This window comes from Podarcis gaigeae, assembly GCF_964106915.1.
Source record: "Podarcis gaigeae genome assembly, chromosome: 10".
Classification (NCBI taxonomy): domain Eukaryota; kingdom Metazoa; phylum Chordata; class Lepidosauria; order Squamata; family Lacertidae; genus Podarcis; species Podarcis gaigeae.
The window spans coordinates 38691776-38763557 of NC_139686.1; the positions used below are offsets into that span (position 1 = coordinate 38691776).

Genomic DNA, 71782 nt, shown 5'->3' on the forward strand with positions numbered 1-71782 from the left:
AAGGCTTTGAAGGTAACTACCAGTTCACAGAGAGGAGACCCATGACTCATTCCCTGCCCAATCATAGTTGGAGCTAGAACCAATGATAGGCAGAACCAGCCAATTATAGTTCCAACCTCCTTCCTACAAGACGATTCGAGGACTAAGGTGGAGGAAGGTGACAGGCAGTGCCTCTCTTTGGAATGGTTGTACGTAAGAAAGTGGGCAAATGGGGGCTGTCTCAGGGCAGAGTGATGTTCATGCCCTATTTGCCCGCCACTGCCTGTGGATTCTCTAGTACTGAGAAATGTCCAAAGTAAGAGGAAGAACAAGCAAGTGGTAAGTCCTCTGCATGGGGAACACAGAGAAATGTTATTGGGTGACAGAGAAAAGGTGGAACTACTCAACACCTACTTTGCCTCTGTCTTCACCCAAAAGGAAAGTGATGCCCAATCTGGTGATAACAGAATAAATGATGTAAGGAGGGAGCTGCAGCCTAAGATATAAGGGAACACCTAGCTACTTTAAATGAATTCAAATCTCCAGGGCCTTATGAGTTGCATCCAAGGGTACTAAAGGAGCTTGCAGATGTAATTTCAGAGGCTTTGTCTACTATCTTTGAGAATTCTTGGAGAACAGGTGAGGTCCCTACAGACTGGAGACGAGCAAATGTTGTCCCCATCTTCAAAAGCTGGCGGGGGGAGACCCAAGTAACTACCAACCTTGATTGGTTGACCTCGATACAAGGAAGGTCCTAGAACAGATAATTCAACAGTCGGTCTGTGAGCATTTAGAAAAGGATGCTGTGATTACTAAGACCCAGCATGGGTTTTTCAAAATAAGTCATGCCAAACCAATCTGATTTCTTTCTCTCTCTTTTTGATGGTATTACAAACTTGGTGGATCAGGGAGATGCTGTGGACATAGTATATCTTGATTTCAATAAGGCTGTTGACAAAGTCCCCCATGATATTCTTGTGAGGAAGCTGGTAAAATGTGGGTTGAACAAGGTAACTGTTAGGTGGATTTGTAGCTGGTTGACTGACTGAACCCAAAGATTACTCATTAATGGTTCCTCCTTATCCTGAAAAAAAGTGACAAGTGGGGTGCCTCAGGGTTCTGTCCTGGGCATAGCTGTCAGTGTTTCCCTTTTTTAAAGGGAAATTCCCTTATTCCGAATAGGATTCCTCGCAAGGAAAGGGAAAAGTTAACAGCTATGGTCCTGGGTCCATTGTTGTTCAGGGTCTGTATAAATGACTTGGATGAAGGAATTGATAGGATGCTCATCAAATTAGCACATTACACAAATTGGGAGGGGTAGCTAATGCTGCAAAAGACAGAATCAGAATTTAAAATGACCTTAACAGATTGGAGAACTGGGTGCAAGCTAACAAAATGAACTTCAATAGGGACAAATGTAAGGTTCTGCATTTAGGCAGGAAGAACCAGATGCATAAATCTAGGATGGGGGCACCTGACTTGCTAGCAGTACGTGTGAAAAGGATCATGGGGTCTTGGTGGACCGCAAGCTTAATATGAGTCAACAGTGTGATGCAGCAGCGAAAAAAGCTAATGCCATTCTAGACTGCATCAGAAGTATAGTTGTCCAGATCAAGGGAAGTAATAGTACCACTCTATTCTGCCTTGGTCAGACCACACTTGGAATACTGTGTCCAATTCTAGGCACCACAGTTTAAGAAGGATGTTGACAAGCTGGAATGTGTGCAGAGGAGGGCAACCAAGATGATCAAGAGTCTAGAAACTAAGCCTTAAGAGGAGCACTTGAAGGAGACAGGTGTGTTTAGCCTGGAAAAGAGGAGACTGACAGGAGATATGATAGCCATCTTCAGATATCTTAAGGGCTATCACATGGAGGAGGAAGCATACTTGTCTTCTCCTAGTCTGGTGGGTAGGACTCGAATCCATGGCTTTAAGTTGCAAGAAAGCAGATTCCAACTAAACATTCGAAAAAACTTTCTGACAGTAAGAGCTGTTCAGCAGTGGAACAGGCTTCCACAAGAAGTGGTGGACTCTCCTTCCTTGGGGGTTTTTAAGCAGAATTTGAGTGGCCTTCTGTCATGGATGCTTTAGCTGAGATTCCTGAATTGCAGGGGTCTGGATGACCCTTGGGGTCCCTTCCAACTCTGATATTCTATGATTCTATGAAATGAAACGCCTACTTTCAAAGCTCCTTGTGGATTTTCATCCAGAAAGTCTCTTTTGGGCACCACTGAGCAGCAGCAGCAGCAGCACATATTTTCACAGGCAACTTATTTTGCTCTTACAGTTATTGTTCAGCTAGCCACGGGCCCAGCTCAAACCCTGCTAGCTCAGGATGTGGCTGAAAGTAGCCTCCTCCAGAGGCGTTGTTTATAAATTACTTTGGTCCACTTGACAAGGTCAAATCCATTCTCTTAATGATGAATCTCATCTGCTCTGGCGCAGAAAGAAATGTTTTCTTTCACTTCGACGTGTTGTAAGAGCTCATTCATCTCTGTATGTCCTATAAGAGAATCCCGCTACATCAGAGGGAAAAGGAGCAAGCAGAGTGCAACCGATGGCCAGGAAGATATATGGGATTCACTTTCCTGGGACAGACAGTCGAGTGGTAACAAGTGATAGAAAACAGCTCTATATTTCAGCGGGATGTGTGTTCACTCCCTAGGGATTTAAACCCCGCTGTGCGCCATCTGCATTGAACGGATCCAAACTACTTTGTAGCTGTAGGTTTTTATTTCACTTTTATTTTTTTGTTTCACTATTTATTTGAGTGGAGGCCAATTGCCACCCCTGTAGAAACTGTTGCCAAAAGGAATTGAAAAGGAGGAAAGCTAACGCAGAAGCCGAGCCAGTGTTGTTTTAAACATTTAGCAGTATAAATAGGCAGTGTCGATAAACGTGGGGATTTTAAGTAGCTCTCTGTCTATCTCTGCTCCATCGTTTGCCTAAAGTCCAGGGGAGAATTAAGTCAATTAATGGATTTAATGGTTCAGGTCAGCTTCTAGTCCAAGAACAGAGGGAATATGCTGGAAACGGTAAAGGAAACAGGAGTCAATATTATTTCCTAGAGCTGGCCTTCCTTAAAAGCTTAGGCAAATCCCTTGTCCAAGCCACACTGTAAATCCACGTTGGTGGATCTTACCAGCTACAACTGGGAACAAGACTGGGAACTGCTGCAAGTAATTAGCTGGGAGGAGGGGGACAGCTAATTGAATAAGCCATTGAATTTTATTGTCGAAACTGTATGAGGAGAAAGAAGGGGTATAAATAGCCTTAAATATATAAATAGTGTGCTTCAGAAACAATGGAGAGAACTATTTTAGCACAACACCTCTTGTATGTGTGTATGTGTTTGCCAAGCTAAAACAGTCTCATTTGGCAAAAGCAAAACACATTATTTATGTAAAGCAACACAACATTCTGAAACAGTTGATAGTTATGGAAAGGCTGAGTATCATAGAATCATAGAATTGTAGAGGTGAAAGGTACTGCAAGGGTCATCTAGTTCAATCTCCTGCAAAGTAGGATCACAGTTAAAGAATCCCTGATTCTGACACACCTTTACATTTGCTTCCTAACTGGGATATGACAACAGGATCTCCCTCTTTTTTCTGGATCTCCCCCCTCCCCCATTCTTTTGCCTCCTCTACTTTTTTTGCACAGTCTGAGCTTTGCTTGCTGCAGTCGAAGTCAATCGATTTTATTGCATTAGCCATGTGGCCATAGCATAATATACATAGAAATAACAACATAAAATGGGGGTGGGGAGATAAAAGTGGATGTCATCCTGGGCGAATACTTTGAAAAAATGGGGATAACAAAAGTAACAAGGGATTTAAAACATCGAGTGACGGAGAATACAAAAACAGGTTCGATTGTGTGGCGTATCGACTACATCTGTGGTATTAAAGAAGAAGTTGGTGCCGCTTTCCTCTTCATCACACTAAGCAGGAAGTTAGCTGTCATCTCGGTAATCCAACAGTCAGAATCCTGCAGAAGAAGGGACACTATCCAAGGCTGGATTGGGAGATGAAGCTTGTTCACGAGAGGAGTTAGAAACCGAGATCTTTCATCTGTCCAGTTGGGACAGAAGAGCATTACATGTTCCATAGTCTCCAGAGCCGTGTCATTGCAGGTGCATGTTCTATTTGCGATGGAAACTCTGGAGTAATGACCCGACAGAACTGCTGTAGGAAAACAGTTGAGACGGGCACAGGTAAAGGCCCTTCGCTTAGCCTCCGAAGGAATTGTGAGGCAGTATAGAGGGATCCCTTCAGGGGGTGGAATAGCTAGGGCTAAGCCTGAACACGGCCCTCTTGCATGGGAAGCTGTGTTAGAGAAGTCAAGTTGCTGTAGCTTCTTTTTGATTGGAGGTAGGGCCGCCGTTAAAAACAGTTTTGCGGTTCAAATTGAGAAGAGAGCGGAATTTGAGATTAATTGCGGTTTTCCAAGGAGAATTATGAATATATCTTAGGATCAGATTGGAGAAACCACCTCTAATTCGAGCATCCGATGCTAGTAGGTGAGAGCTATAGGAAATGGCTCGACTCCATGCTCGTTTTACAATTGAGGGCTGGGCGAACTCAAGTCGTAGGGCTACACCTGAGACACATCTCAGGACGCCGGAAAGAGATCTCAGAAACATGTGAAGTGGGCGATCCAAGTTACCTGATATTGCTGTGGTCCATACTTCGCAGCCATATAATAATTTAGGGACAACTTTGGCATTAAATATTTGAATTGCTGCTGGAAGGTGTTTGCCGCCCTTCTGGTGATAAAATCGGACAATGGCATTAGAGGTCGTGGTTGCAGCAAGGGAGGCAGATTGTAGATGGGTGGTCCAGGAGAGCTTGCTGCAGTCAGTGGGGTAGAAAGAGAAGGCACTGTGTCCTCACCCTCAGGGTTTTCTGCAGGAATTGAAATTAAGGGGCCTTTGAGCTGAGGGGATCATCCCCTTTGCCAAGGACAAAAGTGAGCTCAAGGAGTATAGCACCATGGAGGCAGGAACGAGAAATGCTTCACTTCATGACGTTAGAAGGGTTAACTTACACGTAACTTTAGCATTTTATTTTAACTAAACCAAGTTTTTTGTTTCTAATGTTTGGATTCTTTGCTATTTTTAATAACTAATTTAGATTGTGTGCTTTCGAGGTAGAAAAAACACACAATCTCAATGTGCAGTGAATGTAGTCTGCAGTGTTGTATGTACACAGCCTAGGTTACAGTCTGATAATTCTTGTTAATTCCCATTCCTTTCAGTTGAAGGAAGGACCTTTAACAGCAAAGAAAACATGTTCCTAAGCCTGTATAACCAATAGTTTATATTCCAGTAAGTGTTTTTGTTTTTGTTTGTTTGTGTGTTTGTTTGGTTTGGCCTTTGTAGATTTCTTGCATTGGCCCTGATTGTTAAATCTGTTGCAACGGGCTTCCCTGCAACTCTCCTCTCCATAATGTTTATACCTCATAAAGTGCTACCCAAACCAGCACCTCAAGCATATGCATTTCATTGGTTTATTTAAATTCTTATTAAAACTAGTGGGGAAATATCTCATTTATTCATTGATACCCTGTTTAGATTGTGAATTGCTCCGTAAATGCCTTGAGTTTCGGAGTTGAAGATAACAGCCATTTCCCATTATATCCATAATTTAACAGGCAGTAATTGTAGCTGCTGAACCTCTGAGCAGACAGATACTAAAACATTAACGTAATTGGTTACAGGACAAAACAATTCTTTCAATGAATTTTACAATGGCAACAACAAAAATAACATGGCTCATAGAATTAGCCTATGTGTGCTGCTGCACTAGCTGACTGCCAATCCTCCAACTGAGGAATTCTTGGTAGCGCAGCAAAAATCTGAGCATGTGTCTCACAATTTTTACTATTTGTATACCTTCTGATATGCCTCCTTTAGCACTGTGCAAAAATCTGTCCTCCGATTTCTTTGAGGTTTTCTGACAATGAGAGAGAGATTCTCATTCTGATGGTACTTCAGTTTGATTGTTTTTAATAATTTTAGCAGGTGAAGGGTTTAGGGCAGGGGTCAGCAACCTAAGGCCCATGGGCCAGAAGCAGCCCACGGAGGTCGTTTGACAGGCCCCTGAGCCGCCTCCGAACCAAGCCGCCCGCCCACGCACTGCACTAAAACAGTGCAGTGCAGCACGGGGACTCGCTTCCACAGTGCTGAAAATTGCAACTGCACATGCACAGAGGCCAAAAATCACATGGGTGTGTGCGATCTGGCCCACAGAGGGATCTCCATGGGACCGATCCGGCCCAGGCAAGATATACCTTGTGGACCCCAGTTTAGGGCTTACTTTTTCAGTGTGATGTGGTTGAGGGTGGTGGATGTGCCTTTCTTTCCTGGAAACATTTACCCAGCACTCTGCAGCTTCCCCAGCTGCCTGTGCTTTCTGATCTGGAAAAGGAACCCTGTTTCACTTATTGCTTTCTACTAGCCTTTGACTGAATCCTGGGCAGCTGAGAAGGCTGAAGACTGCAGACCACTATAGAGATGAAAGAAAGGACACACATACTAGCTTCTTTGCTGCATCAAAAAAAAGGCAAGTGCAGCAAAAGCCCTGCACCCCATTCATGAAAAGATCTACATTGGCTCCCAGTACATTTCCAAACACAATTCAAAGTGTTGGTGTTGACCTTTAAAGCCCTACACAACTTCTGCCCTAAAGCATCTCCACCAGATATTAAGATCCAGCTCCGAAGGCCTTCTGGCAGTTTCCTTACTTCAAGAAGTGAACTTACAGGGAACCAGGCAGAGGACCTTCTCAGTAGTTGTGCCCACCCTGTGGAATGTCCAGCAGATATCAAACAGATAAACAATTATGTGGCTTTCCATAGACATCTGAAGGCAGCCCTGTACTGAAAAGCTTTTAATATTTGAAGTTTTGTTGTGTTCTTTTATATTCTGTTGGAACACACCCAGAGTGGCTGGAGCAACCCAGTCAAATGGATGGGGTACAATATTCATTCATTCATTCATTACCCATGCTCATTGATCTGTCATCTATGGACTGGGGCAACTGAGTATTGCCTATTTACCTGTGGAAAACAATACTTCCCCAAACAAAAATGTATTTTACTTTTAGCTTTAAACATTTACACGGATTCATTTTAGAAGAGAGGGCCCAGTCATAAAATAATTCTTGATGAAACTTTCCAGCAATGTTTCACCACAGCCATTTTCAGTAAGATAAGAGAGCACTTGCCTTATTCCCATAAATTTCCATCTCATTTCAAGATTATCTGATAACACAGAAAGTAGTGAAAGGGTTACGGAGAGAATGTACATGTACTTACTCCCTTCTTTGTAGCGTATACTGTTTAACCTGTCTAGATAAGGAAAGGCAATAGTGGTTCTGGGATATGGGTAACAATTCTGTGCTGAAGAATAATCTACAGGTGGATGCATCTGTTGTAAACTAAAAGTAACATCAAATGAAAACCTGAATGTATGTCTGGGTAAAAAGAGAGATGTTTTGGACCTGTGTTGAATGAGAGATTGAAGGCTTACACCAGGGATCTCCAAACTCTGCCCTCCAGATGTTTGGGGACTACAATTCCTGACCACTGGTCCTGTTAGCTAGAGATGATGGGAGTTGTAGTCCCAAAACATCTGGAGGGCCAAGTTTGGGGGTGCCTGGTATTGAATAAGTAACAGAACCTAGGTCAATTGAGAGATTCTGGAAGTAAGAATAACCCTGGGCTTACAGTGCGGTCCAATACAGCAGTAAACCCCACAGAGTTCATGGGACTTGTTCCCAGGGAGGGATAAATAAATCATTGGTTTTTCAGGACAGGACTGGAAGCAACCAGTTGAAGTCACTGAAATGGAAATTAAACATGAGCCATGAGTAAAGCTCTGGTTAGGAATGAACTAAAGCAAATTCAATCGATATTGCAGCAATCTGTTGCCCTGGTATTGTCTTCCATGGAGGTTTTCAAGAAAAAAATTAAACTGTGAGCAAAAGGGGCTCTGGGAGGGAAAGGTGTGGAGTGTATGTATTTAGTCAAAATAACATCATTGCCCAGTGCACTGTAAACCTTAATATTTTCAGAGGAGGGAGAAGGGAAGTTATATCTCTTTCTGTACCTGATGGAAACAGATGTGCACTGTATGAATGGGCTGCACTATATTCACAGTCATCTTCTAGCATATGGTAGACAAATGGTTAGGGCACTCTGCTTGGGGGAAGGCGGAGGTTTACTACAGCTGAGACCCTTTTCACATTTGCAATCTGTGTCCTGATAGGGAAGCAACCCAAAATACAACCACAGGGTGATGGCTTCACCTGGCAAATCAGGCAGGAGGCGTACACCTGATTTCTCTGGAAATGTTCATCTTTGAGAGAAGGGTGGCAGCAGTTTTCATTAAATTGCTGGAAGCAGACAGTGGTGTTTACATGCCACACAAATTATGCCCATGTGCCACAAACCTACATGCAGTTGCATTCCAAGTGGCTACTATGCCACTTTGTGCAAGTCAGAATTGACCTCCTTTAAGACTGAAATAAGCTTCAGCATTAAGGACCCCTACTCACTAAGATCTATTCATTTCACTGCATTGCCACAAGGATGAGTAAATCTATCTGTTTTGCTTTTTCACTTTTCCAATCTTATATTCAGTTCACCTCTTTCCCGCAGGACTCGGAGATTATTTTTTCAACAACAAAAAATCCTCATTAAAAAATGTCAGGATTTTAGAGTATATGCACATCCGAAATATGCACATTTTTTATGCAGCTTTGCCTAATCTGCACATTTTTGCAAGCAGTTTCCCTGAATACAATGCATGCTGTTTTCACTGATAGATAACCTTTTCCACACACATGTATCAATACAGTGGTACCTCGGGTTAAGGACTTAATTCGTTCCGGAGGTCTGTTCTTAACCTGAAACTGTTCTTAACCTGAAGCACCACTTTAGCTAATGGGGCCTCCTGCTGCTGCCGCACCGCTGGAGCCCGATTTCTGTTCTAATCCTGAAGCAAAGTTCTTAACCTGACGCACTATTTCTGGGTTAGCGGAGTGTGTGACCTGAAGCGTATGTAACCTGAAGCGTATGTAACCCGAAGTACCACTGTATATGCATTTTTGTACTCACAGTTTTGGTTGGAGAACTGTATTGCATAATTTGGGAGGTTCAAAATTTGGGAGGTGGGTTGCATTTAGTTTGTGCTAATTTGTGTTAGTTTCACAACATACTGAAATAAAATCAAACTAAATTTGAATTCCCCACCATTCTGTTGCCTATGTTCCCCACCTCCTCCACCCTCTACTGTTGAAGGCAGTTTCTGTTTGGATACCAGTTTCTGGAAACCCCAGGAAGGAAGAGTGCTGTTGTGCTCAGGTTCTCCTTGTGAGCTTTCTCTAGCCATCTGATTCACCACTGTAACAAGATGTGGACTACATGGGCTACTGGCCTGATCCAGCAGGATCTTCTCATGTTCTTGCATGATCCCTAGCTGTGGCTTAGTTTGCCTGTCACTAGTGACCTGAACCAAAGCTGTGGTTCTAGTTTCACAGTGTCTTTAGGCCATTGAAACTAATAGAGCTAAGCAACAGAGGTAGCGCTTTACATGATGAATGGGGAACCAGATAACCCAAGTCAGTTTGGAGCCATTAGCCCAGGGTAGCTCAGTTATCCTTCATCGCGCAGAGCACTGCTTCTAAAGACTCTCATTCATTGCAAGTCCAAAGCTGGGCGCAAAGGCATGACAAGTTTAATACGGCGTCTGTATCTCGTCACACCTCTCCTTCAAGAAGGTCGTGAATACCTGTTTGTCTAAGTGCATCGAGGGTTGCCTGCAGTGTGTAATGGGAATAATTTCCACTGTAAATGCAGGGAGGAAAAGTTTAATTTAAGCACAGTCTTTCCAATTATGTGTAAATGGCAGGAAATCTGCTTCCATGCCCTCTTCGCTCCAGCTGAAATGACTTTATAGTGTGTGTTCTCAACATAAAGGTTTATTGGGCTGCAAACTGTCCACTGCTGCCGTCCGCTGGCGGGGATTGTGCTGTTCAAGTCCAGCGTAAAATGCCTTGGTGCTGATGATGAACAACGCCAAAAACAGCACGATGCGGAATTTCATGGGATGACCAGAGGAATTTCTGCTATTGCAATATATGCGAAAATGGAAGCGGAAGCCACATCAAAAGGACTTGAGATTGCCAAGTGAAGCCCTACTGATGAATCCCTAATAAAAATTATCTGGAAATTGACTAGGCGTGTACCACATGCTACACCTTGAATATGAGTATGGGGAAACTTTCTTCCAAAAGATTAAAAACACATTTTTCAATAAGAGAGTTTCACTGTCTTAAATTTATAACTCTAGTCTTTTCCTTTCCTCTTCCATGTCTTATAAGGAAGTCTGGAAAACTGTTGTATTTACACATACGAACACCAGTACTTTCTGTTATGCTTGCATGTAGGTACAATAGCCCTCTTTAATGTACAAAATGATGGCTTTACAGCCATTCTCTCTTAATCATGGTTTCAAAACAACATCTTCCACATGACTCAGCCCACAAATTTTATATTAAAAAAACACACAACTAAAGCATTTTACAAGCTACTATTCTTCAGGCTCCTTTTCCTTTCTCTCCACCCCCTCCCATGTGCAAACATTCCCAGTTTTCCAAAGTAACTGTGGACACATTTTTGGCAGAAGTGAGGTGCAATTAGTAAATGGTTTGCAAAGGCATATCAGTGTTGAGTTTATGGTTGCAAGTAGTGACAAAGACTCTCGCCTTATAAGCAAATGATGCTTTATAAAAATCCATTTGCAATAGTTTTGTTGTTGTTTTTTAAGCCATTCTGACTTACCGGGTTGCCTTAAAAAATGGCAAGAGCTCCAAGCCTGAGGTTAGGGAGGCTGGTGAAGGATTGCTAAATCCATAGTTCCCTGGGTGCATGGCAGACATTTATGGATTGCCAGTCTTATAAAGCTAGAGTGACCATTTAAAATTCAGCAGGTACTAGTGTGCAGGTGGGGGCCACAACTTGGAAATGATACAAGTTCTTACTGAAAACACACAGAACTCATGTCTCTCTCTTTTTAGCCAATCTGGGGAGTCGGGGGGGGAATACCACCCCCCCCGGCTCTGTCACATCCCTTAAGCTGTTGCCACTCAACCCAAACTCTAAAGTATACAGTGGTACCTCGGGTTTAGTACTTAATTCATTCCGGAGGTCTGTACTTAACCTGAAACTGTTCTTAACCTGAAGCACCACTTTAGCTAATGGGGCCTCCTGCTGCCGCCGTGCGATTTCTGTTCTTATCCTGAAGCAAAGTTCTTAACCTGAGGTAATATTTCTGGGTTAGCGGAGTCTGTAACCTGAAGCATATGTAACCTGAAGCACATGTAATCTGAAGCATATGTAACCCAAGGTACCACTGTACTCTCTAAAAGAGCAGGTGGCAAAAGGAGAAGAAGGGTGTTTTTTCCCACCTCCATTGCCCTGATAAACTGGGCAACCAGGGCTGGTCCAATACATTTTAGCACCTGAGCCAGACTCCAAAATGGTGCCTCCCTCCCAACCATGGAAGAAAGGGTGAGGGAAAATCTACATCAGGAACAAGGGAAAGAAAGATTGACATCAAGATCAGCTACCCCTGTGGATCCAGCCACTTTGCCTCATGGGTGGGACAGCCCTGTGGGTAACAGTGGACTGTGGGAGATGTAGTTCTCCCAAGGTTTCATGGACTGGCTAGACACAGAGGAGTGGTGGGAGCCACTAGCTGGGGAACCCCCAAAGGAAACCCCAGAGGAGGAAGGCACGGAGCCAGTGGATTGCTTGTGGGACTACAATGAGCGGTTAGAGGGAGCAGACTGGGAAGAAGATGTGTTGAAGCTGAAGAGGTAACAGGGTTTAGTGAGCAGGGAGAAGCTGTAGCAGAGAGCAGTCAGAGGCAGGAATGGAGATTGGAGAGGAGGGTGCCAAGAGAAAGAGATCCGGCAGGCTGCTGAGGAAGCCAGAGAGTCTTCCCCTCCTGTATGGCCAGCTCCTCACCCTCCTGGTCTCCCAGAAGATGAAGAGGAATGAATAGGGTGGAAGAAAGGGAGAGAAGATGTAGGAGCCTCAGGTTGCTGGGGAGGAGAAGACTTAGGAAACTGTGGGAAATCAAGGAACTGCCTCAATGGGGCAAGATCTACTGGTAAGAGTGGCCATGCTCACTCAGGCTGAGCTGGTTTTTGTTTCTTTGAATGAAGGGTTAACTTCCCTGACATGTCATGAGTTATTACTCACCTGACCCCAACCCCCGTCCTGACCCAAGGGCTGCTATGATTTTTAACAAATCTGAACAGGAAAATGATTCTGAGATTTCAAAGCTCAGCTGAGGTGAGCTTTTACCATGAGCAGGGGGCAAACCATGTATACCACCTTGACGTTATTGGAGAAAGAGCATGATATAAATGCCATAAAATAAAATAACAAATCTGTGGGCCTTGTTTGTGGTGGTGCTGGTATTGGTAGATTGTGAATGCTTGGTGTTATTGTTTTCATTCAGGGCACTTCCAGGAGGGGGCCTAGTTTGCAAATGGATCCTGGAGATACCACAAACAGGTGACTGACAACAAAGGATGTTTATTTATTTATTTTTAATTTAATGTTGGAATGCCTTTTACACTGAGGGCCCCTCCAGACATCCTTTTTACTATAGTCGTACCTCAGAAGTCGAACAGAATCCGTTCTGGAAGTCCGTTCAATTGCCAAAACGTTCGACTTCCAAAGCATGGCTTCTGATTGGCTGCAGGAAGCTCTTGCAGCCAATTGGAAGCTGCGGAAGCCCCATAGACCATTCGGCTTCTGAAAGAACATTTGAAAACCAGAGCAATCATTTCCAATTTTCATGGGAGCTGGAACGTTCGACCCCCAAGGTGTTTGGGAGCTGAGGTACAACTGTACATTTATGATGATGGGTTCATGGTAGATTTGGAGCAGTTACACCTGGTCCTGCCTTCAATTCTGTTGATGCCTGAAAAAGTTTTGAGGTGGACATAATGTTTCATTTCCAATAAGTGCATGTCTCATAACTTCCTGCTGAAATCCTGCAACTTTTCATACCCCAAATGTTCCATGTTTGGGGAGGAGGGTGCCCCACTTATGATGCACAAGAGTGCCCTTCCAAATGGCAACAATGTGATGGCAATGGGGAAGCATCGCAAAACAACTAATAAAGTGCAAGGATGGAAGGATGGCCCAATATAAATCCACTACCAATTATGCCCCTGACACATTGCAAAATATACCATATGAAACAAGAGAAAACATATCAGTCTAGAGGGTCCTAAACAGTAAGAGAAACACCCATTGGATCCAGGTGGTAGTTTTATTGCACATGAACTCCTCTCACTTCCTGTCTCAAGTTTGGGGTTGTGAGGAAAATGCCAGCAGGAGCAGGCCTGACTGAATCTTGTCCGACTCAGTCTCAGTCTCAAGCCTTCCTTTATTTCAATTAAGTTTGAGTTTGCCTTTATGAACTTGGGAGCGTGAGTGCTTCTTTCAAAGAGGCTAACATTTCGTTCATCCAAAGGAGCTTGGAATGTGGCAGGGGAAAGGGAGGAGAAATAAATCAAAGCAGATAGCAATTTGCCAGATGTAAAGTATTTTTCTTCATTCCTCCTCCCCACCTCCCTTCATCACCAACACACACATACTCTTTTTCTTTTTCTTTTTTTTTACTATCAGAAATTTCAGAATGTTTGCTGACATTTTAATTCTTCCTTCATCTTTCAGAGGCACTGACATGTCATCCAGAAACAGAAGTTTCTCTCTCTCTCTCTCTCTTGCTCTCCATCTCTCTCTCCTGCTGAAAAAAATCAGTGGGAGTTTTCCTTTGAGTCCTTGCAGCCATCACTGAAACTCAAAACACACACACCAATGTGTACTGCTATCAGTTTAAAATTGTAACTCGGCTTTAACTGCAGCAGATAGGCTTCAGACTTCCCCAAACATTTTCCAGCTCAGCTCAGGTTGAAATCGGCTGAATCCTCCACCTTTGCCTTGGGGCACAGATTAAGGTTGCGCAATCCTTTTACCTACTTTTCTGAGACATAAACAGGATTGAATTTAGCAGGACATCTTTCTGGATAGACACATATGGGTTTCACTCAAAGAAAGATGCCCAATAATCAAGGACAACTTCATAGAGGTATCTTTAATACTGGTGAAGGTACAAAAGAAGTAAGAAAGGTATCATTCCTAAATAATGATATTTATCTGAAGAAGTGTGCATGCACACGAAAGCTCATACCAAGAACTGACTTAGTTGGTCTTTAAGGTGCTACTGGAAGGAATTTTTTTTGTTTATTCCTAAATAAATTATGGGTTGAATTCTGAGATCCCATGGGATTCACAGAACACTCCTGCTCATGGATGAAAGGAAAGGTGATTTTTCTGGAGTCTATCTATCCCTGGCACCCCCTATATACCCCAAAAGTGGTCGGACTCCCTACACAGCTTGCTGAAATGTTTCCCTTGCAGCACTGTCATAACAAATGCATTTTATACCAAAGACTTCCTGCTATAGTGTGAATAAGGAATTCTGCATTGACACAGCATTCACACCAAGCAACGTATAGCAGATGTGCTTCTTTAATAGGTTTTATTCTTTTTTGCAGGTTTTACAATCATATTTCATCAACCAGTACAGTACAACATATTTGGCTATTTTTTAAGAGGGCTTCTGGAGACTGGCACATGGTGGTTCTATTTTGAGTCCTCCTACATGTTTATGCTTAAAAATGTGATTGTTAAATAGCATATCAGGCATCTGGCTTAAGCGGGCTCCTTTCTATCTCCTGATCGTTAGCAATTCTTCACACAGCAGCTTATGATTGGGTCCTTTAAATATGGGAAATAAGAAATGATGGTGGGTGGGTGTTTTTCTTCTTCTTCCTTTTGCCTGAACTCTGAAAAAGAAGGACCTTTTCTTACATTACATGGCCCAGGAGATGTTAGCGGTATGTTCTTTGGCTTTCATTCGTAGAACTGCAATACTGGAAGACCTCCGTTCAAATTCTGGCTTGGTTTCAAATGCATGTCCATTGGTGGTTCCAGAAAGTAAAGAGTCAGTGAAGAAATTGTTGAGGGGAACATGGCTGAATTGGCTCTGGTGGTTTGAAAAACCCGAGTACCCAGAATCTGTCCGAGGCGAATGAGAGTAAGGGGTCATACAAGAGGAGGTCTCCCGTGGAAGCATGCAGGAAGTCACCACCGAACCGCTCGCTGCATTTCCTGCCCACAAATTATTCTGAATCTGGAACATATGAAACAAAGAAGATTAAATGTGCACAATCGCCGCCACCCACCTCCTTAACATAGCTTTCTGCTTTGTTTGGTCCATTTTCGGGCAATCGGGTGACACATCTGCCGTTCACGTAACTGTAGAACGTTTATTTCTGTGGAAATGACAAACCTGGTGCCAACAGGGGTCCAAAGGTTTGCTTGTTTAGGAGCACCTTGCATGGCCTGTACAAAAATGTGCAAAATCAAAACGGGATAGGTTTCCAGGGAAAGGGTTTTTGTGGTTGTAATCACAAGACTGTGTGGCAACCAACTTTTCACCTGGCTCCAGTGAGAGCAATGTGTCCATGGAAGCTGATTTATGGGCATCAGATTGTCTTCTAGGAATAAGCCCTGTGTGCTCAAAGGTCAGCTGAATTAGAGGACCCCTGCATCCAACATCCCAAACTGTTCTTACAGTTCCCTTTCAGTTCCAAATGTACAGGGAGTTGAAGTTCATTGTGCATCTTTCAGTGTGAAAGAGATGCATAATTCTGCCCTTTGCACCTAAAAGAGCCATCAAGAGCCATCTAGCTGAGCATCTTGTTTTTCAAATAGTCTCCAACAGATCCTCTGGACTTTTGCATCGGGGCACCTGATATTCAGAGGTTTGTGGAGGTACTATAGACATCAACCAGTAAGAAGTATGCTCCATGAATTTCCTTAATTTTTTAAAGCTGCCTAACCTAGTGGCCATCAACACATCTTGTGGTGGTGAGTTCCACAAGCTACTTATGCACAGTGTGAAGAAATACCTCCTTCTGTCTGTCCTGAACCTGCTGCCAGTCAACTTCTTTGGGTGACTCCGAGTTCTAGAATTATGAGAGAGAAAAAGTTCCGTCTGTGCTCTCCTCCCCATTTGTCATCTTATAAACCTCTATCACGTCAAATTGTGGGACACAGATGTCAATCCTGCACCTTCTGCCAGTCATCTTTATTGACTAAATTGTGCATGAGACTGTAAGCATGCAGAGATGTCACAAGAATTACTCGTGTATCCTCTCTGCTGCTGCTGCTGCTTTTTGACATGCAGAACAAAAATAAAACAATTTTGCAATGTTGCTCTCGAACATGATATTGATGCTCCTGAGTTAAATGGCTTTCCTCATCCAATTGAACTAGTGCTGTGATTCTGTTTAGACTTAATGCTCTGCTTCCTGGAATGCCAGTCACTCCTACGGGCACAGCTCCTGGGGAACCAATTCATCCCCATACCAAAATTCAAGTTTCACATTTCTATCCTGTCTTGCACCTGGCCACATGCCACTCCTGTTACTATTGCTTAATGATGTTTCTATCTGACCTTTCCTCAAATGAACAAAAGATGCATGCATTCTCACTACCCACCCTGCTTTATCTCACAACCTTATAAAGTAGGCTAGACTGAGATATAGTAACTGTGCCCAAGATGACCCCCATGGACTTCAGGGCTGGGTGAGGGTTTGAACCCTTGTTGTTTTCTAAATAAAATTAGGCTGATGAGAATGTGGGTATATGCATATGCACCAACATTCACACATATTCCCCAAACTGAAAACACCATGAGCTGTAATTTTGTGGGAATTATTTGCCAGGCAGGCTGTGAAACCAGTGCGGAGGATTTCTGTTCATCGCATAAAGAAAGCAAGTGTAAAGTGAAATATATTCTGAGAGTCCATGGGAATTTTACTTCATCAATCTGATTTGCTTTTAATAGAAAGGAAAAGAAAAATTTTAAGAGCCCTTCCTCATTTTTTTAAAAGGATATATGAAAGAGAAATAGTGTGTACTTTACTGCTGTGTCAAATTTTCTCCAAGTTAAATTTTTGCTTTATGAGGAGTTAAATGCCTCCTACCATTTTTTCCCTGATGGATGTTTGCAACTGTTCTTACCCGTTATTTTCCTAGTGAGTGTGCCTATGAAAGGGGCCTCATTCCTTAGCTCAAAAAGTTAGGTATGTGTGCAGCTGCAACCTTATATTCTGATCTCTGCATGGAGGTGCAAGCTGTAAAAGTCCAAGCAGAGCTGCGAAAGTACAGCTTATCTCTCTGATCTGGCCTCAGACCCAGGCCTGGACCAAAGAGTGAATGGGGACGGAGGGGTGGGAGGAATGCCAAGTCATTTTGTCTAAAAGCAAAACAACGCAGATTCATTACAGTTGTGGCAGGACAAATATGCCCTCAAGCCTTTGTTTTTGCAGATTGTCTGGGGTGGGGGGGGGACAAAATTCCAAACCAGGGTCACTTTACCGCTATTTCAACCTGTGGGTCTCCAGATGTTGTTGGACTACAACTTCCATCATCCCTGAGCTCTGGCCTTGCTAGCTAGGGGTGATAGAGTTGTAGTTCAACAACATCTGGGGACCCACAGGTTGAGAAAGGCTGCCCTCCTAGTCTCCCACACAAAGGAGGAGTGCCCCCCCCCACAACATATTAGGTAAAGGTGAGATGGCCTCTGCAAACATACCACTGCCCATTCATAGGGGCTTTGGGGGCATTAGGGCAGTGTGACCAGCTCCACCACATGAACTGAGGGGTCTCTGTAGGGCATTGCAACTATGACATAGTGAATTAAGCAGAACGGAAGGCAAGAGCCACAGATCACCACTGGAATTTGAAAAACCAAAATCTGAATCTTCTGGTATGATTGGGATTCCAAAGCACAGGTGCAGAGCCTACTAATCCTGTTTCAGAAAGCTTTTGACGTTGGATATTTGCAGTCTCATATGAACAGCCCACAGGCCCATCTAGCATTATTTAACCTGGTATTTTTTTTCCCATCCTGTCCAGCAGTGGCTCTAAGGATTTCAGACTGGGGTGGGGGTGGGGACAACAACAACATTCCCAGCCCTGCCTGGAGATGTCAGTCAGTGTAGACAACACTGAACTAATTGGACCATTGGACCAATGTGGTGTGAAAGCAGCTTTCCTAGGTTCATATGACGCGATTCCTCCAGCAATGTTGCATCCCAAGTTTTTGTCAAGTGGGATACTTGGAGTGCAAGGAACAATGGGAAGATGTTGGAAGCATGTGAGGGGAGAATTAAAAGGAAAGAAAATGGATCAGTGGACCAAATTATTTTCATGCCAAAGTAAAAGGGGACTAAATCCTTAGCCAAAAGTTCCTGTAGCAACGTGTGCTTTAAGTGCAGCCAGGCGAATGTTTTCCCGTGTTTCATCATCTGCCTATCCATTTAATTTGTCTTGAAATGCTAGAATTTAACCACAAAAGTCATGTCAAGCAAATAATACTGAAAATTTATAAAGTTAGCAAGTAGGTTGTTTAGCTTTTCTTTACTTGAGGGAAACGCAATCATAAATTTGATAACAAAAGGGTATCCAGCAGAACTCTCATTGCTTGGTTTGCAAACGTGATGTAACTTTAAAAGTTGTGATCCTGTCTGTTTCACAGCACTACTTAAAAGCCTAATTCTCTGTTCCTCAAATTAGCAATTCTTTATTTTAAGTGGATAGGTAAAGATTTGTAGCAGGTTGACTGTTTAACAAGATATATGCTGTTAAGTTTCACTAAATAAATTCCTAAGTGTAAAATATATATTGGAATTTTAAAAATAAATACAGCCCTGTTTTACAATACGTAGAAAACATCAGTGCCTCTCCTGGAATGTAGGGCAGAAAGGAGACAGTACTTGAATTTAAAGAAAATATTTTTCCTGTGATCTGTGTAATATATAAAAGGCAATTCAAGGCGATTCTGAATAAGCCTATACATAGATCTCATCTCTGGTTTCTGTTAACATCACAAACATCTTGAGTTTTGCTCTTGTGGTTACTGTGAAATCACTAAAGAGCCCTTCAATATTTTTCCTTACTATAGTACATGTGTGTGAGTGGCAGTGGGGATGGGGGTGGGGTGGAAGTGCTGTAAAATTCAATCAGATTAGCAAACACATTAATCAACTACAATTTTAGTTGATTAATAGAAAGAGGTAACTTTAATCTGTGAGGGCACATATTAATTTGTGAAGCTGTTTCGACTCCTATGTGTTACAATAACAGGAATGAAACAGAAAATATTAAAGATGTTGTTTTTTCTTTTGACAAAGCGGTCATTTTTCTTATTAGCTAGTAAATTATCACCTCCTTCAGTATCTCAGATGGCCACCTACGTTGTGGTAACTTGCACATTTATTTAGATGCATTTGATCAGAGCAATCTTATACATGGCAACCCAGAAGCAAGCCCCACTGAATTCAACTGGGCTTACTCCAGGTAAGTGGATATAAAGATTGCAGCCTTATTTGATTAAATCAACTACAATATAAAGGTAAAGGTACCCCTGCCCATACGGGCCAGTCGTGTCCGACTCTGGGGTTGCGTGCTCATCTCACTTAAGAGGCCGGGAGCCAGCGCTGTCCGAAGACACTTCCGGGTCATGTGGCCAGTGTGACGAAGCTGCTCTGGCGAGCCAGCACCAGCGCAGCGCACGGAAACGCCGTTTACCTTCCCTCTATAAAGCGGTACCTGTTTATCTACTTGCACTTGGGGGTGCTTTCGAACTGCTAGGTGGGCAGGAGCTGGGACCAAACGACAGGAGCTCACCCTGCTGCGGGGATTCGAACCGTCGACCATGTGATCGGCAAGTCCTAGGCACTGAGGTTTTACCCACAGCGCCCCCCGCGCTAATTGATATATTTGCTAGTGGACAATATAAATAGGCAAACACTAGCAAAACTATACCAGTTAGGCTTCTGAATTTGGCCTGTCAGGTGCAGAGATCTGTTATCTCCAGCCCTTGGAAAGAATTAGTTCAGTTGAACAAAGTTTACTTCCAACGGCTTGCAACAAAAAGCACAAGTATAGGAACAAAGCAAATGAACAGGAACAAAGCTTTTAACAGCTGCCTGACAGACAGAAATTAAATAGGATAAGTCTTTTCTAGTATGAAAATACAATTATGGGGAAAGCTTCATCTGTTGCCATTCTGTTGGTCAGACTTCTTTTTACTTGTATTTGGTTTAGATTTACTTTTGAACCCTGAACTTCAGCACATTGCTTTGTAACATTCAGAATGCAGGGGGGGAGGGCGATACTAATTTTTTATGAACTGTAAAATGTTATAAATTTGGATGGACATGAACTATTTGTTTTGTAAAAGGATGGGCCTTTCAAAAACAAACTTTCCAAGGCCTGGTTATCTCTGATCTAAGCACTAAGGATCTCTTAGCTCCAGTCTTAGCACTAAGCACCACAGTACTAAGATCAGAGATCTTATTTTCAGAGTTTATTTTCTCTCTTTGCACTTTGGTACCTAGCAGGAAGCATTTTCCTTTGCAGGTAACATTTTCCATCTCTTACCTTACCACTGTAGGAACACAGGAAAAAAACTTCTGCCTATTCCTCAAAAGCCAGCAGGCACAAAAAGCCTTTCTCTGCTCTTTAAAAAGCTTATCTCCAGTCCAATTTAGCTGCTACTCTTTTAACATCAAAGAGGCTTATCTCTATTCTTAGCGCTGCAGATTTAACAGTATTGTTGAGCTATGGCCCTTTAAAAATGTCGCTGATACAATAACCACTTTTTGTTGTTACCACTGCAGACTCTCACATTTCCTTCCCCAAAGAAACCTTCAAACTGTCGTTTCCAAAGGGTGTGAGAAACATAGCTGTGTGATGGGTAGACTACAGTTCCCAGGATTCGGGAAAGGGGGTTAATGTGCTTTAAACGTATGATGTGTACACAGTCCTGACTTGCCCTTGAACTGTGCAGTGCTTTCAGTTTCTCCTCTTTTAAATAGTTAGCATTCTCTGCCTTTTTATTGAAGTGCCTTAAACATGGATGAACAGCTCTTTCAAGCAGAGTATAACTATGATATGTGCAAAATGCATTGCAAAGCAGACACTTAACCCCCAATGGTATTCTGACTGCCAACTTCTCCTGCTTATGTCACTTTTACTGCAGCCTCCTGAAAATGTTGACAGTGATATGACTATGGCGATTTTGAAGATGTTGAACATCCCTTCTCTCTGCAGAATTTAGCAATGCAGGATAACTGGAGTTGCAAGCAGGGCATCAATCAACCAAGGGGAAACTGAAACAGGGACCCATAACCAACTGAGAGATGATCAGAAAATCTACATAAATGAAGGAATATCCACTCCAGTTCTTAGCATGGTAGGTTGCTTCTTTGTTGTTGTTCTGGGTTTTTCTTCCCAAAGCCTAATTGTTAAATATAAATCAGATCCTAGTTCTCTCCGCTTCTCCCAGGCTGCTTCAAGTGGAGGAGGGAGAGACCCCGTCAAGAAAAGGGTTGGGGGGAGAGAACGCAGGAGGAGCATAGGGTGAGGCTGCAGTTGCTCAGTGGTGAAGGGAAAACATTCTGCATATCTTATTTTAAAGAATTCTCTAATGTGGATTCACTATTGGAACTTAGGATGGTTGCATATTGCTGTACCTCAGTGTTTTCTCATCTGTGAATTAGGAGCAACAAGGTCAAAGTTGTTTAAATACGATGTATTTTTAGTTTGTTTGTTCAAAATTTTAACTACCCTCCAGTTATTCTGCACATGTGTGTGCTATATGTATTTGCTTTGCTAGACTGCTTTTGCCACCTAAACCATCGGCTGCCATGCCTTTCTAATTCCTCCTTTCTGCTTGCTGAACATCAGAATCTGGATTCTGTTGGCTCTGCCACTGTTTACAAAGCTGTGCCCCTGAGCACCTGGGCTCTGCCCCACTCATCCAAAGGAGTCTTTTAAGTTAGAGGTTAGATGTATGACCCCTTCCCATGTATCTATGTTATGCTGTATCTCCTGAAAGGTCCTTTCAGTATGACACAGGCTGAGGATTCTTCTGACCAGGAATCAGGACCAGTCAGGCTTGATGTTAAACACACACATTTAATGTACACATTTCTTTAAAATAAAATAAAAATGCAAATAGCATCTGCTGTTGGAGGCGTAGGACAAATAATGAGCAGGATCACAGCAGGAATGGAGGGAAATTAAACCCTTTCCTCCCCTGAGGCTGTTCTGAAGAAAATCCCTGCTGGGTGCATTAGGGGAGAAATCTCTGATAGGCAGCAATAGGGGGCGGAGGGGTTGGTAGGGTCTTAAGAGCTACAACAGGGGTGGGGAAACTTTTCTGGCTGATGAGCCAGATGTTCATCTCCCTACCACCACCTGTCAAACCCCTGATGTCACTATGACATCAGATCACATTGTGATTTGATGCCCAGATTGTCAGGACTTCAAAACACAGCACAGGGCTGTATGAAAGCCCTGTTGCAAAGAGCCCGATATTGCTCTTTGAACCTCTGAACCCCATCATGTATGATGTCAGATGTATAGCAAGTGGCTGTGACTTGCCCAAAATGGCTTCATGGGCCACTTGGAGATGCCTGGAAGGTCATATTTCTCACACAAACAGGAGGTTCCCCACCCCTAAGCTACAAGATAGACCAATGGTCTGACTGTATACAGTGCTTCCTATGCTCAGTGTATAGACAAGTCTCCTAAGAAAACTAGCAAGGGGGGTTAATGATGCAAAGGCACATTATACAGTACATACTTGGGAGTTAAAATGACAATAGTAGCCTGTGTGTCTTGCAGAGTCAAGTGTTATGCAATATGAGTAGTCTTGGGGGACGGGTGCTGTGCAAAATATTCACTGTATGACCCTACCCAGACTAAAGGGCTGTGGTCAGCACAAATCAGAATGGTTGGTTCCAAGAAGGATGGGGCGCCTCTGTGGTTATTTGTCAGCTTTGTGCAGAACAAAAACATATTTTAGTCAAATGCCATGTGGTGTGTAATATGCACCATATGGAGTATTTAATTTGAGCATGTAACTCTGATTATTGCTAATGGAAGTCCCCCATGTGTGCTCTGGTCATAAAGGGCCCCTATGTGGAATTAAGATGCAAGGTTTAACAAATAGCACATGCAGATTTATATAGTTCCTCACACCCTTGCTTCGTGAATCAGGAGCCCCCAAAGTTGCCCCACTGTTGGGAATTTGCCATTGGCTAAATACATCAAATACAAGTAAATGCCTTCTACCAAGTCAGACCATTTAGCTCAATATTGTTGACACTGATGGGCAGCTACTCTCCAGGGCTTCAATCTGAAGCCTTTTCCTGCCATACCTGGAGACACCAAGAACTGATCCTCAGTCCTTTTACTTCAAAGCATGTGCTCTTTTGCTGAGCTGCAGCCGTTTCTCCAGTGCACATAAACTAGCTGAGCATGTTCCCCAGTCACTGATGACACAAAGCCAGCTGTTCTGTTTTGTTTGCCCTTTTCAGGAGAGATGCCATCTTCTTGCTTTAGCCACTTTGAACAGGAGTGAGGAGTAAGAGCAGCATCTCAACTTCTACCTTCCTCCAGTCACTTGCTAATGCCCATTTCATCACAACACCTTTGCCTCTGGGGTCAGTAGATGGTATCTCTCAGTGAGGGAGATTTGGCCCAGGTTCCTCCAGCTGCTGACACCTACCTTCCTCAGTGCATTTTTCTTTAAGATCTACATATCATTATTTTTTCTGTCCAGCTTTTCCTCCAAATAGCTCAAGGTAGTACAAATGGTTCTCTCCCCACCCCATCACTACTTAGTTCAATACCCTTACCATGACTGGGGAGGGCGGGGTATAAATAAAAAATTATTATTATTATTATTATTATGACGTCACATCATGCAACTAAACACTGGAGAGGTTGCAGCAATTCAACACCATGTTCCTAATGGGGCTCTGCCACCCTTTGGACAAGTCAAAATGGCGTTCTTATCAGCATCCACTACTAAGAAACTCATGCCCTGTGACATCCGTGTGTGTGACACAAGAACTGTTCAGGCTTACTGGAAGGTAGAGCTGACAGCTGGGGCAACAGGGTTGCAGGACCATGGATCTAGCCTCACATGCCAGGTTGCACATTCCTCCCAGTCTCTTTGGCAGTGAGCAGCCTTTAGCAACCATGGAGACTGCATGTATACTTGAGGACCTGGGAAGATCAGGATACCAGGAAATGGGGAAGGGCCATAGCACAGTCGTAAGCATCTTCCTTGCAAGCAGAAGGTCTAGGTTCAATCCCAGGGGTCTCCAAGTAGGGTTGGAAGAGACATTTGCCTGAAATCCTGGAAAGCCACTACCAGGCAGTGTAGGCAATATTAGGTAAAAGGTAAAGGACCCCTAGATGGTTATGTCCAGTCAAATTTGACTATGGGATGCAGCATTCATCTCCGCTTTCAAGGTGAGGGAGCCGCCGTTTGTCTGCAGAAAGCTTTCCAGGTCATGTGGCCAGCATAACCAAACTGCTTCTGGTGCATAGAACATCATGATGAGTGCCAGAGGACACCGAAACGCCATTTACATTCCCATCGCAGCAGTTCCTATTTATCTACTCATATTGGTATGCTTTCAAACTGCTAGGTTGGCAGGAGCTGGGACAAAGCAATGGGAGCTAACCCTATTGCATGGATTCAAACTGCTGACCTTCTGATCGGCAAGCTCAAGAGGTTCAGTGGTTTAGACCACAGTGCCACCTGCGTCCCTTCAGACAATATTGAGCTAGACTAATGGCACCTTGAAGATCCCATTTAGGCCAGGGTACTGCAGGATCTAAATATTTTTTAGAAATAGCTAAATACAAGCTAAATACAAAGGCATGTCATGATGAGGATCAGCAAACCACTGATTTTGCAGGCTTTGGTGATCTAAGTGAAATATGCTGCTGTTGACTGTGCTATTCTGAGAACTCTGCTTAGATGGCTCTAGAGCTCCCACTGCCACAACCCCTTGCTAAACTCAGGGATTTGGGACTCGGCTTCTCCTCCCCCACTTTTAATTCCCTGCAACTACCCATGTTTCCTAGACACAAGCAAAGATTCCCTGAGAACACAGGAAACTGCCTCTGACCATTGGTCCATCCAGCTCCATACTGTCTACATTGCCTGGCAGTGGCTCTCCAGGGTTTCAGATAGGAGTCTCTCCCAGCCCTACCTGGAGATTCTGGGAATTGAATCTGGCACCTTCTACATGCAAAGCAGTTGCTCTACCATAGAGCTGTGGCTCCCTTCTAGTTCCTTCAGCCATTCCTGAGAGGAGCTCTGGATTCCACTCTCTCCTATGCCACAACATTTACAGGGTCGCCATTGGCGTGCCCTTTTCTCCATCTGACTTATTGCTTGGCTACTTGGAGGAAGGATGGACACACAGGCATAAACAGATAAAATAACAAAAATTGTTCCTGAACGTCTTCACTTAAGAGCACATTCTCACAGGGCCCTTAATTATATATTTTTAGTGTACTTAGATCTGGGCACAAATTGCTTTGCATTTGCTATTATATTACCGTTATTCAGTCATGCTGGTTTGGGTGTTCTTTAATGCTGTGTTCTTTGTGCTGAGATCGTTTTTGCACATCTTTTTGGTTTTGTAAGCCACCCACAGAAAATGAAATAATAGTAAGTGAAATTCAACTAAGATTTATTCTGAGTAGACTCACTGAAATGAATTAATATGACGTAAGTTAGGCCCATTAATTTAAATAGATCCACTGTGATCACAAGTGTTTAAATGCTTGACAGCAGTCACAGCAACAACTCTGAATTCTGTGGCCCCATTCAATGTCTATTATTGTGTGTGTGTGTGTGTGTGTGTGTGTGTGTGTGTCTTGAGATGGATGCCAACAACACAGAGAGAAGGAAACACACAGAGACAGAGACTGAGAGATCCAGAACTTTAAGCAGCTCATGTTTTGACATCTATAAGCTGTTTTTATTTTTTTTGCATAGCTCCTAAGAATGTTAAGCATGTTATAATTATTGTTTTTTAAATTAGATTATTATAATTATTATGAAAAACAGTATCATACATACTAGAGATCATGGGAAATGTAGTTTTTGAGTGTCCAAGTGTTTGAGAGACCAAGTGTTCTGGAAATGATTTGTCCCACAACTCCTTACACCCGGGACACCTCTGATCAGGCTGATGGCAATGTCCCAGGTGCCCAGAACCTTGGGACCTAGTTTACAGGGCCCCTGCTCTTCCTACTGAGTACTCAACAGATGGTGAATGAATGAATGAATGAATGAATGAATGAATGAATGAACGAACGAATGAACTGGATCCCAATGGCTGCCTGGACGCCTGGAGAAGAATGGGGAACCTGTGACCCTCCAGATGTTGCGACGTTCCCAAGCCCCAGCTCCTATCAGCCTCAGCCAGCAAGGGCACTGATCAGCGATGATGGGAGCTGTAGTCCAACAACATCTCTCAAGGACCACAGGCTCTTTGTCCCTGTTCTTGGACTTGGAGCCTGTTGAATAGCCCCAGGCCGGTCACTAAAATAACCACTTTGCATTTAAATACATGGGGAGCTATTCCGTGCATTGCCCAGTTGCAGAAATGTAACCTAAAGTTCACTTGGGTTCCTTAAAGGTGGTGCATTTGGAGAGTGGCTCACCCTGACAATCTGCTATGTTGGCTGCTGCTAATTCAGGCTGTGATTTATATAACATATAAAATGGATGCATATGCATGCTCGCTCTGCCACATGTTCACTGATGGCAGAGGGTGTGATATTGCAGATGCAGGTCTTCTATCCCAGTGTTAAGCATTAGTGTGCATACAGCAGGGATCCTGATTATGTACACACAGTTGTAGACATGTAGGTCTCTTTCACACTAACACTGAGCATCCAAATGTTAGGGACAGTGGAGCCCGTAGGAATTTCCCTACTCCCCCCCCCCAGGCATATCTAGTATACACATGTGGCAGGGGGAATATACATACACCTAGAAATTTCACCTGTGCAATTCTATACATGCCTACTCAGAAGTAAGGTGGATATACATATGTAAGGGGCCATAGGATTGCAGGCTAAATTTCAAAGCTCACACTGAGATCACAAAGTCACCTGCTGTTTGGCAACTGCCACCCAGTTGCCACCAATTATGCTGCCATTTTCCCCACCGGTCTTCCCAGACTAAATACTTCTACTTGGAAGTAAATCTCATGTATTTCAGACTTTAAAAAACAATAATAAAGCCGCAACATTAGCTTTACGATTACAGCAAAGTTAAATTCTGTTTTAGTGTGAGGTAGAGGTAGCTAACTTTTGGTTAATTTTATGACATGTGAGAGGGCCTAAATCACCTTGAAGAATTGGCCAAATTGGCCAAAGAGAAAAATGGTTCAAATGCCAGACAAATAGCAAGTGCCTGACATTTTACTAGCTATCCAACTTTGTGACTTTGGAAAGAGTTTAATGAATTTCCTCCAAACTGTCTTTTTTTTAATAGGAATACATTCCCACAATATTCCAACAGCTATTTGTTTATCTTTGTGAACACGTCAGCTGCTCTGATTACTATGCCTTGTGACATTTACGAAGGGGGGGGGGATAAAAAATGTGTGTTAAGGAAAATAAAATTATACAATTAATGGTCGGGCACAGAATGGGATAAAAAGAAAACAGATGGTTGGCTGCAATTACTGTTTTTATAGAATTCTTAGTCAAGCAGAGTATAAGTTGCCAAAAAAAAAAAAACACAACTAGAAATATTGTCTTATCATACTACAGGAGGTTAGATTTCTTCTAATAGTTAACAAATGCACTGAATCTAAAGAGGAAAAATTGTACAATGGTTTGATCATAAGTGTAACACATTTACCATCTGGTTGCCTTTCAAGAATTTGTACTCATCTAGAAATTCTATTAAAACGCTTAATATATATTATAATTAAATCATACCTACAAATTAGGAAGCAATCATCCTAGTCACTGAAGCTCCTTACAGCTGGAGAAACTCCAGTGAACACATGGAGCTCAGCTCCCCTGACATGCGGGGCTGTCCCATTCATTTTAGTGCATGTAGGGCTGTTTCTTGGCCTCAGAGCAGGAAGAAAGATTGGAGTTCCTCTCAAACTAAAAAGTACTATCTTGAGCTTACTCTCTCTCTCCCCAGTGGATGTGACAGATTTCCATGCAAGAACCCCATGGTACATGCCAAAGTGCCCCATGTGGCTCTGGCTTGGGTGCCAACGATGGCCAAAATATGAGTTGATTTCAGAAGTGTCAACACAGAGAGCTTGCAGTTAAAGAACCAGAGCTTTGCTATATTAAATACCTGTGGGTAGCTATCAGTCCTCGGTAGAACAGATATGTCATAGGTGGCAGCAAAATGACTTTTGGCTTGTTGGATTTGCCCATACCGTTCCCTCTTTCTCCACTTTGCCCTTCGGTTTTGGAACCAGACCTACATCAGAGAAGACAACAATGGTTAGACTACTCAGGGGGACGACCTGAGGCAAAGGGCAAGATAACATACCCCTCCGCAACTGGCAGCTGAATCTTACTTCAAGGCTTGCTTTTTAAGTTTAGAGAAAAGGTGAGTAAGAGGCAATGTGATGTAAGTTTCTTAAAATATGCACAGAAAGGAGAACGTGGCTAGAGAAAAGGGTTTTTTCCACTCATAGAATCCTAGAATTGTAGAGTTAGAAGAGAGCCAGAGGGTCTCCTAGTAAGGTAAGAGGTAAAGGACCCCTGGACAGTTAAGTCCAGTTGAAGGCGACTATGGGATTGGGGTACTCATCTCGCTTTCAAGGCAAGGGCACTGGTGTTTGTCCACAGACAGCTTTCCGGGTCATGTGGCCAGCATGACTAAACCGCTCCTGGTGCAACAAAGCATTGTGACGGAAGCCAGAGTACATGGAAACACCATTTATCTTCCTGTTGCAGTGGTACCTATTTATCTACTTGCTCTGGTATGCTTTCAAACTGATAGGTTGGCAGGAGCTGGGACAGAGTAACGGGAGTTCACCCCGTCGTGGGGATTTGAACTGCCGACCTTCTGATTGGCAAGCCCAATAGGCTCAGTGGTTTAGACCACAGCACCACCCGTGTCCAACCCACTGCAATGCAGGAATCTAAACTAAATCATACATGACAGGTGGCCAGCCAACCTCTGCTCATAACACTAGAATTTTTGGGCATCCAATAAAGCTGAACATTGGAAGATTTAGGACAGATAAACAAAAGGATTTCTGCACTTAGCACATAGTCAAACTATGGGACACACTCCCCCAGGAGGCAGTGATGGACACCAATTTGGAGGTCTTTAAAACAGGATTAGACAAACTCATGGAGGAGAGAGCTATCAGTGGCTATAGGCCATGATGACTATGCCCTACCTCCACACTTAGAGGTAGCAATGCTTTTGAATGCCTGTTGTTGAAAACCATGGGAGGGGACTGTGCTCTTGTACTCATGTTATGCTCACTGGTTTCCCGCAGGCATTGGGTTGGCCACTGCGATAACAGGGTCCTGGACTAGATGGGTCATTGGCCCAATCCAGCAGGCTATTCTTATCACCAGTGACAGTACCATGTCCCTCTGCCACAACTGAGGACAGCAAGCTGACTAAGGAGGTGCTGTTTTGGCTGTATGGCTCACACAGCTCTGTCCTCCAGCATCTAACCTCCACAGCCTGTCCCTTAGCTCCTGCTGCCTGAGGAGGCCGCCTCACACTGCCTAATGGTGGAGCTGGCCCAAGTCAATTATACAATATTGACGCTGGGAAACACTTAGAATCTGCTACCAGACACAAAAGAGATCAATTAATTGGTGCCAATTACTGCAAGGGTGTCAACCTGAATAAAATGTGGTGGGGCAAGGTAAGCCCCACCCCCACATTCAATCACAAGACACGGTGCACACAAACACCATCTGAATGGCAATGCCTATCAACTTAGGGGGGAGGCTCAAATATTTTATTGGGTTGGCCAAAGGGACCTCGGCCCCTAGGAGTTGGCTCCTATGATTGGTTGGATGAATTGTCTAACTCTGAATAAAACAGCTCATTCAATCCTAATGTAACAAACGTCTTATTTTTATTGTCTTGTGGTGTTTGGCTAGAGGAGAACTCTGGGACTGTGGCTGATTTGGTAAAAGCAGCAGCAGATTACTGTCTTGTGTAGGACTCAGTTATCTGAATGCTCTGGCAGAAGCTGAGATGGCAGGCCCACTGTCTCCTGGCTTCGTTCAGATTTCATATTCTGAGTCACCCTGTTCTGAGTTCCAGCCCTCCCATATGTTCATGATGGAGCAGGTTAACCTATCACCACCACACTTTAAAAAGGGCACTCCTTGTTTACTTCCAAAATCCCTTCAGGAGAGTTGACTGAATGGCTTCCTAAACAATGCTATTGGTGGAAGGGGATGAGCTAGTTTAAAAAATGTAGAGCAAGCAATCTAAGGACTAAGCATACTTTATAGTGATATCTCTAGTCTAGGTCTGTGACTTACATATTTTTTATATTTATTGGTTTTCAGGTATTGTCCATTTCTAAAGAAGAAAAATGCTTGAAATGGTACACAAAATGGATAAAGTTACAGATTAAAATATCATCATAGCAGTAACATTTACAAAATGTGAATATACCCCTCAGCATGATGTCATTTCACACATAACACATTTGGGAGGGGGGGTAGCATACTGGAATAAACATTATTTCATAGTCCACCAAAGACAATCAAAGATGGAGCCAGGTGGATCTCTTTTAAAAAATTAGACACAACCTTAATTTTGCTACCATAATGGTAAATTATGGGAAAGCTCCTGCCCCTCATATCTCATAAAGTAGGGGAGGAATTAGGAACCTGTAATGTTGTTGGATTCCAGCTCCAGCCAGCATGGGCAACAGTCAAGGATCATGGGTGTTGGAGTTCAGCAATGGGCCACAGGTTCCCCACCTCTGATGCATACAAAGGATGCTTTCACTCCATCAAATAGTGAACTCAGCTAGTAAGTGCCACCAGGATCAGGGAAGTCCCTAGGTACTTCAAGAACTTGGGGCACAGGTCCATGGCATAATATCTGCATATGCTAATTCCGATGTAAATATGTGTATGGGGAATTAAGGTGGTGGAACTCTAGAGTCTCATCAGCAAGGCACTTTACAGTGCTCTGAGTCTTTAAAAAAGGTTGAGTGGGGCAACCTAGAAGGGAGGACTAAGCATGCTGAGCACAGTGACCATTGAAAATGAAAAACAGAAGAGTGGAGTGCTTTCTTAAAAGGAATGACAAGTTTCCAAACTATCGCCAAAGGCAGCACCATGCCTAATATGTTACAATAGTCCACAGTAATGATGTGGAGCTCCTGTACTTGTGCTTTGCCGCTTTGCCCTTGTTCACTCCTGGAGAGAGGAAGCTCCACACATATCAAAGAATACTTACATTCTGTTGAAGTGAAAGGGAAAGCATTTGTGATCAGAGGAGCTCCAGACACACACACACACACACACACACACACAGCTCCTGCACCCAGACAAATGTGTTTGAAACTTTAAATCGTATCACTAGTCACATATTTATATAAATCATTGCCAAAAGGTTGTTCATGTGAGTTGCACGTTATTACCATAGCATTTGTTGCCAAAGCTATTCCCTCCTCTCACTCACCCTATTTCAAAGCCCCTGAATAAATAAATGGATCCTGTTTCTTTCAACAACAACAAAACGCAACTTGAAACAAATATCAAAATAGCATTGTGGTGTCAAATGGCAGGGAGGTTGTTCTCCTCTGTGCCACAACATTTCTGGTCAAATTACACAGCGTTAAACTCAGGTCCAAAATAGTGCTGTTCCCCCTGGCTCATGTTTAAAGATCAGCAAAAGAGGAAAGAACTAAAGCCTTTAATGCATTTCAAATCTAATATCGGAGCAGGAACTTTAAACAGAAATGTTTCTGAAACTGATTTGAGTGTTAATCATTTGTGGAGGTTATTTATTGCTTTTAGCCCTTCAGGATACCCAAACACACATGTACCCGCCCCTTCCTAATATTGCCCAAAGCAGCAGGGACGCCCTTTTAATTTCCATAGACCCGTTGCGAATTTAATGCGTCAGTTTTGAAAAATGCCCCCCCCAAAAAAAATCAAAGCACAACCCCGGCTCAAACCTGTTAAGCATTTCTTCTCTTTTTATGAACCTAGGCTGCCGGTGCAATCCTGCCCTTAGCGATTCGTGCAGAAATTCCACTGAAGTCAATGGGGCTATTCCAGTCCTTAACCAATTGCAGGATTGCACCTCTTGTGGGCAAATTTGTATTATCTACTGTGCCGAAGGCTACAAGAAACCATTCCCTCCCCCCTTGCTGTCTCCGCAGGAGGCAGAGAGAACATATTATGGGAATTTAGTAATGAGGCCCTTTCATTGAAAAAGTCCTTGACAATCTCCTTAAGCTGGGTGCCAATTAATCCACTGACATGCGGCAGGAAAGAGAACAACTCCGATAAATTAGGTTCAGGCTGACTCTCTCGGCATGGATGCAGGACGAAACTTAAATTGGATCTTGATGAAATGCCGCGGAAGGGAGACGTACGGAGCATATCCAGCCAGTCATTTGGCTAAACTAAATAAAACAATTTGCTTGAATTTAAAGGAACTGACGGGGAAGAAACCCACATTTTTTAATGCTGACACTCCCCCAAAATGTTTCTGTTTACATCGATTTACTCAAAGCCAGCTCTTGGCAAAGATAAAGTAACCATTTGCCTATACAAAACAAGGCAACAATCTGCTGCTTGTTATCCCTGCCTAGCCAGATGCAGGTCTCTAATGATGTCAGGCCTTTGAAAATTGCTTAATATTGTGATGGAAGATTCGGAGGAAGAAAGATCCCCAGTTTCTTGCATTGGCCTTTTTCAGTAGGCTGATCAGAAATGCAAAAATCCAGGGCATTTAGTTCAATAAGCACGGAAATCTCTGTGTACACAAAGCATAAAATAAACATTCTCAAGGGGGGAAACTGAAACCAGCAATTTTGTTCCAAGGAGAGCACATAATATATACAGACTGTAAATCCACGCTCTCTTTATCGTGCTCCACACAAAACTAGACAGATCTGATTCTGGCACCTTTACCCATCTTGGACAACAATGTGGCATGACAGAGCCCAAACTTATTGCAACCCAGAAGATAAAACTGAGCCAAGCTCCATCCCACTTACGGCCAGATCTCTTCACTCTACTCAAAGAGTGTAAAATGATGTTGAGCATGGGCAGAAATTGCAATTATTTCAACATCAAGGTACAAATGAAGGGGGGGGGGAGGTAATCTGAAAGCATGATATCTGGATTCTGTGAATTTACTCTCAGAAACACACTTAAAAATAACCTCCAATTTGTTTATTTTTGGCACCAAGACTTTCAAAGAGAATTCAGAGTCTAAAGAGTTGCTGAACATTCTGGATTTAAGGGGAAGGAATGCAATTGGAGGGATGTCATTTTAGAATTCTAAGAATAGCCATATCTTTTGTTTGTTTGTTTGTTGTGTGCAGATCTGCTAGTGAAGGAGCATATCTTGTTAAACTGACTTTTTATAAGTGCCAGTGGCCTGGAAAGTTCAGAAACAGACACCTTTGTTCAGTTCCTCATGCTTCAATATCTGTCTCCTTTATTTCTTAGCAAGGCCTTTTCAAATTACAAAATTGTATTCAGTCTGAAGAGTAAACCTCACATTGTCAGTTATTCTGTTCAGATTTTTTTTTAAAAAAAACCCAGCTTCTGTAGCTGTTCTCCCGATTTAGCACTATACAAAACTTCCTAAAGGCAGGCATCCATTGAGGAGACTGTAAAAATCTATTACCTCCTAATGAAAAAATATTTCACTGAATTTGACGGTTCGTTTGGTTTGCAAATTATCACAATCTGCAGCATTTTTTGCATGTGCAAACTCTTTTCCCATTTCTATCTTGTGGTGTTCAATGGGACGTGATTCGGCTCAGTGGGCAGGATCCAAAGAACGGAGAGGCTGCTTGTGAAAGCTTTGCAGTGCAATCCTACCCATGTCAACTTGGAAGCTCCCTTTAGACATTGGTTGCTCCACATTGCGAAACACGGGTGCAAAAAGTTTTAGGGGTGTGCCTCTGCAGCTGCTGCCTTGACAAGAGGTGCTCGCAATCCCACCTGCTCATCAAACCTGAGCAGCATGCCAGGCAGGAGCTGAGAGAGGGTGGCTGGCAAGACTCATGGCAGGGGTGCTGAGCAGGTGCAATACTTGCCTTAGAAGACACAGTACTTGCTCTGGGTGCTGGCAACCCATGCTACACCACTGGGTGGCACTTACTTTACAAAGGTCTGCAGTGAAGAGAGTTTTGTGCATAGCTGTGCACCCAAAGCTTTCAATGGAATCTGGAAGCATTCCGGTTCCATGGCACCCTCTCTACAGATGTTGGCGCTGTTAGTGTAGACATCAGAGGAAGGGCAGGCTGAACAGCACGGTGTTGGAGGTGAGACTGCTCAGCACAACCCCCACTCCTTGCCCCTGTTAACAGCAATGTGAGAGCTCACCATGCCTGAAATGAACATGATACGGAACATTGGGAGTTGCCTTATGCCAAGTCAGAGACCATTTGTCCATCGGGCTCAGCACTGCTTGCTCTGACTGGCAGCTGCTCAACAAGATTTCAAAAAAGAGCTTTTCCTCGCCCTTCCTGGAGACAGCAGGGATTGAAACTGGGACCTTCTAGGTCAAAGGCAGATGCTCCATCTCTGAACTACAGCCCTTGCCCATGAATTCAAAGGGGCTTCTTCCCAGGTACATTGGTCTAGGACTGCAGCCTCAAACTTGCTATATTCTCCCCTGGCACATGGCAAACTAAGAGAAGTTTCAAGAGTGGCTTGCGATATGGCCATGGGGGAGTCAGCTGTTTGACAGAAAAGCCAAAAATTCTACTGGGAAACAAGCAAATCCCTTTCCTGAGTCTAAGCAGTTCTTTGGACCCAGGCCAATAGGTACTAGGCAGTGATCCAGACAGCCAAAGCCTAGAGGAAGGGTGGTGCTTCCCCCATCAAAAAATGAAAAGAAAGACCTACATACATACATATGCAACAGTAAAAAGACATAATCCAGATTTCCGTCCTTCATGTTTTTCCATGCATCTTTTACACCCACACAGTCCTCGGGATTGAGGACTGGACTGAGACAAAGGATTTTAGCACGTTATGCATGTTAATTGGCTGACCAATGCCAGGATCTCTGTGTCATCAACAATTGTTTTGTGAGTTACTATTGCTAATTAGGTATTTATCACTGTCTGTACTTCTCTGCATTCAATTTCCCTCTGACCTCATGGCTAACACCCCCACATACAAAACCCCATGGTATTTATACATACCTGCAACTCAGGATAACACTCCATACATCGGATGAAGTGCCATGACCTATAGTCCATGAAAGCTTATGCCATAATAAATCTGTTAGTCTTTAATGTGCCACAAGACTCTTTGTGGTCTTAGCTACGGTATTCGGGATATTTTTCTAGATGCAAATGCTTTTAAAATGACCTTCCCCAACCCAGTGTCTGCTAGATGCTATGGACTCCAACTTTTTAGAAATGATATTTGAGGGTTGGAATCCAAAACATATAGAAGATGCCAGTTCAAGGAAGACTGCTTTAAATGGACAGCAGTTATTTCTAAAAACTTCCATGGATTAATCTTTTTTTGGGGGGTAGGAGGGGGGTAGGAAACCAATACTTTTATTTTAAGTTACAAAAGTTAGCCAAAGCATGCATGTTTAGTAAGTTCCACTGGAATCAATGTAATGTACTGCAGAACAAATTTTGGTCTCTGAATTTTCAGTTTCTTTATTGACTTCGTCTCATTCTTTGATTCAAAGAATGTTCTCCCATCTTGTCTCCACCAATACACCCACAGTAGGTGCAAGAGTTTATTGGACGGCATGTATTTTTTAAAAAAACTTCTACTTTGAACTGTTTTATGTTTATGACCCCAGTGATGTAGCCATGCTAAACTGCACACCCATTTCTCCTTTAAGCATCAGTGTGTATTATGTTTTCAAGCTTCTGAACATGCCTCCACTGACTTCTGTGGGATTTGCTTCTGAGAACGTACACTGAAGAGCATAGTTATAACTAATGTGAAGCCTTTTCATACATTACATAATGGTTTGGCCACTGAGTACCTTATATGCTTCACAGGTCACAGGCTGCCAGTCCTAGCTGTGTGGATGGTTGCATGTACATGGCTCATAATTTGCATTTTTAAGTGTACCATTTAAATAGCTTAGATGTGTGGAGCTTAAAATGAGGGGTGTGGGGGTAATGTGTTAAACAGCCCTAATTAGTCACCAATGTTCACATTCAAAGATGTACAAGGATATTTAAGCCAACAATTAGCATGGCATTGTTCATTAAGCATGGGGGATTAACAACAAAGCATAGAAGCCTGTCAGGTTAATGCAATAGACCATAGGATACAAGATTCCATCCTTTTTAAAACACCTCATTGATACTGATATGATGAAAGGGAGAAACGTGCTAAGCTTGGCAAACCCTCACCATGCTCAACTCCCACCAGAAACCAAAGTCCTCACTTTGGAAGGACGTGTGGATCCAGAATTGGCCTCCACAGTCGCTTACGGACTCATTGTTAAAACCATGTTTATGGAAGACAATCTTACTCAGCTACGAGTGATCGCCAAAGAAGAAGTAAATTAGCAGTAAAATGCTGCTAATGCCACACAGCAGTCCAGAATGGTTCGGAGACATAGAAACTGTAATTATAACACTTTAGAGACTGTGGATAGTTCTTGCGCAACACTGTATAACCATTCTGCAGATGCAAATCCTTGTCATGTGTGATTGCTTACACTGGCTTTTGCATTTCCAGAGCCCATAATGTTAATGTATTGCATGAACTATGTGTTCCTCTCTTCCGCTCTCTTTCCCTCATTAACATCACCTACATCCAGAATGCAAACAGTGCAGCAAAGGCACAAAGGCACTTTTGGCATCATGCAAAAATAAAGACCTGAATATGTGAAATATGGCTAGTCTGGCTCAGTTCAAAACCCACAAATTTGGTAGATGTCCCTAACTAAGCAAGCCGTTGTGCTGTAGTCTCAGCCCTTTGACCCTGGTCCACCTTACAGGACTGTTGTGAGAGTTGCTGAAACAACAGCTGCTAGTGTTGATGGCTATGACTTATCAAATTTATTTGTCACCTAATACCTCGGCCTCTAGGTGACACACAACAAAATATTAAAAACAAGCCAAGGTAACAGTTACAAATATTACTTAATAAGCAATGGCTATTACTCAACAGATGGCAATGTACTGCACTGCTAACCCTCTTTCCCCAATACCAGAAGAGGAACTGACATATAATATTCTGTAAGATTGCCGATATTAGATTAAAAAAAAACTTGTTGTTTTAAATAGGCCTACCAGAATATGAAAACCTTCATCTCATACCACAATGACATTAATATTGCTGCAAGGTTAGCCTCTTTGTGGAGAGCATTCCACTGAAATGGGGAGCCACCACTGAGAAGACCCCTCTCTGTCTATTTCATGCCTCAAAAGGAGACCATACTCAGAGGATAAAAGCCACTTTGGAAGATCTTAAGACCCAGCTAGGCACCTATAGAAAGAGGCATCCAGTCAGGTACCTAAAGCTGTGTGGGACTTGAAATGATGTGAAGCCCTTGAAACAATCTGTTCAGTATTACGACTGCTGACATGCCTTACTGGTTGAGTAGCAAAGCTACCAAAATAGACGTGCAGTCAGCTGGCCCAGCCTCAGATCGAAACACAACATCCTCCTCTGTCTGAGGGATAATTCAGACAAGGCTCTTGCTCAGCCTAATGAGCTTTTTTAGCCTCCAGAATGAGCAGCTTTGTTTTTGGATGGAACCGCAGCTCCTACCTGAACTCTGGCCTCGGTGAGTTCTGTTCTCAGAGCCAGCTGCTCCCGTACATAAACATCGGGGTAGTGTGTCTTCTGGAACACTTTCTCCAGCTCTTCCAGCTGCAAACTGGTAAATGTGGTCCGGTGCCTCCTCTTCTTGCTGCTGGAAACGTTGCTGTCGCACTTATCTCCCAGTTCGTCCATCTCGCCTTTCTCCTGCATCCCTTTGGCGGGGGACATACGGAGGCTGTTGCAGTTGTCCAGAGGTCTCCCCAGCTCGGTGTGAAGTGGCTGACCTTCCACTTTGGTAATTCCATAGTTCACTGTACAGCAAAGGGGAAACAAGCTTGGGTTGGGGTTCCTTTCGTTTTTAAATTTGGAAGCATTTTGCGGGGAAGTGGGGATGTAGCATGCCTACTGGAGTTCAATTACTCCCAGGGAAAGTGCCCACCAAGTGTGTTGCCCTCCAGATCTTGTTGAACTACAACTCCCATCACGCCAGCCAGATTGGGGAATGGGCAGGGATGGTGGCAACTGTAGTCCACCACATTGGCTAGCCCCGATCTACAGGGTTGCTGTCTAAGTCATGCTATTGGAATACATTCTTGCAAAGTGCCGGCTACCACATTTACCTGGAAGTCAGTCCCATGGAGATTCAAAGAGAATTTCCTTTGAGACGCCTATATTTCAAATCACAACTATGCATTTCGCAGTGCAAGCAAACCAAATAATAGACACTGTAGACCTGAAGGAGCGTCTCCGCCCCCATGGTTCAGCCTGGACACTGACATCCAGCTCCGAGGGCCTTCTGGTGGTTCCCTCACTTGCGAGAAGCGAAGTTACAGGGAACCAGGCAGAGGGCCTTCTCAGTAGTCATGCCTGCACTGTGGAATGCCCTCCCATCAGAAGTCAAGGAAATAAACCACTATCTAACGTTTAGAAAACATCTGAAGGCAGCCCTGTATAAGGAAGTTTCTAATGTTTGATGTTTTACTGTGCTTAATGTTTCAATTTGTTGGAAGCCACCCAGAGTGGCTGGGGCAGCATATACATTATTATTATTATTATTATTATTATTATTATTATTATTATTATTATCATCATTAGTAGTAATAGTATTAAACATCAGATCAAAATAGACTTGCAAAGGCACATTGCAGTCCTATGCATCTGTTCTTAGAAGTGTGCTTAGGTTCATTTCTGTCCCTTCCAAACCTATTTCAGCTTTCACCCTCAAGTACTTCAGCAATAGCCCTTTGCATGCTTACCTGGGAGTAAGAGAATTCCATCTGATTAAATATGCAGAGACCCAAGAGAATATGAAAACTTTCTATAAAATGCTTTGTTTGGATGAATTTCCAAACTATTTCATTTTTTAAGCCATTATAGTAGCTTTAAATGGTTAAGGGAGGGAAGTGTGTAAGAAAGGTATGTGGAAAAGAAGCGCACTTGCGAATCAAGAATAATGAAGGGAGTGGGGAAAAATAAAAACGCCCCACTTTTTTATGCTCTTGGTTTTGTATAGAGGCTTTGCTTTTAATTAAGGAGTATTTTTACAAAGTGGTGGGGGTTCTCTTCAAAATCATAACTCAGTCAAAGAGATTATTTCCTATATTTTTGCACTCGTCCTACAAGAACCATTTATCTTTGAAAAAACACTTGCTGCCCAAGATAAGGATTAAAGTATTTTCCCCCTTTAGCTTCTGAACTAATTCCCAGCCTTTTTTGCTAAATATTTCTGAGATAACTGATGCAGCCTGTTACAAGATTTGAATGATCTCCACCCCCCCTTTCTTTTGACAGGTGGGGAGTAGAGAAATTCCAGTCCTTCAGGGCAGTAAAACATTACAAAGGATGGCACCCAAGCTGCCCTTTCAAGATTGTTTTAATGCTCTCTGCCACTCCCTGTAATTTCTTTACACCCTCCTGTTCATTTTCTGTAATTTTAACCAGACACAGACTGCGACCCATAACAGCACACTTACTTAGAAGTAAGCACCTTTGAAATCAGTGAAGCTAGCGCCCAAGTAAGGCTGCAAACACATTTCCTATTAACTTTAATAGGGCTCTACTTCTGAGTAAATGTAGTTTGAGGCTATAAAACAGAACAGGAGTTCACAGGAGGTCAAGTCTTCTCAGCAATAAGTTCTTAAAAATATAGAGTTAAGGTACCCAATTTAAGGAAACTAACCGGCCCCGATTTACACCCTACCACTAGTATTACTTTCTGTTAAATGCTCCAGTACTGCCCTGCAGCATTGACCCAAATTGAAATAAGAACCAAACCTATACAAATTATGGCAAACCTATCACAAACATGCAATGTTAGATTCCCCAGGGATTATTTCACTTTTTCTATACCTAAGGATCTAGTGGGTCTTTTCTCCCACTTTTGTCCTACACACTTAAAATAATTGCCTTTGGAAGTTGTGTGAACTGGCTGTCAAACAATATTAAAATGGGAGTATTTTTATTTTTATTTTAAAAAAACAGATTCCATTATTATAAGCACCAAGGAAAATATTGCATTTTGATTTCAAAAAACCTGATTCTTAAGGCTGTGATCTAAAAACTTACCTAGAAGAATATTCTGCCACATAGGTTTGTGCTGTGCTTGTGCTTCCTACTGTACTGATTCTCTTTTTTATTTTAGGTTTACTATTCCAAAATGTTCAAAGCAGCATTCCAATAATTCAGAATAAGAATTGTATTTACAGACCTCTTGCAGCAGGATAATAAATGTGTCGTTTGTTACTATTTAGACATTTTTAGACAGATTGACGCATGGAATTACAAAAATTTCCTTACGCTTCCCTCATTTTTATATTCTTCATTACTGTTCCAAATATTGAACTATAAACAGAGCTGATCGTTTTTAGATTTCACAGTCGCGGCAAAGGGCAGGCAAATGTTGAGTCTAACGTTAAAGCAAACAGAATCAAAATTATGCTGTGAAATATTTGGCCCGGGGAACATTTGCTGGCAAGAAAATCCATCCCACTTTACAAGACATAAAAAAAAAGTTTCAGACAGGCTTCTTTTATCGTTTGGCTTAATTTCCTTTTTTAATCGCCTTGCTTTAACATACGCTATATATAATGGGAAAGATCTCCAACCTCGTTAAACTCAACGAGGTTGCAATAAACATTTCACATCGCATCGGTTTGTCGGCTTGAAAGCACACACGGCAGCGAGCAGGTTAAGAAGGAAGAGAACGTCGCGCTGCATTCCGAGATGAAAAACTGGGTGTTTGAAAGCAGGATTTTGTTGTTGTGCCTTTTGCGACAGTTTTTATAGATTTTGCTACCTAATGTACCACGCACAGCACAGTCTTCTCCCCCCCCCCCCATCGAACATTTAACGAACCCCATTCCAACCAATGCTAACGGAAATCTGTGGGGGTTTATTTGCAGGTCACGATTGCCTCGAGGGTCAGGAAGATGTAAGAAAGCATACAGAAGATGCCCATAGGCAAGTGAATTCATCAAGAGCCGGAAGTATAAATGGCATCTATAAATAAGGGGCGGAAGTATAATTGCCACTGACATGACCCGCGGCAGCAACTAAACGGGCACACTTACCGACGAGTAAGCCCCATTGAAGTCCACGAGATTTACTTCCGAGTAGACACGAGATTTTTCATTTTACTCGACGTGTCCCTTGGTTTTAACACCAAGTGGTATAGGTCAACCGGTGGAGCATGAGACTCTTAATATCAGGGTCGTGGGTTCGACCCCCAAGTTGGACAAAATATTTCTGCACTGAAGGGGGTTGGACTAAAGGATTCTGGCCGGTTCCTTCCAATTCTATGATTCTATGGTATTACCAAATGTAATGGCTTGCATATTTTGTAGTACTGTTATCATCATTTCAGACGGTGAGGAAGAAGAGGAAACTGACCAAGAACTATCTGAAAATTTGTGTGCTTTTGAAGACGGTTTGGATTGGCATTTTGGTTTGTGAACTCACGTTTTTCTGGAGCTCTGGCAGACTGGAGGGTTTCTACAGACACGACCAGATGTTCCAGCAAACTTAGCCAGCACTTCCGGTGAGCAGAAAAGTAAGCGAAAGGGTAAAATGAGCCGACGGAATTTTGGGAGAAAGCAGTCCCCTACTTGCTCCTTCCGTAGTAGTTTTTGTTTGTTTATTCGTTTCTTTTGTTTTCAGTCAAGAAAAGTCTAAAGTAAAGAAAGTAGCAGCGGACAAAGATAGGGAGGGCGGGCGACTGATCTCCAAAAAGCAGATATAGTATTTGAATTTAAAATCATTGGAGTCAGATTGGTGTCTGACTAATTAGTGTGAGAGAAGATCAGAAAAATGGTGCTGCATTCAAATACACTCCGGATCCTGGACGAATGCAGCCGATCAGGGGAAAATATGTATATTAATATTTGGCTGGGGGGTGTAAGTCGGGCAGTTAAACATTTCGGCTTCCAATTTCCTCAGTAATAGCATAAAGATATAAAATGCTCTGATATACCTAATAGCATTCATAATGAACATACACACGCATCAGAGCTCTCTCGTTGCTTTGGGACATTTTAGCCGCTCCCGAAGGATCATTTTGGCTTATTCGCGACTCCCTGTGATACTTGGCTGTTACTTTTTCTGTTGCTGACAGTTAAATGTCTTCCTTGTTTCCTTCTGTTGTGTAATTAAACTGCGCGCCGCCGTTTTGCCTGTCGTTATAATTTAGTCTATATGGTGAGATTATTAATTTATCCGTTTATGTTTGTGTTGCCAACTTTTATTATTACATATGCTTAAAACCCATAGATGACAGACGGATTTAGAAGACGATCAAGATAATATGTGGGTAAACGCATTCGCACACTAGATAGATAAAGGCATTATTGTAGTGTAATGTTTTATTGTGTTTTAAATATCTTGGAAGCCGCCCAGAGTGTCTGGGGCAACCCAGATAGAAGGGCGGGGTACTATTAATAGTAGTAGGAGTAATAACAGTAGTAGCCAAAGCCTTTGCAACCTCTCTCTCTTTCTATATATATCAGCACATACACGCGCAAAGTTAAAGGCCCATCTATAGCAGGGCAAGACCGAAATGTACGTCCTTCCGCGGTTCCTCTCTCTGTTTTGCGTTATGGTCCCTCCTTCTGCTCCCAGACTCCGGCTGTAAATCCTTCCACAGATTTGGCTTTCAGGGAAGAGACGGAGGAGGAAAGGAGTCGGGGGAGTGTTTTCTTTTTGAAATGCTGACTACCTTCTTTCTCATATCCCTAAGGACAGGGGTGAGCGGGGAAGCGGATCTGAGGTCCTGCGGGACGCAGCTTCAGAGCTCACGAGTAAAAAGCCCTTGGCAAAAAAAAATAGAAAAGCAAGGGCATCTGAACGCCTCCAAGCTGCGTGACACCCGAAGGAGGACTTTAAAAGGGGAAGAAGAGGAAGAAGAAAAGCCCGAGGCCCGTCAGAAGGTAAAATCCTCTTTGCAAATCAGCCGGCTGCTGGTGGGATGAATTGACGTTGGATCTTGGCGTCTGCCGCAACTTCCGATGGAGGCACGGGCGTCAGTTAAAGTCAAATCGGAATGCAACAGAAGAGGAGCATCACCTTCACATTGTCAACTTTTATCTTGTTTTCATCATTTAATGAGCGGCCCGTCTAAAAACACTCTCCTCCCCGAAGGAAACCGGTTATAGCTATCCGGTTTTTGCGGGCTTCCAAGTCCTCGGATCGGGATGTTTCTAGCTGGCCAGGGCTGTTGGGATTGCGGAGAAGCTAATCTAAATTCTATAACTAAAGTGGCAACCGTCTTCGGCGAAGCCTCTCCACAAAGGGAGAAGCGTCCACGCTCGAGGTGCCTCCAAGGCGCCATCACCTTTTAGGAAACCGCGTTTGCGCCCCAGATTCTTCTGAGATCAAAAAGAGGGGGGTGTTCTCCCTAGAAGAACACTCCAAATCTGCGGTGGATTGGGCCACAATCTTGTCCAGCGGCCTGCTGTGCGTGCGTGCGTGGGTGGGGGGAGCTTTGCTGGAGAGGAGAGAACTGCCCACCCCCCCAAAAAAAAATATTCCAAAAACATTCTGCATGCAGACGCCCAAAAGAACCCGCTTCGCTTCGCCGACCCGGATCCCGTTTACACAGAAAGCCAAGCCACCCCTTTCCGGAGGAGAGCCGCTCCAAGCAGCGGATCTCGGACAGCTTTTCAGACACCCTCTCCCCACCCCGCACCTCACACCCTCGCCCCAGACCCTGGGCCGCAGTGCGGGCGGACTGCCTGTCGAGGTGTCGGCCAGCCCTTCACTCACCGGAGCCGTCCCTGCCCGGGGACGCCCTGTCCAGCCTGGCGTGCGGGTTATAGGCGGCCTGGGCAACGCATTTGCCTCCGCCTTTGCCGTAGAAGGCCTCTCCGCCGTCCAGCGCTTCCATTACGTGCTCGAGGGGGCCCCCGGAGGCCAGGTAGAAGTCGCCTCCTTTGCCCGCCGCCGCCGGGGGGCTCTTGAGGCCGAATTTGTCGCTCAGGAACTCCATAATCCTCGACGGAGCCGCGGTAGCGCCTGGCCAGTCGTCGTCGCTGCTGCTGTTGCTGCTGCTGCTCTTGCAGTTGCTGGTGCTGCGGCGGAGGCGCCTCGACGGCGCTTTTATATCTTGAAGCGCAGCGGGGGCTTCTTGCGCAACCTTTCCAAACTGCGGCCTCCGCTGGCTCCACCCCGTCTCTGGCCCCCTCGCTCTCCACTCCCCGCCGCAACCTCGGCGGCCCACAGCGGATGGGTAGACAAGCGAATGATGGAGGGAGGGGGGTCGGAGAAGAGTCCCTGGCCAACCGCAGCCAACTCACATTTCGCCCTGACTTCTGCAAGTCGAGAGGCGTCTTCCCCCACCCCCTGCCTTCTTCCTGCCTTCTCCCCCTCCCTCGCCCGCGACGCCGCCGCGATCCGGAGGGACTCTGGTCTGCTTTCGGCCCGTATGAACGGGCAGCGGGAAATGGGCCGGCGATCTGGAGCGCAGGGAAGGCAGAGGAGAGTTGCGGAGGAGGCGGGATGGGAGGGTGTCCTGTCGCGGTCTCTGGACTTCGCAGTAAACGAAAAGAGGAAGAAAAAAGGGGGGGGTGTCCCGCGACGCGGTGCCAAACTGCAGCGCCAGCTCCGGGAAGTTACACTTCGGGGCGGGGGACCTGTGTGGGAATCGCCAAGAGAACCCGAAAGGGGTCCTGGCTGGGTGCGAGAAAGGTGAAGAAGGGTAATAATTGCCAACAGCGTCTGGAAAGCCCGGGTTTCAAGGATGCGGAGAAATAAAGTCGGAAAGTCGGAGCGAAGCGCCTTTAACTCGGAAGTAAGTCGCCCTTGGTCTCATTACATCCGCAATTGCAACTCCGGGTCCGATAGGCGTTTGCTTGTGGGGCATCGATCCCCTCAACAGGTCTGATTTCCATACAAGGCTGCAATATATTCTCTACTTCCGAGGAAACGTTTTTAGGACCCGGCCTACAGCTGGAAGCAGATGTGTAAGCCTGCAGGAGAAGAATCCTTGGCGTTTGCTTCCTCGCGAGGAAACACGTTGAGGACTGCAGTGGGCTGCTACGCGTTCTCAAGTCACTGACTCCAGAGGAGCCCCGTTGGCTTCAAAGGGAATATTTCAAAGTAAGCAATAGAAAGCAACAGTTTGATCCGGATAGTTGGAGGAGAAGGGGAAGGAGCACCCCCAAAGTTTAAATACTGTTCTTTATTAATAATATAGCAGGGCTCCGTCAACCAAAAGGCGGAGGCGTTTTTCTTATATTAAATATATATTTTTAAATCGGCTCACATGTGTGTTTCAAGTTGAGATATGATATATTTCAAGCATGCGTGTGCATCAGGGCTTTCAGCAGGAACTGCAGATAAGGGAGCTACAAATTGTTAACCACTTTATATACCGATTTTTAAATTACTATTAATTCTTATTAGCTGTTTTATTGCGTTGCAGCCAAGACATTGAAGAGTCCTGTGGTACCTTAAAGGTTAACCGATTGATTTAAGATATGGGCAAGTAGGAAAGCTCATCCCCCCCCATCACACACACAAACGCCTCCAAAGTGTTTTATTATTTAATGCTAGGAAATGCACATAATTCTGACAATCGTTCATCTATAAAAACAACCTTGTCCAATATTAACCCTTGTTCTTTCTTTTCAGAAGTGTCTGCTAGGAGGGGGCTGACATTCCAATGCTGCCCCCTTCCCTTTTCTCCATTCTTTCCCTACCCAACCCGCCCCGTCAATAATTAATCTGCCAGCAGCGATCTTTTGCGTGTCAAATGATCGTCGGAATCGTGTGACGCTTCGTCTCCCTGCGGGCTTTCTTAGCAGCCTGGACTCCTATCTGGAACGTTTCTTGCAGCGCAGAATCGATGGGTTTGACCTGCCTAGATCTCTCCCTATGTCTCTGCCTTTCTCCCTCGCCCTCTTTCATAGGGACTGGGGTTAAATAAATAACCGAGGCTGCTTTCCTCATTGGAAGTCGCTGGAGTACTGTATTTTGTTTGGTTCGTTTTAAGCGGGTATCAGAAATGCCTGCGGGTCGGTGCTACTGATTACGTCCATCACAAGCTTCCTCGCACTTTGCGACGAAGTCGAGATGTAAAGGAGAGGCTTTTAGGAACAGCTGTTGTGTGGACTTCAGAACAGGATTGTGTGGACGGGCGAACAGGATTTTCCTGGGGGGGAGGAGCCCCTGGCCTGCCTGAGGCACAAATCGCCAATCATTTTGCTCGTCGTTTCAAAACCTAGCCTTCATCTAACACCTTTCTTCTTCTTTATATAACCATCACCATCATTTGTATTCAACTAAGTTTTACTCACAAAAGACCCTTTGAATTTTCATTAATTCTAAGGGCGATTCTCAGCCAGATGGGCGGTGTATAAATTATTATTATTATTATTATTATTATTATTATTATTATTAGCTAAGATTTTTACTCGGAGTAGACTTATTTAAATTAATGAACCTAACTTACTTGTGTTCATTAAATAAGCCCTATTAATTTCAATGGGCCTAGCAACGTGACAAACAATTCAAAGAAGGGGGCGGGATTTCCTAGGTCGGGGTGTCCCCTGGGCTAAACGAGACTGAGAATGGAAATCCAAGGCAATGCACTTAAAATGGGGGGGGGGATCAATATTGTAAAGTCCTCAGGGCTGGTTTCCTTGTGTTTTGCTTTGCTTTTGTTACACCATTCTAATGAAATGACCAATATAAACCAATATAATGAGACCCACGTTAGGGGATCATTATGATCCACCAGCAGAAATGGCCACAATCAGCCTATAAATAATTCTTCCTTCATAGCCCCCTTTCGCATCCATCACTGCAGTGGATTTCGCGCAGGAGGTGGATTGTAGAACAGGTTTGCGTGCGTTGTGTTCAGTAATAATAATAATAATAATAATAATAATAATAATAATAATAATAATAATAATAATAATAATAATAAATTCTTCAGTCTTTTATGAAACTATAAACAATTGCCATTTTCCGGAGATTCTTACAGGATTTCGAGGTCTATTCCAGCACATGGTAACGTTGCCATTGGCTCAAGATGCGAGGCGCCCTGAGCATTAGCCGGTTGGCTCCTGCTAGTGTCGGTACTGGATATTCTCCAACGGAGGTTTTCATTGGGTGGGGTGTGTGTGTGTGTGTGAGCGCGCACGCAAACACACACACCATTTTACTCCACCACTTTGAATGGTGTGCAGATCGATATCTGTATCCCAGCCGCTGGCAACGCTTGACTTCCCAAAGCCCAACCCTTTCTACACACCTAGTCCGGCTTACGACCAGAAGCTGGCTGCTTCCGTGTGCAGGAGAGAAATAATTGCAGCCGGGGAAGGGGGCGGGCTTCATTCCAAGTCGGCGTGTTTAGGAGAGGTGAGGTTGAAGAATGCCTTCTTCTACTGTGAAAAGTCCTGATCGAGAAAGGAAGGGGGGGGGAATCAGATATGAAAGAGATCTAGCAGTTGGGACTGCAGCAAGAAAGCCACACACGGCGCACAAAATAATGGTGTGGGTGGGTTTTTTTGTTTTGTTTTGGAGGCGTTTATCTTACGCCGAGTCAGGAGCTCCAATCGGCCTTTGCTGAACTCCTCCTCCTCTTTCTCCCGGCTTGAAGATCCCCGGCCCTTCGGCCATCCTTGGAGCCCCTCGGCCTCGCCTTGCCAGGGAGCTAGGAGAAGGTATCCGAGAGAAAGCGCGCTCGGCGCGGCGAGTTGCTGGCTTGATCGGTGTCTCCTAAATGAAAGCCACGTGCGGGTCTGCTGCAGTCGCGGCGCGCCCCTTCTCCCAAAACAAGCCAAGGCAGTCAGCTAGCAAAAACTGCAGGGGAGGAAGGAAAGGGGATTGCGCAGGGCGGGGGGCGGTGGAGAGAGAGAGAGAGAATCGGCCTTCAGCCGCAGCTTTCAGCGCCACCACACAAGATAGGCTCCCCGGGACCGCCGGGACGAGCGAGAGGACGTGGTTCAAACAGGGCCTCCTAAGGATACCCCTGCTTGCGCCCAGGGGCGGCCTCGGGGCTCTTCTTCGGCTCTCCACGGCCTGCGCTCTGCGCGCTCTGCTTCCCGGATGGGATTTCCCTTTCGCGTCCCCCAGTCAAAAACAGAACGGATACAAGGCTCCCTCTGGTCAGTTTCACTTGGCTGGTCGCCCCTTTCCGCCCTCCTGCGCGCGTGTGCGCGCGTGTTTGAGCCCCCACCCCGCCCTATCGTTCCCAGTTTATGCTTCGCCCTGGATCTGATGCTGGAAAGCGCCCCCACCATCGCCAGACGAGCTCCCCTGATTTATAGGCCTCGGCTCTTGATAAGATCGGGCCGCGCGGGTGTACAGCCGGGAAGGGAGACTTTGCAGCGCAGAAACAAGATCCTCTACACCAGGGAGAGGGGGAGTTACGAAGGAAAGGGGGGAAATATCCTCTGGCTGTATTGGGGTGGACGGATCAGCCCGGGACCTAAGCTGCTTGCCCCCCACCCTCCAAAAAAAACCCACCCCACATTTATTTTCTTTTTTCTCTGGCTTTGCTCCATCTGTCCCCAAAGGGTCCCAGCAGGCAAGCGGAGGCCGCTGATGTCCATTTCTCGCAGCCTGGAGATGCGCAAAGCGGAATCAGAAGATCTCTTGCAAAGAGAGGCGAGCCGGGGCCGCTTCCTTTTCCAAGAGGAGGCTGGAGGTGAGATCGCTCTGAAAAGCTTCTTTTTTCAGGACGGATTCCCGCGGCTACGACAGGCAACCAGCCAGACCCCCACCCAACCCAACCCAACCCCGCGCGCTTTTTTTCTTTTTTTATACGGGCCGGGCTGCAGATGTCTCTCTGTGTTTCGCGAGATGGTGCCGTCCCTAAACCGGCTGCGAGAGGGTGTCGGCTCGATCGCAAGACGGCTCTTGGCCAGGGGGAGCGTGTGCGGGAGGGGAGAGAGACAGTCCCCTGAGATAACCCCAAGAGAGAGAGAGAGAGAGAGAGAGAGAGAGAGAGAGAGAGAGAGAGAGAGAGAGAGAGAGAGAGATGGCCTCCCCTGCTCCGGAGGCCGGCGGAGGGCTCGGGGCGCGGATCTGAGTGCGCTGAAAAGCGCAGCTGCTGCGCTGCATCGTCAGCCCTTCAGCTCGCAGGTCCGCCACGATTAGGCGCCCGTGGAGATGGCCATCGACGGAGCTAATGCTCCGAGGGAAAAGAAAAGACCCTCGCGCCGGGGGAACGGGGGGCAAGTGGAGAAGGGAAGGCGGAGGACTCCTGCAGGCGACAAACGGGCTCGAGAAAAGGTTGCTTGAAAGAAAGGGCGAAAGATCCGCACTGCGCGTGAGAGGGAAACGGAACAGGAAGCAAGGAGGAGAGAGGGAGGGCAAGGCAGCGGGGCAGCCTAGGGGGCACCGTAGGGGGCTTGCGTCCCATAGGGACCTCTTTTCCAGGTGAGCAAAAGTTGTTGTTCTCAGAAGGAAGTCACTGCCTCTCTCTGTAGCATATGCTCCCTCTTCTCAACAGCTGAGCTTCCCAGGGAGAATCGTCTGATCAGCAACGTAGCTCTGGATATTATTATTATTATTATTATTATTATTATTATTATTATTGCACCGAATTTCCTCCCACCACCAGATATAGTTGAAAAGTTAACTGTACTTTCAAGGGCAAGTCCTCTTGATCAGAGCAGAACATATGGGGGGGGGGGTCATACCGGTTTTTTAGGGTCAACCGTTAAGCGCCCCTCCTTCATATTCGTGCAGCCTCGCTATCTGAGAACATTCTCCTGCCTTTAGGAGCAATTCCTTGCAAGCTTGCAGCTTTAAAGAAAAGTCTATAGTTTCTAGCTGTTAGGGTGTTCTGTGGCTATGCTTTGTATTAAACTGACAAGGTGCCTTTCCCAGGCACTCTTTGGTGTCAATTTCCTAAAATGCGTTCCCAGCCGGCGCCCTCCTCCCTTTTCTCTTTCAACGACTCTTTTCTTGAGCAGCAAGGTTAGCATCCTGGTTAGCATTCTGGCTATCGTTTTGGCCCTGCCTGCTTAGCATCTCCTTCCCCTCGACTTATTCCTTACAGACAAGGAACTGATTTTATTGCCTTGCCTTTCCAGGGTGGCGCGAGTATTTATGGAACTGAAAATGCGCGCGTACAGTTCTCCTCTTTGCTTGTTTCATTAAAGGCGAACTCCGGGGAAAGAGCGCATTTCTCGGTACGTAAGCCTGCGATTATCCGCGGAGAAGGGACTGAGCCTGACCAAGCAAGACGGGTGGATATTTTTAAATGCTCCTTTTCCAAACGGGTCCCAAAATAAACCAGCGAATTAGACGTGGAAGTCAGCAGCCAATCTGCCGTTGAACTTGATCGACTTGTCCAAGCAATGACAAAAACGCTCCTACAATTAAACAGCACGTTGGTTGTGTCACCAGTTTCAGGTGGGTTAGCACCTTCTCCGTTTGTTTAGGTTCCACCAGAGGGCTTGCTCCTTTTATTACAATATTAAAATGGATTTAAACAACAAAACAAACAAAAAACAAAAAACCCCTGCTATTCAAACATTACAGGATTCTTCAAACCCAAAGGACATTTTGGGAACAAGGGCAAGGAGACCTGAGGAACAAACGGGACTTTCATGGATTAAGCCGAAATATTTGGATGTTTAGAGTTCAAAACTGACTGAACTGGGTTGTGTATGAATCTGTGGTCGCGAAATGTATGGAGAGGATAATTTAGGCTGCAACCTTAGATACATTTGCTTATTGAACCCTGTGGGGGGGGGGTGTCTCTGAGGAAACGTGATCAAGTTCGCTTGGTGAGAAAAAGTTCTTCCTGAAATACTAAATTCCAATGAATTGTAAGTTATTAAATTTTGTTGGTGGTATGAAATATATTTGGACGCATTTATTGATTTGTTCATCGGGTGTGTGTGTGTGTGTGTGTGTGTGTGTGTGTATGGCGTATCTAACTGGATTTGTCTGTCTGTTTTGCCAGAATAGCCCTTGTTTTGATCCTAAACTCAAACGAGTAAAGAGGCGCATGATCCCGTTGCCAAAGGCCGCTGCGATACACTTTTCCCGATTTCTTCCATAGCACAGTTAAACTGTTAAATCTCCAGGGATTTAAAAAGAGTCTCTACCCTCGACTTCAGTGGGCATATATCTAACCATGCGCAGGTTTACTTTTAAGTAAGCTCAGCTGCTTTGAAAAGATCTTACTTCCAAGTAAGTGAGTTCAGCATCACTTCAGTTAGTCCGCGTACTTCGGCCTTGAAAACTTTTTAGTAAGATATAAATCCCACTGGCAATAATTGTTTGTGTTTGGGGGCATATTAGTGGCGCGTCCGACTGCCTTATTTTCTAGAATTTCTAGGCACAAATCTAATTCCTGGAAGACGTTGATTGCAAACACAGAGGTTTATTTCGGGTGTTAATTTGTTGTGCGTAAATAGCACTGTGGGGCTCCGTAGCCAAAGCCCTTAAGGCGGATTGGAATCCGCATCCCGCCCCTTTGCCACGCATTGGCGACGTCTAGAAAAACCCAGTAGTTGCGAGCATGGACGGCTGCTTAAAACGTGTTACGGGATAGCTAATGGGCATGAAGTGTTCCTGTCTTGGATATGCAACAGGAACACCCCGATCGGAAATAACAACACGGACTTGGAAATAAATTCCATTGAAATCAGCTTGGAGCTTGTTCCCAAGCCAGCGGTTTAGGATCTCCGCCAGCAGAGCCAGGGCGGCGCTCCTCATTGGTCCGAGTCGTGTTGGAGGAATGTGGGAGCTCCTCGCAGCCTCTTGGGAGGCGAGCACAACATTCTCCCTCTGGGCCAAGATCCTGAAATGTCACGGTTCCCTAACAAAGCTCCTTTTCAGGATGGCCAATTTCACGATGCCTCCTTTTTGTTAATTTACTACAACAACAAACGACCAAAAAATACGTTTAAAAAATCACCTGGAGCCCAGATGCGACTTCACCGAGTCGTCTTTGGAAGTGCAGCAGTCATAGGATCTCAAGAGATCGAGGCTCCCCAGGTGGCTTGCCCAACCTGGCAAAAGTCCAAGTCTTGATGGACCCAGGTTTTCTAGGTGGCTCGCCGAGTAACCTTCCCGGGATAATCCTGCTACGCTGTTGTCCAGGTGCAGAGTACGGGACTAGCTCTGGGAAAGGGTGACCAAAGCCTCCGCCTTTGCTCGGCTGGGGGACATCGGCCTCTGCAGTCTAGTCTCCAAGCCAAGGTCGCTTTCCCAGGTCGGGAGGAGGGAAACGGGCTGAGGAAGGCCAGCTCAGCAAAGCTTGGACGCTCTCCAGCCGTGCAAAAGACGCCGAGAGTAAGCGCGTTACTTGGGGCCGACTGCTTCACCAGTCCAAAAGGCTCCTGCCGTTTTCTCGACAGCCTTTGCCCAGCACGAACCGTTTCTCTCTCTGTGTCTCTTTCCCTCCCTCCCCCTCCCACCCCCGTGCGTCGGATCTGTAATAAAGTCAAAAGGGACCTATCATCATGGTTCCAGTCTTCAGCCACTGCCTGAGTCCGGATTGTGAGTCTGAAAAGTTGAGAGTGTCAAATGAAGAAAAGGTGGAACTGTCCACTGCAGGACCAGACCGAAGGTCCACCTGCAAGCCAACCCTGTGGCCAATTCGCCCAGGAACAAGACTCCCAGTGGGGTTCAATGGGACTTACTCCGAGGGAAGCGTGCGTAGGATTGGAGACCTCCTCCAGCACTCGGGTTCAAACAGCAGTCTTCCAGATGCGCCGCGAAGGTCACAGGAAGGGCACGAACCCCTCCCGATTGCCCACCTCCAATCGGGTATACTGCGGCTGTACATGGATGTTCCATTGTGTAGGTGTTGGTGGACTTTGCAATCACTTGTCTAATAGCTGATTGCAACTATCGCCCGAGCTCTTTGATCATCGAAGACGTGGAAGGAACCGAGAGGGCATCCCAGAAAAGCCGCCGAAGTCCCAGCGAATTCAGTGGGACTTACTCCCTGACAAGCGGGCAAAACTTGGCAGCCGAAAAGTCGTTTGCTCTGCCTCCACTGCGCTGCCGCCACCACTGGATTTGGAAGCGTTGCATACACGACGTTAGCAACAATTCCTACCCAGCCTATACCTATTCTGTGGTTTCTTAGGAAATAGTGAGTTTTCATGCGTTTCCCCCCAAACCAGCTTCGATCCTAATTGACCTAGCTGCGTATTCCTTTCACCCTGCACCCTTTAAGATGCTAATATACTATTTTAATTTTCGTGGAAAACCTCTGAGCACTTGAGGTGAGGATAATCCACGTTACCAGTGGGAAGCTAGATTTTAAATATTTGAGGCACGACCCAGCCGAAGCTGGACCACGCGCACCACGATCCTGTTTACACAGCAGCAAAAAGCAGGTCGCCTTGACTTATTCCCAGCTATAGGTCGCCAGCATTGCAACATTGCGCTCTTACGCATCTGAGCCAGAGAAAACGAAGGCCGCCTCTCAGCACCTTTGCGCATGATACGGGGGTGCCAGATTTGGAGAGAGGAATGCGAGACCATGGCTAAGGCTCCCAGCCTGCCTTGGCTCTCAAGCCTGGTGTCAACAATCGCTTTATTTCCTCGACTGACTCGCCCAGCCGTAATCATAGGGGCTGCTTGGCTCAGCTGCCATTCATGACACATGCCTAGAAAACAGAGAATGTTTCTTTTTAAAACCATGGCAAAGGCTTCTCTAGACGAGCCGTTGATTACCAGGGCGATTACGCGCCGCTCTGTGCGCTTTTCGGCGCACAAAGAGGTTCGAGGCCGACTTTAACGCGGAGCGCCATAAACCTGTCAATGTCGCGTCCAGGAGAGAGATTACGAGGGGAAATCGGGAGTGTGCCTGGCAGCGGTCGCTTTCCTGCTTTCGCCTCCTGCAAAAAGCCGAGTTGATTTCAAAGGACGTTCGGCTTTTTGATGACTTCCTCCCCGGGATGTGGATTTGCGCGAGGATCTAAGGTCTCTCTCCAAACAGAGAGAGATGAGCTAATATTCCTCGATGGATTCAATCTTTGCTCCCCAGGAGATCTGCGCTTATTTTGATGAAACAGACATAAGAAGGAACGACTTTCGCGCATATTTTCAAAAGGAAGAGCAAACTAAGGCAGCGACCCCAAAATCCCTTTCCTGGAAGTTGGGGGGGGGGGCTTGGGGCTTCACCTTTCAATCCCGCTTCACACCTGAGGCTTCAACCTGGCCTGTGTCTACATTGCAGAGATGGGGAGTCTGTGGCCCTCTAGATACTGGTGAACTAAGAATCCCGTCAACCCTCAGAAGTTGAAGGTCAACATCAGGCATAGGTAAACTCGGTCCTCCAGATGTTTTGGGACTACAACTCCCATCATCCCTGACCACTGGTCCTGTTAGCTAGGGATGGCGGGAATTGTAGTCCCAAAACATCTGGAGGGCGAGTTTGCCTATGCCTGGTCAACATCATCAGGCCCCCCGCTTTGCAACCAACGCGATTACAATGGCAGCCCCGGAAAGAAAGCCCACTCGATTTGATTTATCCCCCATCGAGAGCCTTCACACGCGGGACCAAAAAAAATAAGCGCTAAGGGCGCAATCTCCCTTTACGCAGCAGGAGCTTACCCAAAATAAAGTGCAATGGGAATTACTCTTCAGTAAGTATGCATGCAGCCTATGCAGGTTTACTCCAAGAAAGCCTTGCCTTCAGTTTGTCTTACTGTATTCCCATAATAATCGTACATGCGGTCAAACTCGTTGCGCACAAGCTTATTTGGAAGTAAGTTCGGATTTCTTTAACCTTCCAATAAAATGCAAATGGGGGTCAGGACAGTGCAAAACTGTGCAGGTGAATTCGGAAATCTCACTGAATTCAATGGGCTTGTTCCCACGATTGCTGTTTTAGTATGGAAACAGTAGGACAGGGCTGGGAAGAAGCAGCTTCCTGAATAGAAACTTACCTCGGAGTGGAATTGGATTCTAGCTCCACTGGACTCTGGACCCATCCTAAGCTGCCCCATGATGGCTGAAGGAATATTTCCTAGAGGAATCATAGCCCTGGGGCTTCCCATCTGGTCCTGTCTAATGTTCGCCCTACTCAGAGTAGACCCACTGAAATTAACGGGCGGGCGAATTTAGACCCTTCGATTTCAATAGGTCAACTCTGAGTTTAGCATAGTTGGATACAACCCATTCTCTCAAAGGCCGATCTATTCAAACGTGGCGCAGGATTGGTTGAGCTAACCGCGCTTAGTTTGTAGGTCATCCTCCCCCGGCCCATTTGCCCTTTCCATGTCCGGTACCTCTTCTCTTTGATGATATGCATCCCATCTTGAGCACACTGAAGCTCATTTGCTAGGTCTGATGGTGCTGCGCAGCCTGATCCTATTCAGGTGTTACATCTCTCCAAAGTAAAACCCACAGAACAACTGATCAGAGTGTGGTGCTGATAACGTCAAGGTTCGATCCCTGGACTGCATATTCCTGTATTGCAGGGGGTTGGACTAGATGATCCCCAGGGTCCCTTCCCTATGATTCTATGACTGCAACGCTAAAACAGTGGGAGTTACTTCCGACTGAAACTGCATGGGACTGGAATTGAGCCCAGAATTTTGATACTACAATACCTTAGATCGATTCTCAGTGCTAAACCCCAAGGACTGATAACATCCAGTTCAGCATTTGTAAGTTCTCTTCATTTCACTGGAAGAAAAGCACACGATTCACTTTCCCACTGAAATATCCAGTATCATTAAAATTGCCTTGGAATAAATTCTAAGAGTGACAGCATGAATACTGAACACTGGTCAAGGCTAAATAGGAGTTGCAAACTGCTCATAGGACTGCCCCAAACAGCACTGATTTTTAAAAGCTCAGTTTTAACATCCTTCTCTCAAATATTGTTACAATGGGTAAGAGGGGGAGACACCCAAAGAAATTGCCTTTGAGTTTAAGTGCTTCGATATGCTGTGTGCAGCGAAGTTCACTGTCAACCAGACGGAAGGTCGTGCTGCAAAAGGGTTTTTTTTTTGCCTAGTTTTTCCATCATGTTTAGGATTAAGGTACAACGATCGTCCAACTTATGCTAAGTTTCTACAGCAAGAGAAAGGCAAACGGGAGAGACAGAAAGAGGAGAAGAGTGAGAAAGAAAGAAAGAAAGAAAGAAAGAAAGAAAGAAAGAAAGAAAGAAAGAAAGAAAGAAAGAAAGAAGAAAGAAAGAAAGAACTTTACTGAGTTGAAGTTCTGGCTGGCTCTTGCTAAGAATGAGAGAAATATTTGCTCTTTCACACACACACACACACGTAAACCGCCTAACCTTTGGTTTTAAGAAAATGATGCAATGTAGTAGGGGCAGGTCTGTTGGCTGTGAGCCTAAGTGCCTTGACTCGCGAGTAAACCAGTCTCAGGCTGAGGGGAAAGTGATACTATTCCTGTTGCTAAAAGCGTCTGGCGCAGTTCTGCCGGGCGTGCGCTTGGGGGTGGGCTTCTGTACCTGCGGCGTGGGGCGCGTGTGTTCCAGCGGAGGGATCCTGGTCAGTTTCAAGCCGTCGGTTTCGTGCCTATTCTTGGCTCTCTCTCTCCCTCCGCCCCCTTGAAGGGGAGCCTGCCCTTTGAAAATACACCCTAAGCGTGGAGGTGAATGCTGGAAAGGGACTTTGCGGTCACCAGGTCTGCTCATAATATTTGAGCAAGCGTGCCTCCTTTCGCTTTCCGCCGAGTCGAACATATTTTTCAAACCCTTCGTTTAAATACTGACGTTTTCACGTGGACAGTCGGGTAGCTATTGCTCATTTTGTCTGGGAAGCGCCATGAATGCTTGACGTTACAGGCTGCCTTCGAGGTACCAGCAAAAGCCTCTGGGCTTCTTCTGCGGCAGAGCGCACACTGATCGTTGTTGTTGCTAGGAAAGCGACGCGAGCCTTTTTCAAGACACCCCCTCCCCCCATTTTATAAGCGAATTGAGAAGAGGCCGCAAGGGAATGGGACTCAGCCTGGTGACCTCTTCCATCCAGATCCTGCTGAAATCCAAGAAACTGTGCAACAAAGATGCTAAAAAGTGCAAGCGGTATATCTGATGTGTTCTTAACCAGGTTTACTTCGGTGCCAGTTGAATGGGATTGACTTCCGTATCAGCATGGATTGCAGCCTCTGGCAAACTTCGTGTAAAGCGAAGTACCACTGAGGCAAACATGTTTCTGGACCGTCCCACTGCACAATGCTTGGGGGCGGCAGGGTATGTGTGTGGGGGTGAAATCTCTCCACCTAACATCATGACCAAAAGCAGGGCTCTAACATAGACTTTCCCTAGAGATGTAGTCCACCCTTCCACCCCAAGTGTGGAGGAATTTATTTTATTTTATTTAAAAATGTATGCAATGAATGGTCTTTCAGACGTGTGAGCCCCTACCTGCGGTCTGTTGTGGAGCATGCCAGACACAGACCAGTAGTACAGTGACAACCAGGTCTCAGTGGGATTAGTCCTTGACGTGTCCATTAGACTGCCTGGCTGCGTTTCTAAGCACACTGCTTAGGATGGCGTTAAGACTGCTGCATGATCGGGTCCCGTAGTTCATCCATACAGCGAACCCTGTCTCTCTCACACATCCACACGAAGGAGTCGATGGATGAGAACTGGAGGATTAAGCAAGCGAAGTGAAACCCAGTATCAGCATAAGACTGCATTCATATGCCTACTTTTCTGGGAGTAAGATCCATTAAAGTAATTGGGCTTAACTCGTGAGTTTTGTTTTAGTTTTACATTTATAGCGCGTCTTTTCTCCAAGGAGCTCAAGGCGGCGTACATAGTTCCCCGCCTCCCCAGTTTATCCTCAGAACAATCCTGTGAGGTAGGTTGGGTGACTGGCCCAAAGTCACCCGCTGAGTTTCGTAGCTGAGTGGGGATTTGAAGTCCGGTCTCCCAGGTCCCAGTTCAACACTCTGCACTCACGTGGTGCATTATTCCATTTTCAGGACATTTCCTCATTAAGTTCCGCATTATACTTAAGCTCTCACACGAGGTGAAAGCCACTTCCAGAGCAGTAGTGGAATGTAGCGCTAGTTTAGCGCTCATTTCCATTTTATTTGAAAACGCGTTTCGACCCTGGAAGCAAATAACACGGAAACGAGCGCTAAAGTCGCACCTGTGTTCCACTATAATTCCAGAAGGGGCTTTTACATAGCGGGAAAGCTCAAATATAGCGCAGAACTTAACAGTTAGGGGAAAGGGACGGAAACGGAATGAACTGTCGTGTGAATGCAGCCCTGCTCTGTTAAGTGTGTCTTTCACGAGGACTGCTCCAGAGCTCGCCCTCCTCGCTTCCTGCAGTGTTTCCTCGTTAAACAGCACAGAGGAACAAAACCTGCTCTGGGAGGAGGAACAGGGGACTCAGCTGGACTAGTAGACATGCATTGTATAGGAAACAATGGTGTTTTCTTTTCTTTTTCTGTAAGAGACCCGCACCCATTACGGTCTGTGTCCAAACCCTGAGTGATGCAGTGCAAAACGTTGGTTAATTCAAAGGCCGGGGTGTGTATTTGGTGAGTTCCCTGTTTTTTTACGAGGAAGCTCCTTAGATTTCAGCCGAGTAAGTTGGATCACAGCACGACTGACCCAACCTTTGTTGGGTCCGGAAAGTTCCGTGTTAGTGTTTTGGGGAGGAACTCTGCATACCTAGAGATGGGGGGTGGGGGTGGGAGAGGTCAGAGGAGATGTTGACATGCCAATGAAGAGCATAGAAGCTGATCAGATCGCCATTGCCCAGCCTGGACTCGCCTTAGACATTCAAGCGCCCTCGGTTGCGATTCTAATTCCGCAATCAATTTGGATTGACGCGAAGCTTTGGAGTGCCCTGCGCACGCAGTTTCAAAGCCCGCTTCGCTGCATTTGAAATGCTCGGGCCAAAGCCCAGCAACGCAGAATCGGGGGTTTTCTGCTTCAAAAGAACCTGAACGAATTCATCTCAGCCTGTCCCCAGCCCAACAAGAGCTGCCTTTGTGCTCTGCAGCCGCCGCAGTTTGGAAAGGGTTTCGGCCGCGAAGCTGCGCCACTGGCTGTAATGGAATCACACGTCTCCGAGGGGAGACCCCCGAATTAGCGCTCTGCGGAGGTGGCAACAAAGCGGCCTCTTTAGCACTGAAGGCGAGCGTGCTGTTTTATCCTAAAATAAAAACTGCCCAGGGACAGAATCCAGTTCGGTGAGGTAGGACCCTAGAAGCAGGAGAGAGGATAGTTAACACTATCCCAAGATTTTGCAGGGAACGTAAGTTTTGAAAGGGCGTTAAAATCTGCAAGGCAGTCGTGTGTTTCCTTCAAGGTTGCGATCCTGTTTACACTTGCTAGAAAGTGACAACTTGTTGAACCCCCTTAAGTTTGTTGCTGTAGCGCGGAGAAGACTTAACAGGTTTTATGGGGTTTGTGCGGTAGCGCCGGCCCTATCATTAGCAACAGTAAAGCGACTGCTTCTGATTTTGAGCGTCATAAAAGCGCAGCAAATTGTTAGTTATTTAATGTGTTGCATTTGTATTGGTAGAGAGGGGACCCGGCGCTGCTGAGACTTTCTGTTTCAGGGGCCAACTGATTTCGACGGGACCTACTCCAAAGTAAGTGTGCATAGGACTGTAGCTTTAGCCCTTAATCACAATACAATAGAATGCAACTCCACATAACGCAGTGCAGTGCAGTGCAATACATCCTTTTCAACTTGGTGAAACTTGTTTCAGATGAAATATGCCCAGGATGGGACTGACCTGCTGCAAGTATGTCCCTCCCTATACTACTAGAGTTGTTTATTATAGATTGTGAGCCTGTTGAACAGTGAATGCCAATAATGATGACATACAATACAATATAGTTTAATATAAAATGCATTAGGCGCGGCGCAAAATTTAAAGGAACAGGTTCTTCTTGTCATGCCCACGATCTTCCTGGAACTTATTTCTGAATAAATCCACACAGTCTGCGCAGGTCTGGCCGTTCAGTTCTAACCGTAATTGACAGGAAAGTTGAATCACATGGGAAACGTGTTAGGAATAAGGTGGGGTACCAGATGCGATCATATTTTCGTTTGTTTGGCGAGGTCGTTTTTTCTTCGCTGTAGATCCCCTCCAGTGCGGAAAAGGGCGAGCTCAGTAGGAGAGAATTTTTTCCTCTCTGCTCGTTTATACTGTCATTGCTTCGAGCCCTTGATCAAAAGCAAAGCTCCCCCCTCCCTCCAGGGAGTCAGGTGTCCGAAAGGTACACCCAGATCCTAAACAGGCTCCCTCGGACGCCAGTTCCATTGCGATCAAAGTCGGCTGGGCTGGCTAGCAGTGCCGCACTGGCTCCCGCTCTCAGCTTCACCCAATAAAGCCGAATACTTTGCTGTCACCCATCCCACATCCACGCCGCCCCTGGTTTCAATGGAACTGATTCCCCAGTTCCCAAACAGCGTTTCGACTGGGCCATTAGCATATTCTCAGCCAGGCACCAAATGTTCCGACCGCTTTCTAAGCGCAAGAGAAACAAATGACGCCCCGTTTTGAAATCGGGTCAGTGTGTTGTTGTTTCCCCCCAACTGCGGAAGAGCCAGTGAATTCTAACGACGTAAGTAGATGTTCTATCTCCCTAAAAATAAACCCGAGATAAACTCTTTGACCACTGGCGCTTCCCGGATTCCATTGATGACTCGAGACTTCATATGTCGAGCTGGGTTTTATTGCAAAGGGTCTGACTTGTCACCATGCACACTATTAAAACTTAATTAAAAGGGGCACACACACACGCTGCAATCCTATACATGTTTACCTGGGATTCCTTTTCCTGAGTAAACATTGCACTGCGTAGGTCCAATCCTATGAAAGTTTTTTTCCCCCCTGTGCAAGCCCGATGGACTTGAATGAGAGCTGCGCAAGGTTGATCAGCCTCAGGCTTCACACGACCAGGTACTTATACACGTATTAAAAAAAGATCGTCCTATTTGCTTCCAAAAAAAGATGTGTACAGGAAAACTGAGGTGGAGTGGCCGGATGTTTAGGATCCGTGTTTTCTTTATCCTCTTAAAAATATGGCTTGCTTGGAATTTTTGTTATTCAGGTTGAAAAGCCATCCTATTCTGCTATATGTCTCTCTGTTTTGTTTCAGCTCTCATTCAAGTTGGCGAAGCTACCGCAGGGGAAAGAAACCTCGTTGGAGATTGTGTTCTATAAGCTTATACATACTTACTTGGGAGCAAGTCCTATTGAGCGCATTGGAATTTACCGAATAGTAGAATGATGCTCAGAAGATAGGGCTCTAAGTGGGGTGTGTGTATGAAAAAACAAAACAAAACAAAACAAAACAAAACAAAAACTTCCACTGACATGAACAGGCGGTTCCCCCTCCCCGTGATGGGAAATCATAACCCACAACCATTCAGTTCAATGGCACAAGAAGACATCCATCCCAGAGTGCACCGCGCCTGTTCTCGCTCTTCCGCGCACGGCAGACTGCCAGAGGGATACAACCACGTTGATTTTTGGGCAGCAAATCCCAACAAGCAATCCTGTGGCTCCCCAAACTCTCAGATTTGTTGTGGTATCAAAAGGCCTGTTCGTCAGCAGGCAGGCACTGCTCCTCGACGGTCCGCTTCAAAGCAGCCGAAGTCTCACTCGTGTCGGTTTCAGCTCTCCAAAGCGGGGGAGGGAAAGTTACCGGGTCAGTTTCCACGCAAGGCGTGGAAAGCAGACCGGGGCGGTTTCGAAGCTCCCCGACCCTACGACTGAGGTTTGACCTGTTAGGGTAAAGGATTTCTCACTGACAAGCTCCTCCACAATAACCGGCTTGCGGTAGATCGGAGCCCCGATTTCAACGCAGGGAGAATATTGCGCTTAAGACCCAGTGCGCTTAAGATCTGGGGCGCGATCCTCTCTTCTGCCCTGATTTGACGGTAATTTTACTTGGCTTTCATTGTTATTGTTTTTGGACATCTGGGCTGTATTTTGGGCATTGTCGTATCTGTGCTATATGTTTGGCATAGTTCTCTGGGCTTCGGCAGGCGGGCCAGATAAGTAAACCATAAATAAATAAAACAAATACTCCCAATATTAGATCTCCGCCCCCCTCAGACGGTGAAGGAACTATTTCTTTTTGATGTTTTCAGGTCAAGATATACTACATGTAATTGGAAGCGGCGTGATCCGAAGCATGTGCCCTTAGAAATCAGAGCTGGAGAGTCCTTCGCTTCCAGAGGCGCCTCTGTCGTGGAACTGAAAGGGGCACTTGCTGCGGGACAGAGGTTTGCAACGGATTTCAAGCAGCCCAGATTTAGTTTATCTGCCCCAGGGAGTGCGACGGGGTGGGGGCTTGAGGGCTCTTTCAGCTTCCGATCTCCAAGCCCATTTCCTTGGGAAGAAGGCCCAGTCATTTCAGCCGGACGCTTCGGGATCAGGCTCCTGGAAAGGCGCCCATAGTCATAGTTCACAGTGTAGCGTTATTGGTTTTGGATGTGGATCTTTGTTATTCGTGGTTTTATCATGATGATGATGATAATGTTGAAAAGCTACAATTCCCAGTAGCCTTAAAAACTACAGTTCCCGGGATTCTTTGGGAGGAGGTTATGCTTTAAATGTGCTTTGAATGTATTGGGTGGGCCTATATCACTTTGCATAATCCCCAAACCTTATTATTTGTAAGTTCTCCTGGTTTGAGATGCTAAAGGAAATTCCCACTATAATGGTGAGTCTTGAAAACTCACGTTTCCTAAGTTACAAACTGCACCTATCAATTGAAATTGACCGCCACATAGATTCATCAATGAATGAATCCCAATCATTTAAAGGAACAAATTTTATAGCGCTGCCTAGATTTGCTTTCACAGAACAACACAGAGGAGGACCTGTTTTGGTATCTCTATCCTCTTTAAAATGGACTCAGCCGGATCCTGTTCAAGAGACCGTATTGTTCGTTAATATTCACACGAGGTACAAATAACGTGTGTGTGAGAGAGGGAGGGAGGGAGGGAGGAAGCCTTAGAAACACGAATACGCAGCTACTGGACGAAGCTGACCCACCTGGGGCTAAATCGGAGCCCAGCCAGGCCCATAAAACAGCGCCCCGAACGAAGAGAGACTGGATCTGGGATCAGCAATCCTGATTTGCAGAGAATATTAAGAACTTAACCGGAACGGCAGTTCAGCCACCTCCAGCGTTGTAGCCTCTGGAAAGATGTTAGGGTACTTGGAGTCTGAATCTTTGTACTAAGGCTAGTTTTGCAGGTCAAAGAAAACAACGCCTTTCGCCACGAGTGGAATGCATTTAAAAAGGATTATTGTGTGCGTGTCTACATTGTATCCTGCCACTACTGAGGTCAGTGGCAACTTCCTCACACGATTTCCAGCCCTTCTCCACCCAGAGATGTAGTGAACTAATAGATTTTATAACTAGAAAATAGCCAAGTGTCCAGAACTGTATTGGTTTGGGAAATAAATTGCAATGGAAGGTAACGGACAACCTCATTTGGATCACTTTCATGTGAATGAGCAGCTGCTTTTAGCACTACTTAAAATGTGTTATGGGTGACAAGTCTGTGATTATTATTAATTAAATTTCTATACTGCCCTTCATATGAGGATCACTGGGTGGTTTAAATATAAAAACACAAAAAAATGCATAACATAGTAACAAACAAAACACTTTGTTTTATATGCAAGGATATTGATGGCTCATCTCACCTACCAGTAGCAGAGTCAGGGCAAAACTTGAAGCCAGCATCTGCCTCTCCCTACCCCACAGTGCATATGCTGAAGATCCCAGTCTAGGATGTTTCTGCAACAGATATTGGGCTTCTTGTGCAATTCTGGTAGCAAGATATTTCCATTGAGTTGTTTTCTCTGATGTAAGTCCTACCAAGTTCTTGTACTTTAACATCTCAGCATTATTTCATTAGGAGTTAAAGCGCATATATATATATATATATATATATATATATATATAATCCTGTTCCAGTCTGCTAAATAGGGAATGATGAAGGCAAAAGGAGGCAAAGACTAGTAAGCATAGTGAAAAGGGAAATAATTTCTTGGCTGTGATTTGCTTTCTGTGGTTCACAATTCGTATAGGTTTCTTGAGAATTTTGCTTATGAGGACTAGAAACCTGCTTTGCCACAAACATGGTCTGAAGTCCAGGGATTTGAAGTTCCACAACACAGGGCGCTAGCATGACTACACAAATGCCTGTGCATCATGCAATCACTCCCATATGGGAAGTGCTTGCCTGCCACTGTTATCCCCCTTCCCATGGCTGTCGTTTTGTTTGGATTGCACTGGGAATCAAGGCCATTGCCATAAATAGGCTGCAGAGGAGCAAACATGTCAAACTGTAATCACTCATGAAACAGGCACACAATATGCAATTAAGAACCTATTGGAAGTAACTTTACCTGGAGTCAAAGACACTGACTTTCAATGTCCCAGCCTACATGAAGCTCAGTTTTCATACTTAGAAACATAATTAGGCTTATAGCCAAAATGGGGTTCAGCTCAAGGTATGGCAATAATGCATTGCAATCCTAAACATGGTCTAAAGGTAAAGGGACCCCTGACCGTTAGGTCCAGTCGTGGATAACTCTGGGGTTGCAGCGCTCATCTCGCTTTACTGGCAGAGGGAGCCGGCGTATGGCTTCTGGGTCATGTGGCCAGCATGACTAAGCCACTTTCTGGTGAACCAGAGCAGAGCACGGAAACACCATTTACCTTCCTGCCAGAGCGGTACCTATTTATCTACTTGCACTTTGACATGCTTTTGAACTACTAGGTTGGCAGGAGAAGGGACCGAGCAATGGGAGCTCGCTCAGTCGCGGGGATTCAAACCGCCGACCTTCCGATCGGCAAGCCCTAGGCTCAGTGGTTTAGACCACAGTGCCACCCACGTCCCTAACATGGTCTACTCAGCAGTAAATCCCACTGAATTCAGTGGGCCTTACTCTCAGTTAAGTATGTCTACGACTGCAGCTTCACTGAAGCTCTCTTCAGGCGTTACTCGTGTGAGAAGCATGTTGAATGGGGTTAAACATGCACTGTCTTTCCCCATGTTTTCCCCTTTCAAGCAAGTAATGTCTGAAAGAGGGTTACCTCTTTCCATTTTAATTTAGTAGCCTCTTCATGGGCACTTCTGTTGATGGACGTCTATCAAAATTATATTCCACACTTTCCCCAAGGACTTCAAAACAGTATATATAGCTCCCTGTCTTCTTTTAACTTGTGGGGGAGGAAGGGAAAGGAGGTTGTTAGGTGCTTTGAGACTCCTTAGGGTAGTGATAAAGCGGGATATCAAATCCAAACTCCTCCTCCTCCTCTTCTTCTTCCATCTCTGGAAGGTAGGTTAGGTTGAGCAAGTGGACTGTGGCTATCCTGTATGCTTTGTTGCCAAGGCTCCCCATTCTAAGGTCACATCCACATCTCATACAACTTAAATAGTTGTGGCTTCCCCCAAAGAATCTTGGGAACTATAGTTAGTTAAGTGTGCTGAGAGTCATTGGAGATCCTTAACAAACTATAGATTCCAGGCATTTGGGGAAGAAGCCATAATTGTTAAAGTGGTATAAGACGGCTTTAAACATATGGTGTGGATGTGACAAGTCACACACCGTTAATGGGAAACTTTTCAGAGTAGAAATGGCATTCTTCCTGAACAGAATTCCACTGCTGAGATTTTAACCTGGACAGCTCAATTCTGAAATGTCTTAAAATGAGAATACTTGGATATCAGTGAATTTACAGCTAGCAACTTTGCACAACTGATTTTCACTGTACTTTATTTCCAAGTGAGTGTGCTTAGGGTTTTGGACTGCATCTTCTTAAATCCAAGTGTTGGGCAGGTAAGCCTGAAAACTGAAACCATCTGTTTAGCAGCATTTTCATTTAAAAAAATGAATTATGACATGAGACATTAAAATACAGATTGTAATTCAATACCCAAATCTTTGTGTGCAGTAAATAGCTGGAAAGACGAATGTGCAATTTTCTATTTATCGCAAATCCAGCCATAAAATATATTAGAGGTCCATACTGCTTTGGTTTTCCCTACAGTGGTCTTAGACAAAGAGAAACATTTCCAAACCATATTAACTTGAAGACATTAATGAAAACAGACAACATGATAGGAACTTTACTGTGTCAGGGAATGTATAATATATTCTAAACACAGCCACAATATACTAATACATCTTTATTATTATTATTATTATTGACTGAAGCCTTGAGTTCTGTCTTAGCTTTTCTACTTCAACAGTATTTCTGAGTGGGTCAAGGCTCCAGTGGGATATAATGACACCAAAGTAAATAGAAGAGTTTAAAACCAAAGAATTGTTTCTCCAGATTCTGTCAGCAATTTGTACCACGCTAACTGAAACATTGCTTCAGTAAGAAAAGCATACATGCATTGAAGTAATGCAAACAACATTAGTATCAGTGGCATGGAAGGGACGGACCCATCATGAGGCTACAAAAGGGTAGATTCTGACGGATACTGAAGTAATAGGCTAGGACAAAATTGTTGTGTGATGTTAAAAGTTATACGGTACTTTAATTCTGGAAAATAGGGTAGCAGACCTGAAAAGTAAGAAGACTGCCAACGTACCACAAAATAATAAACATAATTTGGAATTATGAAACGGATCTTAATATCACATTACTGAATGTGCTGTGAATGTGCATTCATTCACCCCACCAGGGTGTGCAACTCTTGGGAAGGAACTGATGAATTTTTACACAAAACATATTTACATTATTAATATATTTGGAATAAGATGGACATTCCACATTTTACTTTTTAACAGATACATATTCCAATCTACAAAGCAGAGAGGCAAAATACCTAGATTTGGGCCAATTTGATTTTGATTTGTTTTGCTTGATTGAGAGGTACAGGAAACGAGTTTAAACACATGTACTTAAATCCAACTGTGGATCAGGCTATCTCAGTCACATACCACTGCACAATCACAAACCATTATTGTACGTATACATCCATTTCTTCACCGGATCACACCAGCCACTTTATAATAATTCCATACATGCTTTTAAACCATACTGCAAAAATAAATTTCAGATACAAATACTGTAATTTCTCTGATATTTATAAAAGAACTTAGCCGAAGAAGAAGAAGAAGAAAAGGTGGGAAATCATGCAGCGTAAAATAAAACACAGCATACATGGAGCTGAGGAACTTTCCAGCTGCAGAATCCAAAAAGAATGGCAATGCTCAGGCTCACCATATGTTTTAAATGCTGAAGGTCCAATGACTATTTCAAAACTTTTGCCTTCTTTTTGCCACTTCCCCATCCACCGCTGAGCTGAACTGGATGGTCTCGAAATGATATCCGCTCTTTATGCGAGGGCCCCAGAGGTGATCTTTCAGGCACAGGTGCCTCCTTTTCTACACAAGAAGAAATTGCTATTAAAATGCTGTTGCTCAAGTCATCTTTAATAATAATAATAATAACAAAACAGCAGCCTCTCATCATGCCTAATTTTGTTACTTAGTTCCTAATTCAAAAAGTTTTAGCAGAAAATCTAAGCTACTTTAAAGCCATTAACTGATTAAAAACTTTGATCTCAATGGCAATTTGTGGATATTTAATATGTGTGTGAGAGCACACACATGTGTTTCTTTTGAATAAATGCAGATAAAACATTCATTGGCCGGGAAATCACACTAACCACATTGGCGGAAATAAGAGATGTGCAGAGTGACAACAATGTGATCAGCACTGAATACTATTTCACAAGGGAATGCCTCTGATTAAGCATATACATTTTAAACACATAGTTAACACATTCACAAATTGCATTGATAATTCATTCACATTTACATGCTATCTCGCAACTGAGATTTGTAAAAAGAATGGGCAGGAACAGTATTTTAGGTATACTGGAATCAAAATGAAAAAATCCAGACATATAATTTACATATTCATTGTTTCCTTTTTGTGTCCAATTATTTCTTCATCATTTGCACATACCGTATTTCATGAACACATAAGTGGCACAGAGATATCATTTTTATGGATTCTGGCATTTTTTAACCACATGAAGAAAATTCCAGATGATTTATAGGGCCAACGGGTTACTATTTTAATTTCTCAGCCCAACATACGCTAGCCAGATTTCCACCAAGGCAAAGACAGAGGAAGTCACCATTTACTCCGCTGAATAAGAAATGGGGAAAGCTGACCTAAATATTGAATTTTTATTCAAATCTTAAGTCTTCAATGGTAACTATGTAGCTGTCAATAACACCTTCAGAAATTTCTGAGCACTACGTAGGGCTCCAATCAGCCTCAAACAGGAGCCATATAGCACTCTCTGGGGCTTGTCAGATGTAGTTTTATCACTTCCCTCCACTATACAATATAGTGATCATGGTAATGGGTTCAGGATGAGGGCTGGCTGCCCATCCTGAATCTGAGTGCTTCATTGCTCTATAACTGCTACTGTCGGTGGTTGAATATAGCACTGCATGTGTGTGTGTGTTGCTTGCCACAAAATGTTCCTGGCCTCCAGGGTAACCTTAGCTTAATTTGACTAATTCCTCCAGCCTCTTCTTCCATTTTCATCTGCTTCAACTGATACCTTCGTCATTCCACAGTCCATCTGCCCACAATCACACTGTGATAATGTGCATTCTGTGCGGGATGCAGGTACATTTTTGGGGTGCTGCACACACATATCGTTCCTGTCTTGCACCATTCATATATATAAGGCTCATCCTGCTGGAACGGTTATAATCCATTTTGTACCGAGAATGAACTTCTCAAGTGCTTTCTGTCTCCCTGTGTACACAGAGAGTGCTTTTTCATGTCATCTTCTATTGGGGTGGACTTTCTGACATTGCAAGGCCTGTGCCAATTCACATTTTCCAGTCTAGCTACATGCACTAGGAAAAGCAGGGAACAGACCATGGGTATAACCTCAGATTTGTATTGATTTAGATTGATGGGGCAGGGCAGCTGCCCCCTTGCCCTCCCTTGGCTACACCCATGGAACAGACTGTATATTGATAAATCAGTACATCAGTTTCTGTAGTCTCTTTTTAGGGACAGCTAGCATTTTGAATGACCAAAAATAATTTCAAAAAAGTACTATGGAACAACATGTGCTCAGCTGCAGTGTGGCATTACATCATTTCTGCCCACAGCCAGGAGGCATGGGGACACAAATTTAGGGGAGTGGATAACACCAATGTGTTGGTGTACATGTACTGGTTGGTATACATACCCACCTGTGTGTACAGACAACATGGACAGTGGTGGCTGCTTTGCCTAGTATTATAATGATGTGAAGAGGTGTACAATTAAAAAGCACTATCTACAAAAGTGCTTCACACTGTGAACATAGCCTAATTGTGCATTTCACACAGCGTCCCCAGTTTCTGCTTCGTGCAGACATTCAGCACTTCCCAAAATGGAAATGAGAGTGCACATTGAAAACAATGCAGAAATGAGTCATTATAGTTGTGATTAAGTTGTACTGCGCCCTGCCCCCAAAAGCAAAAGACAGGAATTTCTGTCTTTCATTTTTAATGTGAGCCCAAAATTCCCTCTCCAGGCAATTAGAAGTCTTGCTCATATTTTTCTCATCACTATTCTTTCGACATTCTACAGGTCATGGAAGCTCACAGGCTCCCCCCTTTTTTATACAAAAACCTTTCACATAAACTTTTGCATACCTAATTAACAAGTATGTGAAGACCAGAATCATGGGTTGTATCCAAGTAAGTCCAACTCAGAGTAGAGCCATAAAAATTAATGTCTGGTCATGCCCATCATTCTTAGTGAGTCTATGTTGGATATAGCCACTTGCTTTTAGGTGGTCTCATTATGCTTTCAAACAGACACTTGCCTACTTAGGTTCACTATTAGAAGGAATGTGTAATTTTAATGTAATTCCACATATTAAATTAGGAAAATATGCATCTTTACATTTGAGTACACACCAACTGGTGCCAACTTCAGTTCCTTGAGATGCATAAGTCTTTTGCAAGTATATTTCACAGTATGAGTTTTGTTTATACATTTGCAGTGTATACAACACGGCTACTAAATGTGGATATGGCCTCTAGATGGATGTGTTTATAGTCAAAATCATCCAAAACCTCTGATATGGCTTTGTCCGATAAATGAAGGTAATTCAATGACTTTAAAAATATTAAGAAGAGCTGTTTGGATCAGTCCAGGGGTTTTCAACCAGTGTGCCATGGCACCCTGGGGTGCTTTGAATGATGGTCAGGGGTGCTGTGGGCAACACTGGTCTCTGTCCCTCTTTCCTTCCCTCCCTCCTCTGATGCCCTCTCACATCTCTGCCTCCCAAAGGCTTGCATGGATGGTTGTTATAGCAGCCCTGGCTACAAGCTTCCCAGGTGAATGGTGTCTCTGGGGCTGGCCAGGGGGTGCTTCCCAGGCCCCTGTGGGGCAGCGTGAAAAGGAATTGGTTCATTCCCCCCCCCAGTATAGTCTGGCTGCCCTCAAGGTCTGAGGGACAGTGGACCGGCCCCCTGCTGAGAAAGTTTGCTGACCCCTGGTGTAAACTCTATAACCCTGCTTCTTTAGCAGCTTTCACAAGAACTTATACCAATTACAAGAAGTTGCACTTAAGATTAGAACAGAAGTATTAAGGAAAAAAATAAATGTGGTTCATCTTATGTGACTGAGTTGCATCTAGACATTTCCCTATGTGAGTGGAAGGATTCATAGAATCATAGAGTTGGAAGAGACCACAAGGGCCATCGAGTCCAACCCCCTGCCAAGCAGGAAACACCATCAGAGCACTCCTGACATATGGTTGTCAAGCCTCTGCTTAAAGACCTCCAAAGAAGGAGACTCCACCACACTCCTTGGCAGCAAATTCCACTGTCGAACAGCTCTTACTGTCAGGAAGTTCTTCCTAATGTTTAGGTGGAATCTTCTTTCTTGTAGTTTGGATCCATTGCTCCGTGTCCGCTTCTCTGGAGCAGCAGAAAGGATTCCTTCTTGTACAAATGATACTCTAATCCAGTGGATGCTTCCACTCACCGGATGCTCCTGCAGGAGCCAATTTTTGCTGATCTCTTCCTTGCTGCAGCCCCTGTGCCACTGTCTACACTGTTCCAGAGTCCCCCCACCCCATCACTATGGAGCAGAGGGCTGAAGAAGTAAGAAGGAATTGCTGAAAACTGTCTCCTCCCCTTTCACCCTCGGAAGCCCCCAATTAGTGAGACTCTTCTTCAGGCAAGCCTGGATTCAACCCATGCTGTTTGGTTAATCAGAAATAACTCTGGACTTATAGTGAACTTTCCCCATTAAAATTATAAGAACCAGATAAGGAACTCTAGTCTAAGAGCAACACTGATGTTAATCCAGTTATGCCTTTGGTGAGGTTTCTAATTAAGCCAAGTGAGAAAGCAACATTATTGAGTTTGTCTGCTTCCTTAA

General features: G+C 44.6%; 2 protein-coding genes and 1 long non-coding RNA gene across 7 annotated transcripts in view; 1 reads left to right on the top strand and 2 right to left on the bottom strand.

The window, feature by feature from the left end:
• Positions 1–14605: 14605 nt before the first annotated feature.
• ALX1 (ALX homeobox 1) lies at positions 14606–44513 on the bottom strand. Of its 2 annotated transcripts, XM_083699452.1 has the most exons (5): positions 44212–44513; positions 37963–38267; positions 28358–28486; positions 16047–16103; positions 14606–15265 (listed from the first exon to the last, which is right to left on the bottom strand). In XM_083699452.1, the coding sequence occupies exons 1-5, from the start codon at positions 44432–44434 to the stop codon at positions 14945–14947; spliced, it is 1035 nt and encodes a 344-aa protein (XP_083555578.1). In that variant the 5' UTR covers positions 44435–44513; the 3' UTR covers positions 14606–14944. The 2 variants fall into 2 exon arrangements, with proteins under 2 accessions (XP_083555578.1, XP_083555579.1); XM_083699453.1 differs by lacking the exon at positions 16047–16103.
• Positions 44514–47512: 2999 nt separating this feature from the next.
• Positions 47513–50595, top strand: LOC310826682. The gene is made up of 3 exons (XR_014555926.1): positions 47513–48557; positions 48969–49099; positions 50562–50595. It is a non-coding gene; the product is annotated as an uncharacterized lncRNA (long non-coding RNA).
• Positions 50596–67433: 16838 nt separating this feature from the next.
• LRRIQ1 (leucine rich repeats and IQ motif containing 1) overlaps positions 67434–71782 on the bottom strand; it is a 98092-nt gene continuing 93743 nt past the window's right edge. For all 4 annotated transcript variants that reach the window (XM_083698905.1, XM_083698908.1, XM_083698906.1 and 1 more), the window contains exon 27: positions 67434–67749. In XM_083698905.1, coding sequence (XP_083555031.1) covers positions 67616–67749 — 134 coding nt within the window. In that variant the 3' untranslated portion in view covers positions 67434–67615. The remainder of the gene's footprint in view (positions 67750–71782) is intronic.

Bases quoted from the DNA above. Each gene is read 5' to 3' on its own strand.
- ALX1 (XM_083699452.1), bottom strand. From the start codon at position 44,434: ATGGAGTTCCTGAGCGACAAATTCGGCCTCAAGAGCCCCCCGGCGGCG. The intron at 16,104-28,357 runs GTATTTAATATA...TCATAATTCTAG, and splicing joins GGACTGATAGCTACCCACAG to AACTCGGAGTCACCCAAAGA. The intron at 15,266-16,046 runs GTATTTCTTCAC...CATATGTTCCAG, and splicing joins TTCAGGACAGACAGAAGGAG to ATTCAGAATAATTTGTGGGC.